This window comes from Melospiza georgiana, chromosome 5 (assembly GCF_028018845.1).
Source record: "Melospiza georgiana isolate bMelGeo1 chromosome 5, bMelGeo1.pri, whole genome shotgun sequence".
NCBI classification, from domain to species: Eukaryota; Metazoa; Chordata; class Aves; order Passeriformes; family Passerellidae; genus Melospiza; species Melospiza georgiana.
In genome coordinates, this window is record NC_080434.1 from 16,828,744 (window position 1) to 16,900,832 (window position 72,089).

At 37.6% G+C, this 72,089-nt stretch overlaps 1 protein-coding gene across 1 annotated transcript; it reads right to left on the minus strand.

Moving 5' to 3' along the window:
• Positions 1 to 4,094: 4,094 nt before the first annotated feature.
• Positions 4,095 to 39,932, minus strand: TACR3 (tachykinin receptor 3). The gene is made up of 5 exons (XM_058024750.1): positions 39,457 to 39,932; positions 26,581 to 26,769; positions 24,714 to 24,864; positions 7,288 to 7,484; positions 4,095 to 4,410 (listed from the first exon to the last, which is right to left on the minus strand). The coding sequence occupies exons 1-5, from the start codon at positions 39,930 to 39,932 to the stop codon at positions 4,095 to 4,097; spliced, it is 1,329 nt and encodes a 442-aa protein (XP_057880733.1).
• Positions 39,933 to 72,089: the final 32,157 nt, after the last annotated feature.

The following is a 72,089-nucleotide window of genomic DNA, read 5'->3' on the forward strand; positions in this document are numbered from 1 at the left end:
AAAAACTTAACCTTACACCTGATCAGTGTTTCATGCTGAAAGGATTTAAGTAGTACTTAATCAATTAACTAATTCAGCATTTATGCAGTAATTCAATAAAATTGACTAAAATTGCAGAAGTGACTTAATTATCCTGAGATGTCAGTGTTTATGCTATATTTGCTACAGGATATTTAAATCAATTCACACATATGCATGCACACAATGAAGTGTGTACAGAAGTACCTGTGAAAAATTCCCCCTGATTTCTGTCAAATACTGTCGAGTGCTTTGGCTTTTCTCAGCGGTTAGGGCTCAAGGAGTGAGACTTTATCTTCCTGTGCCCTGTCTTCAGCTTTCTCACAAACATGAGAGCTTGCAAGCTCTGAGAGCCATCTCCCACTCAAAGGGAGATTCTGGTGCATTCCGCTGAAGTCTAGGGAAGCTCAAAGGGCCTCACTTAGGACCTCTATTTATAGGGTAGCGAGATGTAATCTGTAAGATTTCCATCCTCAGATAAGTAATGACTGGAGTTTCCAAAGCAATTCCAAATTGTTTCCAATACAATTTCAAGTTTTCTAAACTTCAGCCACAATGGTAGTATTCCCCTTAGGTTGTGGTTCAGGGAAAGTCCCAAGGCTGTAAGTGGGGGACTGACTGTGCTCTTGTCCTTCATCTCAGGGATGTTCCCAGCTCAACCACTCAAGAGTTGCCATATGGTCAAGGGAAGCTTGACCACCCAACTCATCACACAAAGGCCAGTGCCCAGTGGGGATTCCTGAGGTTGTAGAGTGGTTCAAAAAAGAGTGTGGGGAGGAGAATGCACCACCACAAAGATTTGAGACAAGAAATGAGGGACCTTTTTTTTATTGTTTAGATAGTCGTATTTAGCTTTTTAAGTTGGTTTGGTTGCATGGGGTTTTTTTGGGGGGAGGGGGGAAGGGTTTCTTTTTTTTTCTTTTTTTCTTTTTTTTCTTTTTTTTTTTTTTTTCGATGTTTAGCCAATGTCAAGGGAATGACAGAGTAAACTGATGCTGATTATTTTGTCTTTGGTGGTGTGAAACTTAAACCTGTTCCCTACCAAGGGAATGTCCTTGCAAAATGGCTGTTCAGGGAGCAATGATCTCTTCATCACATAAATGTTTGAGGCAGACTCCAGTAGGAGCCTGGGCTGAAGTACTACGAACTGTTATACTGAGAAGGACGAACATGTTTCAGAAGATTTCAGGATCAGAAGACCTTTCCTGATGCTGTTTAATTGCAGCTGTTTTGGGGTGTTATTGTGCCCCTCTTGGTAAGAAGCTAGCTCTGTATTGGTATGATTTCCTTAACTCACTCCTAGCAAAACTGAAAGGTGTGGATTGAAGGTTGCAGATATGAGACAGCCCCAGTGCTGCACCAGCAATCATGCAAGAGCATGTGCTCTGAATGCCCACTACTACTTTGAGCAGTCTTTGAGCAGACACAAACTGAGGGTGATCTGATTTCCTCTACACTTAGTGAGGGGTGTCAGGAGGCTTGTAAGGAATTTTATAGTGACCAGGTCACTTGCTGAAAATGCTTGTTCAAAAATAGTAATTCATATGGAAGCTGCTGTCAGTCACAGCTTTTGCTGTGCTACTTGTTTAAGTGTGTAGCCCTGCATGTTCTTGGGGGCTGAGACACAGATTGGTTTGCACCACATTATCACTGTAATGTTTTGTTAAAGCAGTGCTGTGATTACAGGGAGAGATTTCTCAATTTATTGTACAGGAATATCCTGTAACTTCAGAAGAACTATAGGAATGGTGAGGGTGTTTTGATACCTCTAGCCCATGAAAATATAGAGATATTATCAATGGATTAGTTGTCCAGGATGTCATATCATAAACACCTAAAGTGAAATTGTTTCACTAGAGGTACAAGTGTGAGGGGGCCACCATTGCTTTCTTGGTATTTGACAATGAAAAATCCTAAATGTTACATGAAGATGATATTTTATACATTTATGCTGCTGTACTTTTATATACAGCTTTTTAAAATTTATACTCTACATTTAAAAACAATAAATTTATCAACACTAATTTTGTAATAGCCATTGTTAGAAAAGACTGTTTATTTAACAAGTATACATTTTCTCTATTTATGTTTCTCAGAAGTTGTACATGAGCAGACAGAGGACTTCACAGCATGTATTTGTAGTACATCACCATCAGGTTAATAGACTTAGCATCATTTTTTGTTTGTTTGTGACTATCCTGGATCTTCTTAAAAGAGTTGCTAAAAACCTGGGAAGATTTAAAGTTCTTAAAACAGAATATTTAAAGGGAAAAAATTCACAAGTATTTTATAGGCATTGCATGACACTTGCTGGATTACTACACACTAAAAAAAGACAAGGTGAAATGAGAGCATGACACTTACAATGTTGGAAAATACCTGTTTTTTTTAGAGAAGTAGACTGTTGAAAAGCATGGACCAACATTTAAAAGGGAAGTAATTAAGGAATGGATTGTTTCAGTGGATTTAATATCAGGCCATAGATAGAAAAAGTGTGAGTCTGGAATTGTGATTCGTTTTTGTAAGAGTACAATATTCTGTGATCAGGTTCTTCGGTTTTTCTGTACATGGAGAATTTAACGTATCAGGTTTATGTATTTGAGGATATTTTACTTTAGGATTTTGATTTAGTGATACCACAGTTCACTGCAATCACTATACAAGTACAAGCTAACGCTTAGCAGAACGTAACAATTGACTATGTACATGAATCACAATACAAATATGATTCTTGTTTTACTGATCTTGTTTGATATGCTCATGGTCACAATGCTGATCATCCCCGGTTGCTGGGATGTGGACTAAAGCCAGCTCAAGCCTTTCTCTCTCCAAATGTCGCTTTATTAATTGCTCACCTTTGGTACTGTGTTGGGTTCAGCCAGATATACCCTGTCCTGTGCTGGTCTGGCTAACTGGGGAAGACATTCACACTCTTGTTTGTATTTTCATTAACTGTTTGACAACAAACATTCATGAAACCAGTCTATCCATGCAACTGACGCAGTCATTTAGCTAAAACTAAGTCTGCTCTCTGGTCCCTTTTTTTGTTACAATCAGCTCCCTCTGCAACAGTGATGGTAAGTGGATTTTGTCAGTGGAAACATGTCTGTGTAAGAATGCCTAGAATATTTTCAGAGGCAGGCACAGGAGTATTTTTACATGCATCAAGCTATGGAAAATTTGTGAAAAGAGCCCAAATTAGGGTTTTTTTCCCAGTGGAAGTTTGTCATCTTGAGTCTTGTTACTTTATCTTCTGCAGAAAAGAGTCTGTTGCCACAGTCTTATTTTTTCATATATGAATCTCCAGTTTAAAATCTTTTGGCGTTTCTTATGTCAGTCAGAAAGGTTCTGTTAAGGTCACCGAGACAGACCTTACCCATAGAACTAAGATACAAAGCTATGAGAGATTCATCCAAGCAACATATTCCCCTGGAAGTACAATCCCATTAGAATCTAATGTTTACTAATATGCAAACTTTGGTAGAATTAACTTATCTCTTAGTCATGTTCTTATATATATTTGCAAAATTACTGTTGCAGACAGAGCTGAACTACATTCACGTGAACTTAATTTTATCTGTTTGTCTGGGAATGGAGCTAAATTGTGAAACAGCTTAATAGACTTGGGGCTCATTAGGTGTTCATTATAAATACATCTTTATAATCAAATATCACGTAATTTTGTTACTGTAGAATTAATACACTCGTAATGGAAAACACAGTACATTTCTGCTTCAATAAGTAAAGAAGCCTGTTACATTTTGGTAAGTCAAACATAAATGCCACTGGTCAGAGACAACTGAAACAAAATTTTTAATGCCATTGGTTTATTCTGGATAATCCCTACAAACACTGTTGTGGCTGAGGTGCAACTATGCTTTTGGACTGAGACACACACGTCTTCAAATTCCTTTTCCTCTCCAAAACAAAAAAAAGGAAGAGATTTCCCAAAAATCTCACAATATTTATAGCTAGGGTTTATTAGTGGAATCTGGTTTGCTTTCCTGTGGTATGGATTCCAAGTCCCAAAGTGGGAGAACATTGTCCAGAGTTGCCCTTCTAGCAAAGAGAAATGTTTAGGAATAAACATCTGCTGATGTATGCAGTGAACTGATGAGGCTTGAGGCCGAGGAGACAGTCTTAGAATTCCTCTGTGAGCAACCATTGAAGTTCAGGTCCCTTGGAGCTGCTCTTTTCTTATGGCTGGCGTGCACGCTGTCTCCATCGTTGGTGTCCAACACCACGGTCATGCTGGAGTCCATCCTGGACACAGCGTAGAGGCTGCTCTGCCGTGTGGGGTGGAACCTGGCTGCCTTCAGCTCCAGCTCCTCATAGCTGGACACCTCAATGAAGGGGCACCAGCGCAGAGCTCGCTTGAAGCCAGCTCGGAACCTACGAGGAAAGAAGCCTGGTGAAAGCCTGGGCTTGCAAGGCCCCAGGCCTTCATCTGAAAGCACAGAGTGCTGCCAGGGTACTGACTGGCCAGTTATCCTGCCCCTAGGCCTGGATGGGCTGAAGTCAGTGGGAGTTTCCTTGACTGAAGTCAGAGTAGGACAAAAAAGATAGTGATAACAACTCATTTCAGTTTGATTTTCTGTATGCTGTCCTGCATTTTAACAGCGGTGTTTTCCTTATAATGAATTTCCTGTCTTTTGCCTCTGCAAAGTAAACAAACGCTAACTTTCACAGAACTGTCTTCACAGAAATTGTTTTGATTTGACCTCTAATGAGATCTGCACCTATATTTTCATCTTCTTTCAGCAAGGAACTTGGTAACTTTTCTGTAAAGTGCCATCCCAATTTTCAAATTTCAATATCCCTTCTGTGTTTCTCTCTAACAGGGATGCTTATATGAGAAAGAGTTAATGACTAATAATTGTTCATGTGAAATATTTGGAAAATAATTTTTAATAATGAAGAGGATCCTACAAAGTTGAAATCTGAATGTGAGCAATCTATAAACGGGCATTTTGAGGCTTTAGAGCATCAGTGTTTGCAATACTCATACAGAGGCAGGGATTCACCGTAAAGACCATTGTTACATTTTGTATGTATGCATTTCCAGAATAAATGCTTAATATATTAATTAGAAAAGCAATTCTCTGTGTATCTGTGTATAAATGGAAAAAGAACACCTTTTCACCTTGACCTAAAGCTTATCTTTCTCCCTTTTCTTGCTGTTCTTGTTCTGTTTAAACAATCAGCTCTGTTGTTTATCCTGTCTGTAAGTTTTTTGCAGCAGTGATTAAACTACCACAGTGATGACTGTAGGTAAAAATTCAGATCAAGTGTTTAGGTAGAGTTAACAGATCTCACAGACGTGACTTTTCCTTCCTCAAATTTTTAAGTTTGCCGTGGAGTTCTCACATGATGACAACCGAGCAGGTAGGTTGCTATTCAGCATTCTCTTTACATGCGGTCCATATTTTGGAAAAATACTGAAAGAGCCTCTAATGGAAATGGATTTAGGGACAGGAATTGTAAAACCAAACCATCTTTTAACTGTATTACTTTTCTTGGCACCTTCCATCCTCTTTATAATTCAGGGCATGTTTTTTCTTCATCTTGAAATAATGCTGTCTTTATCTAGATACGTAATATCCTAATTAGCCTGGAAGATGATGCTGGGGATAGATGTTCTAACTGTCTGATACTAGATCCAGCAGAGGCATGAATTGATCTGACTCCCAGCAACAAGCTCTCTTTTCCTATTTAATGAAAAGGAAGCAGATATTCTGGTATCTTCATTTCAATATGGAACTTAATTATAAGAGCACTGTCACCAGGACTTCATTCTTGTATCAAATTCTGAATAAGGTGACCTTTAGTATGTCTCAAAATATTAATTTTTCTTTGACTGTATTCTTGAATCCGGACATTTAATTTTGCAGTTTGCAAGTGTCAACATAAGCCACATCAGAGATATTATTTTTTTATAAATACTTTTGTAATTGTGCCATAAAAAGTTTTTGAAGAAAATGGGATTGGTTTAGAAGTTTTATGGTGGTAATTGAAAAATATGAGCCCTCATTTTTCCTTGTCTTTGATTTTGCAGACACTGGACACTTAGTGAAATCTGGTTTCTGTTGAAATTAATGCAAAATTTGCCATTTGAGTTAGTTTTGTTCTGCCATGCTAAAACTTTACCTTGTCTTTAAACAGTTGTAAATGATGAAAAGCTCATCAGAAGGCTCTATGAATTTAGTCATTGCATTGTCTTTTTAAAAGACCATGAATGGAATTGTCGTAAGTTATCCTCATCAAGAAGGATGATGCCAGTGTTTTTGCACCAATAAAAACTTGTTAGGATTTGTTCACTTCATTTTTGATTAGATTCCTTTTGACAAGTACTACATGATCTTTAGTTGGGGTTTAGGAATACCGTGCAATATTGCTATGAAGTTTGACAGTAATTAAACTTTGCACTGGCTGCGAAGTCAAAAGAGATTTAAAATAATATTTAAGATTGCTTAATACTGATTCATACTGACTGAGTTTGTGAAGTAATTAATTGTTCCTGGTGTTCTTTATCCAATAATGCTAGAAGAAATACTTGTGAATAGGATGGCTAGGATGATGTTTGTGTAGATCCTGGTCTTATAACTTGAAATGAAAGATTTGAGTCTATTCTGGAATGCAGTAGTCTCAGGCTAGCAAGTATCTGTAAAATGTCACCAAACTCAATAGGTACAGTGCCTTTGAAATTCAGAGCATAATGTGCTGCTATCAAACACTACTGTAATTTAGTATTAAATAATGAGAATATAAATACTTGTATAGTACTTATCAGCCTATTGCAGATCTTGGAGCGCAGTGTAAATCTAATGCTGAGATCTACAGAGCACAGCTAATCACGTTTTGTATTGCATTCTTCCAGCAAAACAAAATTGGGTATACAATTGGTGAACATACAGCATGCACTCTATATCACTAATTACCATCTTCTTTATTTTTATATTTTGCAAACCAAAACCATTAAAATGCTATAGGTTTTTTAAAAAAAATTTTGGGGGTGCACATGGAAAGGACTGGTTTCTGAAAACTGCATTTTGCTCTCAAATTTGAAGTAGGCCAGAATATTTACTGGAAGTCTGCCTCTGGGTTTTTGGGGCTTCTTTTCAAGTACAAACCTTAAAAAAGTTTTTTTTAAATTTTGTTTTTTCCCTACTAACTGGAATCTGTTTAAGTGAAAAATCTGTGTCTTTTTTCCATTTAAGCAGTTTATGTTCTTGGTGAAGTTATGCACCTCATTTCATAACCAGCTCTTACCTCTTATTAAGACAGCAGTAGATAATGGGATTGTACATTGTAGAGCTCATGGCAAGCCAAAAGCTGGCTAAATAGATTTGCTGAATGTATTTCCACCGGTTTAATTGTTGATAGATGCCAGTGACTATGAAGTAAATGTGGTAGGGCAGCCAGCAGACGGCAAATGTCAGCACAACCACAATCATCATTTTTACCACCTGAAAGAAATAATAATGATATTAAGCCTTTTTAGTTTGGGCTAGCATTTCAACATCCATTAATAATTTTCTTGTAATTAATTTTTAAAGTTAGTCAATGGAAAGCTGAATATGCTTTTATATAGTTTTTCCTTTTAATCTGACTCTATTATTTTTTTCTTGACTGGAGATCATCTTTTTGTGAAGAAATATAACAAGAAAACCTTTCCTGATGTTATTTGTATTGATTTTTGCAAGTAATATATTTGGCTATATTAGATATCACTTCTTTTCTGTACATCTTACCATGGCATAAGGTTACAGAGTGTTTTATTCAGACACCTCATTTTGGCCTTTATTCACCTTGCTGTCTATTTTTATTGTGGTCTGCAAGTCTATTTCTTGTCCCAAATTTTTAGATGTGATTTGAATATCGCTAAGTTGTAGGAAATGAGCAACTGCAGCATCCTGTGTAATTTCAGAGCCTAACAATTCCCTTGGCTGGTGATCCTTATTTGTTGTTTTCCGCAGGCATCACAACATCTGTTAGCTACCATAGTTTCCAGTGAGCACAAATGAAGAGGGGCTCTGCTTTGTGCTCCAAACACGTGAGGACAACTTGCAACTCATGTAAAAATTTCACTCCCATATTTCTCTTTTCAGTTATGTCAAATACTAGTCCAGCTACCATTTTCAGCACAATATGTCACATGTTTACACCACAGGTTTTCTTTTTGTAGCTGAAATGGAACTAGACATGATAGATCCATGCTGGGAAGTCTCTTGTTCATTTGTACTTGTGAATACTGAGGAATAACAGGGATCTCTATGAACAGTTCCTGTATTTTCTCTGTACAAAGTGCCATTTCATACTGTTTCTAGTTTTACCAAGGGAAAAATCCAAACAGCTGAAATTTGCCATACTTACATGTCTTTGGTTCATGTTTTTATGAAATTCCAACTAACATAATTAAATGATTTTGCATAAAAATGTTATGGTATCCTCCTTAACTCTCATTACATCTTCCTATGGGAAGCATAAAGCAATTTTTCATTTAGTAGCTAGCACCAATTAACAATCTTTCTTGCTGGATGGACTGTAATGTGCAAGATTTTGCTTATAAGAATGCTTATTGTTATATATATGCACTGATCATCATTTAAAGGCAAAAAAGAGGCATCTGGCCAAATATAAAACATTTATAATAGTTGGTTCTTCTGAAGCACTTTTCATCAGTTAACTATAAATCATCCTGTGAGTAGGAAGATCAGTTTAATAAAGGAAGGCAGCACACCAAAACATGGTATCACTTTTACCTTTCACAGGTATGTCTGTGTATCTGTGTCTAGGCATATATAGAAGTTTATGGGACTCTATATGTGATTTATGGGGTAGGGGGGAAAAGGTTATTTATGATTTTATGTGGACAGAAATTTCTGGACTAAACTATGTATGTGAAGTGATGCATAAGATATGTTGTCAAATCAGTTTATCATTAAATGGCATTGCTATTTCATTGCTTTTGACGTAACTGCCACTGTTCTGCTGGGGACTTACACCTCTGCCTTGCACACATTGTATAGATGGAAGTCTCAATTCTGTAGTTTTACCATGTTACTTCAACTCCCTGTCATTGATTTACGGGTGCCCTTTGCATGTTGTTGTGTTTTTATAGATCTGTCAGGAATGATAAGTGTTACTTCAGCACCTTTCAGGACTTCTGTAATTTCAGAACACTTGAGAGTCTTCATTATTTATTTTGATATTTAATTAGCAGGCCTTGCAGTTCCAGCTGTGCATGTGAAACTGTTCCTAGAATTAGGAATATCATAGGTACTGAATGAAAGGATTTTGTGTCCAAATTTTCAGAGTGTAAACAGGTCAATCTGTATTTACAGCTTACAGTTCATCTGTGCAGTGCTTGAGAACCAAAACAGTAAAGCATCCCAGCAACAAATGTAGCTTAATCTGGTTGAGTTTAATCTGTTGTAGTTTAATCCATGTCACTCATGCTCTAGAGATGCTAGAAATCACAGAAAGAGTCCATGTTGCCTGTTTGGCATACTCAATTGTGTAAATTTTTTTCCAAAAGAAAGTTGTCTTTTTTCTGACATCCAAATGCTCATTGTCTAGTTTTCTGTGAGATATTGAAGGGCAAGGCAAGAAGAGTCTAGAGTCTACTTAAAGGTCTCCTAAAGCTAATAAACCTTCACAAGCTGTACGAAAACCAGCTTTTAGATTTCAGCTGCTGCACAAATTAAATTTGAAGGAATGAAGTTTCAGTTTAAATTACTATTAAATACAACATTTCAGGTTTTCTTCAAGGGACCAGAAATCCCAAACTAACTTTTACCCTGCAAAGAAAATCCTAAATTTTTCTTGTCACAATTTCAGGTAATTCAGTTCTAATTTTGAATGTTTTAAGTTTTGAAATGAAAGATGCCAAATCACCCCCAGAGAATTGCATCTTTCCCTGCAAGGTTACTCTTTTGTTTAAAACAAAATACTCATAGTTTAAAAGAGTGAGATTCGTATGAGGCTTTCTTTGCTGTTTCTCTCTGGAAATCCATGATTAAATATTAAGTCATCATCCTTCTGAAAGCAGAAATTTCTGAAGCAAATAGTCAAACTAGATAACAAGCTACAGATGATTTTAGATGGACATTAGTGTTTGATTTAATTTGTGAAGTAATGAGTCACTTGAATGACAGACAGTGAAGCACATTACATTCTTAATCATTCAGGTTTGCATGTCATTTTAAGTATTTATATAGTACAGTGCACTTATTGTCATATTTCCTAGGATTAGATAAGTGAGATGTTGTAAGTCTGTGTGGTGTAAAATTGTTGGAAACAGAAGGCAATTAAGGTTAAATTTGAAGTCAAATGCAAAAATTGTGAGAGGAATCAAAAAGACCTAGTCTGTTCTCATGTCATCATCTAAGAATGACTATGTGTTGGCAAAAATGGAGGGAAAAAAAAGAATCAGGAGGAGGAGGGAGATTATTTCCCATATCCTTTTCCCTTTCAGAGAGGCACACACTGCAAGGCCATACCTTGCATTTTATGGCTGCAGTTCTTGTCTGTAGTGTTGGTCTTTCCAGTATAAAGTTTCATTTCTTGATTATATCAATAACTATGAACTGAAAGTGACTTCAAGGTCTTTAAACCCAGGGCACCTTGAGTTTACTTGGAATAAATTCTGATGAACAAGTGCCTGTAAACCAACAGAGAAAGTAAAACAAACAGGCCCAGTAAGAATTTACCACAAAAACTTGATTGTCTTTTCCCAGTACACTGTGGTGTTTCATTAAGAAACCCCAGTGAGACTTTACAGGTCCAACTGCAGAATATAAAAGACCTTCAGTTGTTTTTTGACTACTTAAACCTGTGACTGAAAAAAACCCAACTCTTTTTAATAGGTCTGTTCTGTTTCACTTTTTGAGATATTACTGTTTTTCAGTTGCTTTTCCTTCTGTTCTGAGTTGCATAGAATTCATTAGAAAGGTTTTCTCTTGTGCATTAGGAAACATTTCTAAAGCAAGAAAATGACTGAATTCAGTTACTTAGCTTAAAATCTAGCTCTGTTCCTGCCACCATTTCACCATAGAGCTTTCCAAAATGTGAATTGCAGTCAAAATCTGTTGTCCCAGTGGCACCATTTTCTCCTGGTGTTCTGTTCAATCTCCCTCTGTGTATATTGTGGGCAGCATGACTGGAGGAAAGAGGATTTTTTCTGTTCTAGGCAATACTTTTATTAAATGAGTTGTACTGAGTCTCCTAGTTGTGCAACCTTCATACAAGTCTTGAGGCTCGATTTGTAAATGTAAAATCAAGGTATTTATTTTTATACATTGGTTTTCATCAACCAGTTCTGCTGATACTGATGCCCTGCTGCCTATGTCTAAGAAAAACTCTGTCTAGAAAAAGCTAATTTATGTGCTTTCTGGTCTTTATCCATTCCTTAAATCCTTTCTGAGTAAGAAACATTCTTTCATTAATGAATGTAATGAGAAAAACAATGTATATGAAAGAGCAAAACTGATGTAAGTTCGTTGGAATTGGAGCTTGCAAGTTTGCTTTTGCTGTGAAATATTTGGAACAGTAAAAGTGAAAAGGAGCTAATAGATTCTGCTGCACTTAGAAAAACCAGCAAGTACATTTATTTTCCCATACTGTTTTTATTTTGCATGAAGAATAGCTAGAAGAGTAGTCTGGTTTAAGATGTAGCATTGAGAGCAGCTCTTGAAAGATTGGGAATAACATATACTGTTCTGAGAGACTCAGTTGCTGCTGGAGGAATATAGCAATTCACATTGCAAGGCAATGAATTGCCAGCAATACCTAAGGCTTGGACCCTGCAATCACTTCCTTTTCAATCTTCTCTGCAGCTCCTTATTGCCTTTCTAAGGCATCTTCGATACTGCTGCTTATACAAGTACAGGAATTTGGCTTTTGATTTCATTTCCACTTATGTCACACAGAACAATTACTTTCAGAACTTTTACTCCTGGGTGTTATGCAGATAAGAACGAGAAGGAAATGATTTAACAACCCATGGAGTGTAAGAATGTCTTGTTTACCCTCTCCTGGATGTTTTTTATTCATGAACACAGCTTAAACGCAGTTCACAGATAATCCCTGGAATCATAACTTTGGCCCTGTACTCTTGGGAGAAGTAAAATACCACACTAATATTTCACAAGATGTTTCTCCAAGCATGTTAGGATGCAGTCAGCAAATCCACTTCCCAGTCCTGGGGACATACATGGCACTTAGGCACCAGAGAGAAAGGAACACCAATATGCCTTTTGTTCTCCATGAAGCTTATTTGGAGTAAGCTATCTCTCTTCTTCAAGAAATTTAGGATTCAAAGGTAATTCTTCTGGCAATAGTACAGAGATGGAGCTGACTTCTGAGGTACCAAGTGCTTTGACTCACTCAGGGATTTTCTGTATTCTTTCAGCCCATAGGAATGGATGGATTATCAATAGTTGAAGGAGACGCACATTTAGGAGGAGAAAGTATGAGAATGCTTGGAAGTCTTTCAGCCAGATAAGGTATTTGCCAATTCCAGTGCTCCAGATGCTTGAGTCTTCTGACTTATGTTTTCCATCTGTTTTTCTCAGCTACTTGAAATAAAGAAACTGTTTTTAATTTCAATTTGCATAATCCCTTGGTGCAAACAGAATTAATAACCATTTACTTTTTACTTAAACTCAAAAGTTGAAAAATATATTCTTGTCTAGAGTGAAGTAGTTTTTAATTAGTTTGCTTTCTTCCAAATTCCCCAATGTGGGACTCCCCTCAAACCAAAGCAATTCTGACATTTTTTATGAATGGTCTTAGCTACTGCTGGTTTAAATTATTTCCCCCCAAAGCTTCATACAACACAGAAGGTTTGACAGGGATTTTGAGTTTCTCTCAGCATGTCAAGAAATATCCGTTCCATTGCAAAGAAGAGGTAAATATTTTGCTCAGAGTTTTATTTTCCTTGAGAATATGTGATTTTATAAGCATCTGACTGGGGGTAAGGAGGAAAAGTTTCCACAAATTTTGCTACTTAATCAAAGAAGAGATGTCTCACTTTCGCACAGGATATTGTTGAGTGTTAGGCAATAGGCTCTGTCTGCTACTCAGCCTAAGAAATTTTTCTGTAAGCTAGACAGCAAGTAAAGGTAGGTGGCCTTGTATCATTGTCTTGGTCTTAAGCATTGAGTGGCAAAAGAAGTTTATGTTCTTTAGAAAATGACTCTGAGTGCTTGTTGTGGGATTGGCGTTATTGGGCATGATTATGCACCTGAGATCTAGTTCTTGGAAAAAGTAGAAAAACTGATTGAGTGCTTTTGTGCTTAAGATTCATACCACCACTTATTTTACAATATTTTCCTTCTTTACCAAGAGTGAATGATGGGGCAAATTCATTTCCATGCCTACAACCAAATATGTGATTTGGTGTGGGGGGGAATAAAATAATATTTTTTTGTTTTTTCTAATAGGGGTAATTAATTCTGAAGTCCACTTTGACACAATTCTGAAAGTGTTCTGGAACCTTTAATCCTCATTGTAGGCTCAATGTTTAAATTAATTTTCCATGTAAGACTTTTGAAGGAATGGCACTAGTGAATGTCCTCTTTTGAAAATTATTCTTATGTATTGGGCACTGCAATAACCAACTAATGCTATGATGAATTATGCCAATGAATTATGCAAAAGTTGCATACTATTCTACTTGTGTTTTACTTTATGTGGGCTCCTTATAGTGAAACCGGTCCTCCTGAAACTATGAAATGGGTACCTTTTGTTATGTTCAGAATAGGAACAGAGACTCTTATTTCATATGGAAAGACTACTGTTGGAATTGTTTTATTTCCACCTTATTCACCTAGGGGAATGAAATAAGTGATTTATATAATTAGAAGCCATTTGAATGTCTACCATATTTCTCTAGAATTTTGGCACAAGAAAATAATGAGAAGTAATGCAGATTGTTTCCTACATAGTTTGAAAAACCTCTTCTCTTTTCTGTTGTTAAGAAAATAACTATGAATTATTCCTGAACTGTACTTATGTAAATTGCATGACTAAATTCTGTTAGAGAAAAACACAGTTAAAGCTATTTTTTAGTTGCCATCCTAATTACGCATTTGCAGTGGTAAGAGCATCTTCTCTTTCAAAGTCTGAAGAAAAAACTTCTATTACCACCTAAGAAAAAAAAAAGGGCAAAAAATTTTAATATTGTTCCCCAGTCCATTTTCATATGAATTGACTTCAAACGAAACTGGTAATGTCAGTGATGTTGAGGTTTATATTTTGAATTTAATGCACCTAGTTTATTTTTGTCATTCTTCAAATGACTGTACAAGGTTGTGAATTTATTAGGAGAAATAGACTTGTAACTTGCATACAGAATACTTTGGGAATACTTGGTCAATAAAAAGTGCTACGTGCTCTGGTCAATTATTGATGAAAAGTATCAGGCGTGTCATTATCTTGACAAGCATTTATTTTTGTCGAGACAAGCATTCCTTCAAGTAATAAAGTATCCACATGGCTTGGCCATAGTGGTCAATACATTGGTCATTATTGCACTGGTTTGATACTCCTGTGGTATCCCAATTTGTGGAATAAAGTATAAGCTGGCCCATGCCAGGGTGGCTGAAACTGTTTCCTAGGAAACCTGCTTTAAAACCTGGGGAAATAAATTACTTCTATCCAACCCCAGAAAATGAGTAATTAAATAAAGGTGCTTTGTATAGGTTGTAGTACAGAATTATTAATTCTAAAGAATTATATTCTTGAGTAAAAGGATTGGATTTGTTAGGAGAAGGCATTAATAGACATAACACAGACACCCGTCTGTGTGGAGGTGTGTAGATTTCTGCTTTAACTCAGAAAAAACCTGTGCTGGAGTTACATTTTGTTTTGACATGAAGAGCATCCTGTAACAAATGCCAAAGTGTGTGGGTGTAGTACTGGAACTGCAGTTCTGTTCTGCTGAATATACAGGTCTTGGCTCTGCAGTCCTCCAAAATGAGTGATCTGCATCAGATTTCCTGGGCTTTCCACCACACACATGCTTGGCAGTGTTCTGGAAAGCTCAGCAGACTGAAAACTCCTGCTAAAATTAATTTGTTCATGACTTCCTACAGGGATTTGATGAGGAAGTGGCTTCTTATGCACTCTCTCTCTCTCTCTCTATATATATATGTGTGTGTGTGTATGTGTGTGTGTGTATATATATGTGTGTATGTATATATACACAAATGTGTTTTTATGCACCCATGTACACAAAAGAATATTCATGTGATCATAATTTAGCATATGTAATGGGGTGACTTTGACTGCAGATTAGATGATACAACAAAAGACCTTTTGAAGTTTCCAAGGTTGGTTTATATGCTGGTGAAAAAATTTACATATAACTTGAAGAACACACTTTGTCCTGAATGTGGCATTTTAAGGTTATTGTTCTGGAGGGTCAGGTCCCAAACTTGAACTTGGAGAGAACTGCTAAGAAGAAGTGAAGTCTATCTTAAACTCAGTTCCATCATTTGAAACATGAAGATCATAATCTCCATGTTGAAAATCTGAATGTTGAAAAAGAGATACTTGGCTTTCATTTCTCTTTCTCGTAGGTATCTTGGTTTTATTATTAACAAACATGTATAGTTGAATTCAGCAATGCATTTGAAAACACACTGAGTTCACTGACATTGGAGTGAAGCATTGTTGAAATTTTTTGTCTCTTTACCTAGTGTTACTTCCATTCTTAAATATATGAGGCACTAGTAAGCAGAAATTTTTGCCCTAGGACTGCGCCTGGGCTTCATAATTCATATAAATTTTCTGCCGATAGTGATGGAAAATATAAAAATAATGAGAAACATCACAGCAACCGTAAGTGCACAATTTTGAGCCTAATCACTGACCATGCAGAACCAATCTCTTAAATCTGCTCCTGACCTGGAGATGTTGCCAGCTGTTCTATAAAAAAGTATTGAGCAGAAAACTTTGTCAGTAAATATGTAAACTGGCAAGGCTTATGTGCAGTATAAAGCCATTTTTAGTATTTACTCTGCTTTTACTTCTCTGTGATTGCTGCTTGAAGCGTGGACGATGGGTGTGGAAAGATTTGTTTGTTCACAGGGCATAGCTGAGTTTTAGGACCTTGAGGCAATGAATGGAAGCTGGTACTGCTGCTGAGTGTTCTGTAGCTATTTGGAGATAGACAGCAGAGAAGAGCAATAATTCCAATAATTTTGTTATATTTCACTGTGTCAGTCATGTTCAGAGAATGATCAGGAGGATGTCTGACTTTATTTCTACCTCAGTAGGAAATCTTGTTCAAAGTTATGGGCAGATCATTAAAAAGAGAACAAATTGGTAGGAAAAAAATCTTGAAAAGGAGAATAGGTGAATCCTTTTTTTTCTGAAGTTCTAAGACCATAAAACAGCTCTGTAAAAAATATTTTGTATTTTGTGTTTAACATGCAATGACAGTAATTCTGCTGTACTCATTCCCCAATTTTTCCCTCGGCAATTTCTAAGCATTTGAAGAGTGAGACTGTGAAATAGAAATCATGATTCACAATATTAATAGTTACTTTGCTCATTCCCTACATTTTCGGTGGGTTTTCAGTCTATATACTTGGTAATAGAGTTTACAGAACTTTTTAAAACATAAAACCAAAGATTAGTGGTTATTCTGCCTCATTCTAATGGAAAAAAAGGTGCCTCTTTGTGTGTATGTGTTTAAGGGGGGGGGGGGTCATACATTGTCATTAATGTGATGACTGTGCAAGAACTTAATTGTAAATGAAAAGCCTAAATCAGGCTTTCATGTTAGTGTTCTGTGTTCTTGTGGAGATTTTTGATAGCTATGGGAATATATTACTGATCAAAATAGTAACAACTATCTTATTCTGCAAGTATTTTCACCAGGAAAGATGATAATGTGGTTTTCTGACCCTCAATACCCTTTTGAAGTTTAAGAAAAACTTAGAGAAAATAAGCTTAAAAAAAAAGTTCTATTCTGCAAACTTTTGCCTGCAATAGCAATTACTTGCAAATAGAGACTTTGACTTTAGTGTTAATAGCAACCTGGTGAGTCTGGCAGGGTATTTATCTTTATCATTATGGAACAACTGCTCAAAATGTTAGTGGAACACTAACAGTTGCAGTTGGGTCCAACAACCTGGTTAATGGCCAGTCCTGGCTCACCCCTGCAGAGCCGTGGAGAAGGGCAGCAGGCAGGGTAAGCATCTGTGCTCTGTAGGAAGCACGTCACATCTCCTCGTGGAACTTAGTCCATCTGCATGGTTACAAACCCAATTTTAGGCATGTGTAGCACTTTGTGAAGTCAGGCCTAGCTTCATTAGCACTGGTTTGCATCTACCATATTAAGAAGGCTATTTCATACTTCCTGTGAATAGTCAGAGTTAAGGATATCATAGTGAGAGGTGCCCTGAAGCAGAATGAGAGGAAATCTATCTTTTGTTATTAATGTTTGTAAGTAATTTTACCTGTTACATTTCACCACTGAGCTTGATTTGGGAAACACTTTCCCCTGGAAAGGTAGTTGAGAGAAAAAAAATTATTTCATAAAGTATTTCATACTAATCTCTCTCCAATCTTGAGATCTACCTAATTTAATGTATTAGGAGTTTTGTACAGCAAAATAAAGGCATACCAGATAAGTTTGATGACAAGACACTTCTGAGCAACTGTGCTGCTGCAGAAGTGAGAAGGAACTGTGGGAGCAGACAGGAAGTTTCACAGTGCTGTTCATATACTTTGTATGGTACCAGTAGTGATTGTGTCCCTAGGTGGGGTGCTGGCAGTCACCGATATCACAGAGCAGATAGGAACTGCTGGACTGATACTGTGCTAGTTTTGATGGGTTGTTTTACATTGTACTTCCACAGGTATGATCGTACTCAGCAAATTCTAGGATTTGCTCAATTAAGGACTAATAAAATTATCTGATGTGAATTTGTTTGCCTGTTGTGAACAAAAGAGGAGGAGACAAATATTATTGACTCATTATAGCAAGACCAGGCCATCCATTTCATGAAAGGAAAAAAATGAAATATTAGGATGTTCTAGATGAGGCATTTTTAGTAGAGAACAGGGAGTTACCCCTGTGGACAACCATAGTGACACTACGTTGCTGGCTTTCCTTGTCTGGTTTTGATCACTTGTTGCATAAAGATGTTATATAGAAGAAAATTAGAATCACTAGTTTCATTTATGTAACAAATGTAAACAAAGAGAGAAGAAATGGACATAAAAAAAATAAAAAGCTGTAAACATGACACCAATGAGGGATGTTAAGTAATTAATTAAGCTAACTGAAAATAACAGCATAGAGCTGTCTATAAAGAAATTTAGCTGGAAAACTGAACTCTGGTTTGTGTCATTTTTACAAGATGGAGGTTTAAGATGATATCAGAGGAATTCTCTAAGAGTTGTTTGTGGTGACAGGCCTGAGGGCTGGTTCCTGTTCTGTTTTCATTTAATGTTTTACCATTGAAAGAACACAAACTGACACTCAGTGAATAAGTGGAGAAAGCACTGGACAGCACAGTTTGAAATCTTACAGTGTCTGGCAAACAAGGGATGAGTTTGTTTTCTAAAGAGCCTTTAAAACCATCTGAGAATTCCTTCTTCCCGTTTTCTTTTTCCTTACGTTACGTAAGAAATGTGACCTTGTCAAACACAAAACTTTCCATGACTCATTGATATGGAAATCTTCAAAAGTATTTAATTTTGAGAGTAGCTTCACAAAATCTGAGATACATGACTACATGATTATAACCTCAGAGGAGACTGACTTAAAAGTATGAAATCATATAGTCAGATTAATCACTTCAGAAACTTTTTGGTCACTTTGTTTTTTGCTTAGGGGAAACACAATGTATGAGCATAAGCTGCCCCTTTGGTATTTTTGTTACACCCTCAGTTGCCTGAGGAATTAATTAGGGACATTTCTATGTAAGGACTGCAGTCTTAAAAAGCATCTCTGTTTCTATTGATTGTTGGCTGATACCAGAGCAGTGGAGTGCCCAGAAGTGGTGCTGGCTGGGGCGAGTTGTTCTTCAACCTCATATTGCTAAGCCTTTTTTCTTTTTGAATGTGCTGAACAATGATTGCTAAATTTGTCAATGTGGCTGCGCTCAAGTACACCTGTGGCTTTCAATCATGGTAGAGCTTTGGCCAGCAAGGTGCTCACAGTGCATCAGCATTTTGGATAAATGATAATTTAACTGTAGCTGTATGAAATTTCAGCTAGTCAAGCCATACAGCCACCCACACATTACAATATAAGCCATTGTGCTATGACTGTTAGATCAGTGAGATCACCTCTTCTTAAAATAGTGTTTATTTCTCCAGCTTAATCTTCTATGTTAGCTCTCTTTTAGTATTTATTTAGTCTGTTTTGTACTTTGTTTTCATTGCCACTCTCTGCAAAGTCAAAGAGAAGATGCATTTACAGAAGATGTGTATCGATGGACCAAAAAATTATACAGGCCCCTATTTTTGTCAGGAGATGCACAGTATTCCTAGAAAACTGAGCTTCTGCACCTCATTACCCCACAACAGGATGAGTAGGTTGTTTCACATATCACTCCCAGAAATGTAAGATCAGCTTAAGGGAAGAGGTATGTCTGACCACCCTGGCAGTCATTCCTGCCTGGGTGCACAAGCACAAATGAATCTTCAAGGTGGAAATGCTCGTGTCCCATGAATAAGTAAATGATGAGGATGGCACCATGGCAATGTGAGTTCTCCTCAGCAGACTGCTGTTGCATGGCAGGTTTGGGTGATCTGTAGTCCTAGAATGTATGTAGGGTGAAGATGCCTTCACTGTACATACAGGGTGTTCTAGGATTTGCTTCTCTTTGCACACTTAAACATGTCTAGTGAATATTTTGACATGTGCAGCCTTGGTAAACCATTACCCGAAAAAAGACCATAAAATTGTGTTTCTTACTGTCTGACTTTTAAAAACAGTTGATGTTTCAGTGTATATAAGGGCATCAGCTGTCAAGATTGGGCTTTCCCTAGAAATCTGTATTACAAATTTGTGTAGAGTAATTGACTGCAGAGGGGAATTAATTGAATTTAGGATAATCAAGTTATATTTACTTTCTGCTGCATTAAACTTCTATTCCCTATGTCATTTTGAAAATGGCATAAGGGAGTGGAGACTACAGTGCTGGTTCCCATGCTGGGATAAGCCAGAAGATGGGTTGCTTTAATAACTGGTTTTAAATAACTGACTGAAGATTTTAAACTTACCATGTATTTATGCAGTCCCATGAGAAAGCAATTACTTTCCAACCTTGAAGAAGTCTAAACAAATATGTAGGATAAAAGTGAAGTTTCAAGATGGTGTAGGAAGTCACATGCAAGACAAAACCTTGGAGCCAGAGTATCAAAACATTTTGTTTCACATGGCTGGATGCAAACTTTCACAAAAGGTTTTATGAATGGAGCAATATCTAACCCTAGTCTGTCTGTCTAGGCCTAGTGCTGCTTGTTAACTAGAAGGATCTCTCATTTTAGAGTTAATTATTGGCTATCATCTGATCTGTGAGCTCATAGTGTAATATTTCATCACCTATTTATTTTGAATAAGCTTTATATTATGAGTATTGTTTTTTCAAATCTGTCAGCCCATAATTAATTCAGTATTTCAAGGGTTTTGATGCCGTACTGCAATGTTTTAGGCTTTGACTTCTTGGGGTTTTTTCCTTTCCTCTTTTTTCCTGCCTCTTCTCCACAATAAATTACTCCATAGAGCAGCAATTAATCTTTTTTTCTGGTCTGACCTGTTTGGCTACCTTTTAATGCCAGCAAAAGTATCATTATTTCTAACTAGTGCTTCTCTTTGTAAAGTGGGGTATAAAATACATATTAAAGTGTTTTCATGTAATTTATTAATATGTGATAAAGAAATAAAAAAGGAAAATCTGCATTTTTAGTGGCATTGAAAGCCAGTGAGAAATCAGGAGTATTTTTATGGCTACACTGCTATGTAAAAACAGGAGCATAAAGACATAGGACAGTTCCTTCTAGATCAGACTGCTGCCCATCTATCCTACTGTTCTGTCTCAGAGGCAGTAGAAGGTGCTGTTTACCCCATAAACCTGGCAATTTTCCATCTTCTATTTTCCTGATACTGTCCCAGCACCCAGGATTGTTTTAAAGAGGAGTGCATCTCTGATTCATCCTTTCAGTATCTACTTGGACATTAGGGAGAAATTTTGGACATCGGGAAGGATTTCTTCATTGAAAGGGTTGTCAGTCATTGGAAAATGCTGCCCAGAGACATGGTGGAGTCACTATATCTGAAAGTGTTCAAGAAATAAATGGACATGGCACTTAGTGTTGTGGTCTGGTTGACAGTGGAGACTGGTCAGAGGTTGGACTCGTTGATCGTGGAGGTCTTTTCCAACCTTTTTCACCTCTATGATTTATGAATTTATTGCTTGTTAATTTTTCAAAACCCTTTCTGAAATCTGTGAGGTCATGAGCATCTGGCAGGAGAACCTCTCAGATGCCCTTCACTGACTTTTAAATTACACGTTCTTAAAATGCTCTCACTTCTACCAGCCTTGTGCTCCTCTCCTATTGGTTCTTGCATTTCAGGATTTGGTGACCAACAGTTCTTCAGTCACTTTATCCACTACCTTTGTGTTTCTCTAAACGCTGACACCTTGTCCCTTGGCCTCCTCATCTCCAAACTAAAAAGTGCTGGCCATTTTAATCACTTCATAAGTCCTTTGATCATTTTTAGGTGCCCTTCTTTGGACTTTCTCTAAATCTATGAAAAGGAGGGGTAAGGAAAAAAGAACAAACCAGAGAAATATGTGTGAAGTGTTCATACTGGAGTTCTCACAAAGGCTGTGAGAAGCAAACATATGGGACTTTTTTTCTCATTTTATATTCAAAATTGAGTAAAAGAAACACATTGAAACAATGTGTCTTTTAATCAATCTTCGTTGCTAAAATAAATTGAGATGACACCTCAAGCTGTGTTAAGAGAAGCAGAAAATGCAGAAGTATAAGTGTGGAGGAATGAAAATTACTGAAAAAGATGCCTGGTGACATACTATCACAAAGTAACAGTCATAAGTAAAAAGAACAGTAAAGAAAATACAAAAGTTAAGGAGAGCATTTTCTGCTGCTCTGTATTCTTCCCATTGTGGCCAGGCAATAGCATCTTTTGATGAGATAAATGTTCTTTTTTCAGCAATCTGTTGTATCAGAATTGTACCTCTTGATAAAAACAATACTAACTGATTTTACTTGCAGTACATTATTATTTCCTCATATGGTTTAAGTAAAGCTGAAAGAAGGATTGGAACTTTTTAGATAGCAAAAGCAGAGTGTGGAGGCAACATCTGAGAGCAAGGATTTGCAGTGGATATAAAGAACATTTTGGCCTAGCAAATCTTACAATAATATTATGAGACACTTGTACAAACTTGTTATGTGTGACACCACTGAAACTATAATTCCATATTATGAAAATAGGAATTGCAGGAGAAGAGATGATGCTCAGCTGGACATTAGTCAGTCTCATGCCAGGAGCTTTAAGAAGAAGGGATAATGGCTGCAAAGTCCCCGCATGTAGCAAATGTTCAGAAGTTCAAAAACTGATACCAGGCAGATTTAAACGGGACAGTCCCTGAGATATTTGAGCTGTGTGTCAAGGGAAAAAAAAAGGGTTTTGTAGTTTCATCCAGTCCGGAATTTCTAAATATTTGGTCTTTGACCTTACTGATACTAAGGATGACTTTGTGTTGTCCAGCCTACAGTGTGTAGTGTGAAATTCTTTGAATCCTTCATCCCTTAATGATGCTTTCAGGAGGATTCAGGACTGTATTGCCCAATCATATATCTGAAGTGATGAGACTATCTGTTGAACTACTAACAGCTTTGTCAAGCTTCAAATCTTTTGCCGCCAAACATTGTTTACTTTAAAGGTCTTGCATGAACTGTTCACTACCTTCTTAATATTAAATACCATTTCAAACAACCCTAATCAGACACCTTTGTGCTGTAACATTGCCTGATATGAAACAGTCAGCTTTTATATTTCTTCTTCATTATAAGTGCATAGGTTTTCCATATGTCTTGATACCTATATACTAAATAGCAAGAGAAACAGATTATTTCTTTGCCTGAAAGGGGCAAAGCACTAGCTCTGTTATGAGAGGCGGGCTGAGTTATGGCTTTATTTGAATTCCAGTCCGTTAGTTCCTCTCCATGAATAACCAATTATGATTCATCTTTCCAAATGCCAGTTATTTCATAAATCCTGTTGGAGAGCACAGCAGTGTAGCTAAAGTGCTGTCATGGAGCTCTACCCATAAAGTCACTGATGCAGTTATAATATATCTGCACATAATTTAATTCCCCTGTTGCATGTCTTGAAGGTAGGCATCTCTTTACTCTCACATTTAAAATCCTTTAATTAGGGATGCTTTTCCTTGTCTCTTGTATATATTTAGAATTCTAAACAGGTGCTGTTTTTAAAGTATTCAAGGGATTTAATTGGGCTCTCTGTTTCATATAGTAAAAACCAGATTTGGTCTTCAGAGACCTCTAGTTTCTATGTCACAAGGTGATTATTTTACTTAGTCATTTTGATAACAGGTCCTGCAGTTCTGGCATGTCCTGGTTCTGCAATAATTTAATAACTTCCCTTCCACATTTGCTTTTGCAAGATGTATCTGTTACAGAAAGTTATTTCTGCAGTGTCCTGAAAGAAATGAAAATGTTAGTGTTCTCCAGAATTTGCAGGAGATCTCATGTTCTGTCAGGACCCAATATGCCCCACTCTGCTGTTGCTGCAGCCCAGTAGCATATTCCACTGTTCAAACATACAGCAACAGGAAGCAAACTGGGCAACTGCAAATGTGCTCATCATTGTGAATTAGAAGTTTGTATTAGGGTACCATTTTTTTCAAGTCTGAAAGGTTAAATACATTTTTGTATAAAAAATTGTGTCAGAAATAAAAATGTAGAAGGCTGTCTTACTAAATAAGAAAAGTTAGGTTAAGAAAAAGAATGTTGTAGGAAAGAAACCTTCATTGCACTGCAGCGTTAGGAAAACTGAACTGGAGATGGTCAAATAGTTAACAAGCAATCCCAAGTCTAGTTAGTTTAAGCAATACCTACAGTGAAAGGGATTGAAAGAAAATATCTGGGAAAACTTGTTTGCATTTCTCACAATAAAGTTATTGTTTAAAAATCTAATTTATATATTACAAGGAGGCTGATCAGTGCTTATCTCAAATATGCATGGACCTTAATCACCTGACAGTTACAGCAAGATTCCCTTTTGTTTCAGTAGGATAATAATCTTACCTAACAAGAGCTAATGGTTTGCTAGCCCATTGTTCAAAAGTCAGTTTCTTAACTCTCTGAAGGCTAAACTTTTTTGCCTTAGCTTCCACTTAGCAGACGCAGTGTGTGCTGCTACATGTGGAGTAAGAAGTTAAAACCCAAATGTTTCCTTTATTTAATGACAAACATTAATGTTATGAAAAGAACAGCCAGTGAACAGAGAAGACAACTTGTCAAACTTAATCAAATTTTGTATTGAAGCTGATCTCTCATTACTGCTATTTCAAGTGATTTGATGTTTCTGAAAGAATTTACTGTGATATGTTGCAACACAATTGCAGATGATTTTATAAGTATTCACTTAGTGGGATTTACTGGAACAGTACCTTTCTCTTAGCTTTGAGCTGCTCGTGATATTTGTTGGATGTGTCGCCTGGTATTTCTCCTCCCCAGAGGGTAATTCCCACCATGGAATAAGTGATGCCCATGATGAGCAGTGGGAAGCAGTAGACCAGCACAATCACAATAACATGATACCTGCAATGAAAAGATAGTAAGGTGGTAAGTGCCTTCAGAGGAGCTATACCAATGGAATGGGCTGCTAGAAGTCAAGACTTCTATTTTAGCACAAAGCATGTTTTATATTAACTGGCTAGTCCTTGGTGTTTTCACTGTCTTTTTGAAAGTCTGGAATTGCACTGCAAATTTATGTACATTTTAATGCATGTGCTTTGTGGGGTGTCTAATGCTGAGCCTGGACTAGTGTATTATGAGTGACTCTATGGTTATTCTGATTAGCGACTGCAGAATAGGGTGGGTTTGTCCATAACTAGCTGAGTTGATTTAATTGCACAAACAAGTATCACGAGGGAAAGCTAGGCATTTGGAGCTCTAGGCTGGACTATAAAATAAAGAGGAAAGTAAGTATTTTAGTGATATATTGATGCAAAACCCCTGATAAAAGTCCTATCACCCACCATTCTTCATATGGCCCATCTGTGCACACAGACAACACAAATCTGTGTGCAGTATAGTCACTGCTGCTGATGTCAGCACTGGGAAAACAAAGATCATTTCTTTTGCCTCCTGCGAGTTCCTGGTTAAATGTCAACTTCAGATGAAATCCTAGTGAATGATAAGTGAAGGATCCCCAACAGTCACTGAGAGTGACCTTCCTGCCCTAAAGAGAAATGTCTGTGAGTGGCTCCTAAAGTTATAAAAATTATATGTGGCTAGGATGTCTTTCACCTGCCTCATAAAGAGCAAAAGGTCAAATTTGATTCCAGATAGTTACAAAGACTTTCAGCCTTGAACACAATATTTTTCTTAAATGTCAGTGATGACATGAAAGGACAGATGCCTAAGTAGCCACTTATTCCTAACTCTACCAGAGGGATAAATAAGATATATTTAATTTAATTGACTGATATTCTCACATTCAGAAAGTGGAACCAGTTACAGGTTATCCAGTTTTTTCTTTTGGACTAATATCTGACATAAGTAACAGAATGAAGTGGCAAAATCCAGCCCTCCCATGGAGAATTCTAGAGAAAAAAACAGCTGGTTAGGGCCTTCTCATTCTCTACAATTACCTGAAAGTAGATTGTAGTGAGATGGATGTTTGTCTCTTCTCCCTAGTTACAAGAGAAGAAATAGCTTCAGGCTGTGCCAGGGAAGGTTTAGACTGACTATTAGGAAAATTTTATTCATGAGAAGGGTTGTCAAGCATTGGCACAGGCTGCCCAGAGAATCAATTGATTCACCATCCCTGGGTTTATTGAAAAAAACCTGTGAACGTGGCACTCAGGGACATGGTCTAGTGGCGGACTTGGTAGTGTAGGGTCAGTGGTTGAACTTGATGACCTTAGAAGTCTTTTCCAACCTAAATGATTCTAAGGAGAGACTAGAAAGCCTTTTTTTTTTTCCTGGTTAGGATAAAGAGGAAGCTTGCTTTGAATTGCATGTTATGTTCCCAGTTCTGACCATCTCTGTCTGTATAGAAGTAGTGATCTTATATGCAGCAATGATGGTAAAAGTGCAGCACAGGAGGGAGCACACTCAGATGTGGAAGAGAATAAATTTGTTCTGTTTATCACACATAATGCTTTATCATCCATAGAAAACTGCATTTCTCAGTGATCAAAGCTGTTAGTTATTCTGCGTGTAGAGTATCTGCACAATGCCAGAGATTTTGCCAAGTCCATTGCAAGTCTCGACATCACCATGCACAAGTTTAAAAGAACAAAAGCTTACGTAAAATGCTGTTTTGGACCACCTGGCCATGCTACATAGCAAAGAGTTCTCCCAGGCATCACCTTGGTTATGGAGTATAGGCACTGGGGAAAGGCCAACAGGAATGCCAAAATCCATATGCTCCCAATGACCACCTTGGTAGCAGTTGCAGAGAGCCTAGGTTTCAAGGGATCAATAATGGCCATATATCTGTAAAAGAAAACAAAAACCTCTGTGTAAGAACTCTTCATAAATTCAAATGTATCTAGAATCAGCCAAAGCTTAGGGTAAAAGTGGAGATATTTGTCTTCCTGCAGTTCTGATGTTGCTGTGCTCTTTGTGTGGTTCTGCTCCAGTGAAGGCAGCACTGAAAGGAGAAGCAGGTTCATTGGATATTATTTTGCAGCCATGGGACACCCAGTTAATCATATGTACTATCAGTAAAGAAACTATTTTGCGAAAAGTTAGACAATTCTGTTACTGTACAGCCTGATGGAAAAGCACAATGCAGCTGAATCCTCTGTTACTTTGCTAGGTCATACAACATTTATTTCTTATACAAAATGTTGCAGCCAAGCTGTCAGGATTAATAGTCATCTGTCCCAAAGCTACAGGAATCTGGTAAGTCCACATGTATTTATTTCAGTAGAGAGAGACTGACTTCAGATTGTCTGCCAAAGAACACCAGAGCAACTGATTCATACAGAGAACTGAGAGAAGAGCCAGTTTAGAACTGGTAAAAGCATTAAGGGAAATAGATGCATAAAGCAAGAAAACATCTCATTTGCCTTCTCAGTTCCCGTGCTCCCAGGAAGGATAGCATTCTTTGTCCTGGCCCATAATTGTATTGGCAATTCAGGTATGCTGGTAACCTTAGAAGAACATGCAAAAAAAGAATCAAAATGTTTAAGTAATTACAATTAAAAGTTTAGAAAAAAAAGCAATGAGAAAAAGCATCTAAATCAACAGTAATAGAAAAACAAGTCTTGTTTTCTGTTTTTTTTTATTTCTGTTACAGATGCGAGGAATAAGGGAGACACAAAATTTGTGTCAACCATTTTTTGATTAATATCTTGTGTTTGCTGCAATTGAAAGACTCATACTCATTTCAAATAAGTGGAGTAATATATTTTAATTGTTACGGTACACATCTAGGTTCTTGGCAGACTTGTCCAAGGTTTTTACATATCGACATTAGCCATGAGACAATAACAATAATATTTATTAAATAATGTTTCTGATAAGAATTTGTGCAAGAATCTTTTACATCCATATTTACATGCTGTGGTACACAAATTTTACTCAAGATAATCTTATTTTTTTGGAAATTTTATCTTTGACAGATGAGTAATTACAGAACAGATATTTGTTTTAGCAAAGCTAACTCTGTTTATAGTTAATGATAAAATATGTGATAAATCCAACATTGGTAAAAATAGTGCTATGCCTTTTCTAGTAGACATAACTGCCCTAGTATCTTAAAACATCTAAGTGCTGTCAGAAAAAGGGAGCGATCTAAAACAGCTTCAGTTCAGTTCTGAATCATCAGTTTCCATATCTGGAATTTCAAGTTTGGTAATTTTTTTGTTTTCACTGCACTTTGATATTTTTTCTCTGTAGGGTAACAGTTAGTTCCCCTCTCTTTCACGTGTCTTTGGCTTTTTATTGTGTTAGGTATTACATAGTATGAAATAGTTTTGAGTGCTGGGTGTCTTCTGTTTCTTGAGAACAGCAGTTGGATTGTTGCCCTCTTCTACCTGGTTCCTTTCTCCTCTGAAGAGTAAGTACCACTTGGTAAAGAAGTCAAGTTTGTAGTCATGTGCCCTGTCTTTCATATTGAGCTGGCTTTTGTGTGGACTGCCAAGCACTGTCCAAATATTTGAAGATCTTTACTTGTAGTAAGTGATAAGCTGTAAGCAAATAATAATCTCACATGCTTGTGAGATTCTTGAGGCATCTCCTTCTAGCCTGGAATCATTCCTTCAAATTGCTACTTTTATTCAGATTGCACATTGCTATTATTTTATATGCTATTGTCAGATTTCTGTTACATTCACATTATTCTTATTCCCAGTTATATTAATCTTACTCCCAATAGATACCAACAGTAGTTCTTGTTGCCTAAGATAAAATTTGGTTATTTTATCTCCCTGTCTGCCCTTTAAAGACATGGATTGTTTGGGTGAAGTGACTCATACAGCTGTACTGATGGAAATTTTAACAACTGGCTGTCTGAGTAAAATAAGTCAAAGGCCAAGCATCAGATAAAAAGCACACTATTTATTTTTAGAGTTCAAATTTGAATGATAAGCCAACGGCCCAGCTATTGCACAAGATTGATTACAAATATGTCGCAGGCAGTCATTCTAACAAGCAAAATGGAAAGGAAGTAGGGGAGCTTTGACTATTCCCTCAATAATAGCTTTGTTCTGGATAGATTTAGTGGAGAGTATTGACAGCTCTGTTCCAGAGCCTTTGATAACAAATCTAAGTTATTCTACTTTGCCTGTACACTAACAATTACAGTGTGTTCTCTAAGTGTAAGTTCTCTAAGTGGCTTTTCTTAGAAACAAAATTGCTTCATTAACATAGTGAGATATTGCTTTATAACTGCAATTATTACATTCACTCAGATTTGTCATACGTGTTTGGTAGCATTTTCTTAGGGAAACCATCATTGCCAGAAGTAAAGTAGAAAATGTGGATTGAGCCTTTATTGAAGGTCAAGAACTACCTCCACGTTTGAACAGAATCTGGATGTTATCTCTGTAGCCAAAAGAAGCCTTGAAAAGGAGTTCTTCCTGCACTGTTAGCTGTCATTTGCAAAGGAGGCACACATGCTCCTGCTTATGATTTTGTTTGCTGTAAATGTTATCTTGCCATTACAAGTATCTATGGCTAGTTTGTCTATCTCTTTAGGCTCAATCTGAAGTAGCGGTCACTAAATTTTTGGTTTGCTCTCACTTTTGATCTCTCTCCATTCAGCAAGGGTGCTTCCAGCAGGAATGAAAGCTCCTGCTAGCACAGGCTAGAGGTTCCATGCTTAGGTGTTGCTCAGAAAATCAGTGAGGTAAGGAGGCTAAGGATAGGATAGTGGGTATGTATAATGAACATATTGCCCCTGAATATTACGATTGCTCTGTATGATATCCTTACATATATTAAGGATGGAAAAATGCCACTTACAAGGGGGAAGAGTAGACATGTTATCTGAATTGTGCAGTGAATGGTGCTGAACATGGTGTAGAAATAGAAGAAATGTTTGAATAGGCCAGGAGTGAAAGGGAGAATGATGAGATATATAGGATCTAGCAAAAGAACTGAGACTAGGGAGCAGTTTGTTGAATGAAAAAAATCGGAGTGAAAAGAGAAAAATGAGAAACTAGTAGGAGAAGCAAAGAAATGAGAATTGTAGAATAACACCATATAGAAATTGTGTTGAGAGAGGAGAGAGTAAGAAAGGAAACTGGGGGTCATGTGAGAGCAAAAGACATGACAGAAATCAGCCCTAGCGTAGCAGAGATTCCAAGGTAAGTAGATGTGGTAAAAAACCAGAACATTTTGGCAGTGTGGCTTGGTGGCAAGCCCTTCTGCCTCTGCAGCTGTATGGGAGAGAACTCCCAGAGAGTTTTTCCTCTCTGTAATCAGCCAACCATAAACAACATGCAAAGGGAACAGCAGGACTTCTTGGGTGCTCCGATGTCATCTGTCTTACAGACTGTTCTGCTACTCCACAGTTCTTTCAAGTTGTCTGAGCTTCATCATAGAATCATAAAATAAGCTGAGTTGAAAGCAACTCATGAGAGTCAGAGTCCAGCTCCTGACCCTGCACAGGACCATCCCCAAGAATCACACTGTGTGCCTGAGAGCATTATCCAGCTGACGCAGACTGTGCTGTGCCCACTTCCCTGGGGAGCCTGTTCCAGTGCCCAAGCACCCTGACAGTGAAGAACCTTTTCCTGATACTTGAGCTAAACCTCTCCTGACTCAGCTTCATGCTGTTCCTCCAGGTCCTGTCACTGGTCAGGAGGGTGAGCAAATTGCTGCCTGTTCTTGTGCTTTCCCTTCTGAGGATGCTAAAGACTGCAGTGAGGTCTTCCCTCAGTTTCCTCTGCTCTAGGCTGAGCAATCCAAGTGACCTCAGCCACTCCTCATAAGGGTTCCCCTCCAGACCCTTCTCCAGCCTTGTGGTCCTCCTGTAGATGCCCTCTAGATAGAGTAATGCCTTTATGTTATAGTGCCCCAAATTTATGCAGTTGTTCTGAAGCCAGTGACAAATGCAGAAGCCCTCATAGGTTCACCATGTTCTGTGACATTTATATGCAGACCTTGTACCTCTCCACACCTCCTCTCTAGGGACAGTAAAAGGTGATAGGTATTTGAGCTGAAGTAGAATTTCTAATGGCTACAAGCAACTGAAGCCTTGTTACACCACTGAAAAGCATTCTGGAGCCACGCAGACATTTTTTCAGTAGGGTGCTGTGACAATTTGCTTTGCAGTCTTTGGACAGTAACTGTTCAGTCTGTCAACAGGCTTGAGCAGGGTGGTTCACTGCTGAATAAAGGAGTCTGAACTCCCACTGAGGTGGTTTGATTTAAAGATGGGCCTTGTAATGATTTCTCACTCCAGGGGGAGCTGCTGATAGTGCCACAGATAGTTTATTTTACCCAACAAAGCAGGGATGTACTGCTGAAAGGAATGAACTCATGATACTCATTTATCACAACAAGCAAAAATTATTATTACCCCACCCAACAAAACATTTATACTTGGAAAATAATTATAAGATGGAATATGCATATTTAGAAATGCAGGAATGGAAATATGTACAGGTAGAGTTCAAGCTAGCACTTCCAAGAATGTGGGTTGCTCAACAACTGCACCATGTTCTACCGCGTACGTGTATGACTCCAAAGCATTTTAGGTAGCACTTTAGGTTCATATGCACATCATTAGCACATGATTTTTTTTTTTTTTTGTGGCCATATGACATCCCACTGTCATCACTTCTCTTACACCTTTATCTTGTATTAATCTTTGTCCCTAATTGATTACTACTGAAGTCAGCAAGAGTCTTTCCACTGAGTTTAATGAGAAATCATTCAGGCTGCATGCTACAATGGCTGGTGCATCATGGTGTACTTGCTGCTGCACTCTTTTCGTAGCTGCTGGGGTCAGAACAGATCCAGTTCCCTTCTGAACTGCTCTGTTTGTCTAGAGTCTACAATTTAGACTCTTCTTTTCATGTGTCTTGGGTTCACCAAATCAAGAAAATCTGTTTTCTCAGAAATAGAGAGTCTTCTTTTGAATAACATTGATAAACTCTTTAAGCCAGTAGTTTTAATGGCTGCATAATCATATATCTCTCTTACAGTTTTCAAGTAATATGAGCCAAATAGCTGCTAAATACTATAAAAGCTTGAGAAATTTTTGTATTATGGTCCCAACAATGGAAAAGATTAAAAATAAACCTAATTTGTCTTTTTGTAAAATAGCATAGACTGGCTAATACAGCCAGGAAGACCTTTCGTCTTTAACACATCATTTAGAAAATTGTGGCAAAAATACACAAGATGTTATTAAAAGAAAATGGTGTTCAAAATTGGATCCTGCAAATGCCCATTTGGAGATGCAGCTGGAAGCCGTTAATCATCCTAATTTATTTGTTTCACCTGTTTACAATGTGTTTATAAACTCACATGGGGCAAAATGTAATCATCCCAGATTGTAACAGGAAATTGGAACTTGAAAAAGGAAGAGACTGAGAGAAAAATCATAATGCTTACATGTAAGTGACTTGTCAACAGGACACCGCAGAGCATGCTTCTTGCATGAATACACAGAGGCTGTTATTCCCTCAAGACAGAAGCTGATCTTAGGACTTTCTATTTAGAATCAACTGGTATTTAAAAAACTTAAGGAAATTGCTGTGATTCCCTGCCCTTGTTTAGAACATTGGTGTGGAAAACCCTCCAAAATGTAAGCTATATAGGGTAGACTAAAGGTGATGGAATGAACTGAGATTTTAAAGGCATTTTTTTGTATTATGAAAACAAAATCTCTATCTGCTACCTACTAGAGCAAGGCTCCTTCTTTTCTTGTGTGACTGGTTTGTATTCATTTATTTAGTCTGACTTTCTCTGCAGGAAGAGTGGCTGTGGGCATTTCTGTAGGACTATAACTGGCTGTTGAGACAGACTGGTTTTGCTGCCCTGAAGGGCCTGTTGTGCAGTGTTCACCTTAAAGCTAATGCCATAAAGGAGGTGTGTGACAACATGACAGGTAAACACATGGTACATTTGAGAATCAATATCCCAGGAGTATAATTTGGCCTTGATTTACCCAGAGGAATGTGTGTTGCTCTGGGTGAATGACTATTTGTGCTTTGAGCAGGGGGAAACAGTTTTTCTGAAATCAGAAGTAGCTTCCATTGCCTTGCTTACAAGCACCTCTTAACTAAAACCTAAAACCGGTAACATTGAAAGTTTCTAGGATGGCTGAGCTCTCATAAACAGTGCATTCTGCTTGAGGAGGATCTGATAACTGACAATGGGCTAGATTTTTATAAGTATGCAATTGATTTTGTGCAATGTATTCTGTATCAATGAATATTGATAGAAAAGGCCTGTCTCATAAAATGACAGACTGACTTCCCCTGACAGAGAGGTTTCTGTTTCTCCTTTTCTTTTAATATCATCTATGTAGGCTATTGAGGACCAGTATCAGTGCAAGGTCTGTAGAAACAGCTCCAGCTGCATAACCACTGTTAGTTACATTTCTTCCACTGTCATCTAGCTGGGTTCCTTCTTGTTTCTGCAGTTATCTTGAAATAATTTTATTTTAGGGAAGAACAGGTATATGAATGATACAGCTTTATTTCCTGGTTGGTAAATCAGTCAGAAAAACATGCATGTAGGCAATAATATTTAAGAAAATCAGCAAATAAACAAAACAAACTGCTCTCCCCCAAAAATTCATCACTCCAACCCTTTACTAACTTTTAAAAGTACCACAGGCCACATTGCATAGTAAACCACAGATCATATTTTAATAGTTTTCATTAAATTATAAATAAGAGTATGTATTTAAGGCTAAGATTCTGTCTAAAATGAACTTCTTGTTTGAACATAAGGTTAAAACTTAGTGGATATTTCCTCTCTGGAAGAAGAATTCTGGGGGCTTGTTGCTGTTGTAAATGTGGCTTATATTTCTCAAGATATTGGTGTATCAACCTCTTTTTTTACAGCACCTTTTGAAAGCAGCTTATTAAATAGAATATTTATTCAGTACACAACAAAAAAGAAAAAATAACTGTTACGCCTGTATTTTTTTCCAGACTGCCCCAGTATGCTTTTAATAATTTAACCCTGACATGAATTTTGACCAAAACTGGAAAAAAGTCCTGTCTTCTTGCCCAATCACCGTGAAATTGTACCATTGCAAGAAAAGGTTTGTTTTTCCTAGGCCTCTGCATGCTGAATCCTGTTGCCATTGCTTCAAAGTGTTCTGCAGAAACTATCTCACCTCTTTACCAAGAGAGAAAGAGAATGGTCAAGTCCAAAAACTATTTTAGACCCCCAGGTGAGTCCTTTGTGTTTCAGCTCTTGATATTTGAACCCTTAATGCCCTCCTATTGAACTTTCTCTCCAGTTCTGAGAATTTGTAGCTTTCAGAGGGCAGCCTAGATACTGGAACTCATAAATAAGATGTGCTTCATCTTCCAATACTCTTTGAGGAAGACAGAGAAATGGGGAAGGGATTTTCTCTTTGAATTCTATAGTTTGGCAAAGTAAGAATAGAAATAATAGCGATAATTTCTAAAGCATATCTTGCATTTTTTGCCCTTTGTGATGTGCAGTGACCAAGTCTATTTCCTGAAGTCGTGATTTTGAAGTGATCCATCAGTTTGAAAAAACATTGTGTTGCACTTTAGTATTGTAGTAGGGGTATGGCAGGTAGTTTTTTCTGTAGTTATGTGGCACCAGAGGCTTTAGGAAAAGCCAGCTAACAGTAAATGGCATTTTATGGAAAAAACCAGAAGCACTATCAATTTCTTATGGTGAAAATATTCTCAGATATGAGTGGGAGGTCTCTAGCTTGTGAAGCACAAGAAACTTGAAAAAACTCCATCTCATTTTTTGTTTTTCTTCTGATGCTCATCTCTCTCTCACAAGTCTTCAGTGCAAATTCTCACTTCTTTTTAAATGAAAACCATTTATTTTGAGACATCTAAATCTGAGGAATAGGGAATGAGAGAGGGACGAAAGGCTGCAGTTCTGTTTGAGCAGAGCTCCGTGCCAGGTGTGGCAGCTGGGCAGTGCAGGTTTCCTTCTGTCACTGCTTCAGCCTCCTCCATTCACCAGTGAGCCAAGCACAAAACACTTGGTGCCAGGCTCACATTCAAGGTTGCAAATACCAAAAGATCTTGATGTGCATCTCCTGCTGACACTGCTGCCATATCATCACAACACAGGGTCATGTCCTGTGCACTCTGTGTCTTAAACTGCCAGAAATGTTTGAGATCATTTTTATACATACACATTTCCCTGTACTTTATTATTTCTGAGCACACAAGGTAGGTAACAGATACTTAACAACAGTCAGGTAATAGATGATTTGGAAGGACTATCAGTTTAAAATGCTTATGGTGCATGAAGGCCTTGAGCAATTTGTCCCAGGAATGGGAAATCAGGCAGAGTGTGATACCAAAATGTATTCTACTGGAAAGATAAGACATTTTTGTGCCAACTGCCTACTTCAGAATTTCAGTAACATTAATTTATAGGGCATGTGGTAGTATTTTGTGACAATAATAACTGCTCTTACAGAATACATCTGGAGAGATTGAAGAGCCTAAGTGATGTTTTTGGGATGTGAGTGTGTATATATGATGAGTTTGGGTTTTATTTTATGAGGTGAATCCTGTGTTTGTCTCATGTCTATCTTCTGTTACAAGCTCGTATCATTACTTTTGCTGAAGTCTGAGTATATAGAGGGATTATTAACAGCCATCAGTAACTGAAAAATGTCACAGGAAAAAGAGAACTGACACAGTATATGTGTGCTTCTGTAAATATATTAAAAGTGAGAAAATAAAATGGGAAACTAGAATGACAGGTATTGAATAAGGATAAACATATGCTTGCTAGAAACTAGGTAATACTAAGGTTCATAAAAAAAGAGAGAAGACTGTGCAAGCAGAGAAATAAAATTGAATATTAAATATAAAGTCAAATAAAATGAAACAAATGTTTTCTGCCTTCAAAGACCAAAAACTTTCAGGTGTACTAGAAAGAAAAGAAATGGTAAGATATGAATAGGCTCAGCAACTACTCATGATTGCTATTAGAATACTTTTAAGTCACGAGGAGTTGCTTTTACGAAGAGTTAAATTCATTGACATGTGAAAATCATTATGGAATTGCAGAGAGAAAAGTAACTGAGAAAGTAATACAGTAAATGTGCTAAAACCAGGGGAAAATGCATAGCACTAAGTGCTCTAATGAAGACGTGTTATTTTGTGCTATATTGCTGCATTCCCAAACTTCCACTGTAATCATCAAGCATCTGCAGAGAATTTTTAGGCCTACACACAAAACAGGTTGTATAATGAAGCAATCTCTGGACTCAAAAGTAATTGCTGGCGTACCTGAGCCACCTTCTTTGCATGCTAAGATCTTGTAGGAAAGACAGCAGATCTTCAGTACTAGGTGGCCTAAATTCTGCATAATTTACTGTCATTAGTATGTCCAACAACTGTACAGCAGTCACACACTGTATTGCCGTGATCACAGATGGAGTTTAGGATCATGGATGGACCCTTTAGGATCATGCACTGGTAAGTGACAAGAGCATATTGGCTCCTATTCAGTTTATCTTGGACTATTTACCAGTTTATCCCCATAACATAGCTAAAGGAACTGTTGCACTGGAAGTAATGGAACTGTGCAGTGCGAGCTACAGAAGAATGCAGGAATGAATGCCTGCAGCACAGTGTAAAATCCCTGCTCCTTCTGGTGCCTGAAACAACTTGGTTTGAGTACCTGTGCCATCTCTGCAGTAGACTGCAAACAGCCGGCTGGAAAAGAAGGAGAAAGCAGGGAAAAAAACCCACTAGGAAGGGTTGGTCAGAAGTGTGAATAAAGCCACATGAATTTGAGTCTGTGTTCAAGGACCAGGATCTTCACTCTTGGATACTTTGTCAGCTCCAGATGCAGCTCACCCCCACTGCAGGAAGTGCGTAGTTCACAAAACTCTGTGTCAGCCCAGTAATCTCACAATTCACACATCTTAGAATGTCCCACAGAACCAGATGGGAAAGGAAATTTGTACTGCCCATGACCTCTGCTCAGTGATGTCCAGGTTCACAGTCACACATTTACACTCTATGAACATTTGGATGCTCTAAAGCAAGCAGTGGAGCATAACACAACATACTTTTTAGTGAGTTACTACTCATGACCTTTAGTATTTTGAGATGGTAACAATTTCTAAAGGAAAATCATCTGATTCCATCATTTCAGTTCCCTTAGCAGCTTTATCCAGATTTGTAGCTTTTGTTGTTTTAATTTTTTTAATTAAAAAAGAATGTGTAAGGATGAGTTTACTGGGTTAAAATGGCTGAACTTTTACGAAAGGCAAACGGGGAACAAAAGTTTTAAAAGGCATCCACCCAGCAGATCTTTGCCCTGGAATAGGGCAGTCTGTACATCCAAGGACATTATTTGGGATCTGTTTTGACCCTTAGGTTTCCTCAGCTTGGCAGAATTGCTTTGCCGAGGTAGCCAGGGAATATTTAAAGGCACTGAATGCATCGGGTGTGATTCGGCATAAAAGGAATAGCAGTGAGAATAGGGAAGGAGGGATAGACTGCTCTTCTGTTTGTTTTACATGATGCCGCTTGGTACTACAGAGAGTTCACCTAAACACAGCTATGCCATTGTTCATTGAGAAGATATTCATTTGCCTTTGGAGGCAGGTGAACTTGGAGGATGTAACATAGTGATTTCTTCAGGGGGTTTTCTGACAAGAACTAGATCAGAGCGAATAACAGTAGCTATTTACTCACCTCTGAGCACCAACATTTTGCACTGCTACACTAAGGAAAACATTTCCAACAGATGTATCTGTCCATTGCACTTTAGTCAGTGTGGAGCAGAGCTATTTTCTCTCACTCTGGAAATGCATTTAGATTCCTAAGGAACTGTATTCACTTTTGTTCCCAATTTCCTAACATAAATTTAGGAACTACCAAAGTAGTAAGTACTACATCTCTGTGGATAATTTTGTCAGGAAAAAATGAAATAAAACATTAGTCAGAGCATTCCTGTAACTGCTCAACTAATGACTTGATGAGCTGCAGCAGCAACTATTCAATATGCAGCTCTTGCTGTTAAATACTTCAACTAAAGCCGTTTTATGTTCCTGAAAACCTCAAGCTAGATGACAGTCTTAAGCAAAACTCAAAAAGAGGATGAAAAAATCTTTGCCCGGTCAAAGGTGGTAGCATTGGTGTTACACAATCTTCTCAATTTTTAATGGGGATTGACATTTGAGAAGATAGATCACTAGCAGGAGGAAAGTGTGCTGATTTCCTCACGTCTTCTCCCATCCTCAGAGCAGAAAAGTACAAGAGTTGCCAAGAATCTAATTTGCTCTTTCCTTTCTAGCTTTACAGAACTGAAATGCATGTAGCTGAGAGTGCCCCTGAAAATTTTCTATTAGTAGGGCAAACAGAAAAGTATTATTATGAACTTGTCCACAAGTACAAAAGGCACAACAATTTTTCCCAATCTTTTTACCTGGAAAAATGAGAAATAACATTTAAAAAGTGGATTGAATCTTATAAAACCTTAACTACCATCAGTTGGAAATACTGCAGTTCTGATAAGTCAATTCAGAAAATATGTATAATGTGATTTGAATATGTAGGAGTTTAGTGAATAATCTCAGTGCATTGCTAAGAGGAGTAAAAGATCTGAAATACAAATCAGTTAAAAAAAAAACAAAACCAAAAAACAAATGAAAAAACCCCCAGTAAGTTATATCTCCAGCACAGCAAATGTGAAAACAATAATAAAGAAACATTTCCCAGGGGAGACTCAGAACAGTCTCTGAGAAACAGAGTCCATCAATGCATCTGTGTAGGAAACTGGCAACTACATCTTCCCTCTGCTGTATGGATGTTACAACTGTCTTATTCCATTATTGTCAGGACTACAAAGGTAAAGTTTTTCCCAGATGTTTTTCCTTTGAGAGTCACAAAGCTTTATTTTGCTTCAAGAAATCAGATAAAACCTGAGTACTTTGAAACTATGTTCTTACCAGACCTCTAGATATGCACAGATGGTAATGTAAATAGTCTCATTAGTTAAAATCAGCAGGAACAAAGCATCTCAGAGCTGACTGTGAGAAAAGCTATTAAAAATGGGATCTGAAGTGATTTCTGAAGAGGAGGCAAATGCCTCTGCCATCTGCAGAAATACAGAAAAGAGGGAAATTTGAAATCCTCTCCCTTTACACACAGACACTCTGCAACTCCTTATCAGTATATATCAGATGCCTGGCTGAGAGACAGACTGTTTTCACAGTGGGAAGCAAAACCCTGAGTTGCTGTTACAGAATAAGTATTGAAAGATGGAGCACAGCTGAAGTCAAACAGAGAGAGGAAATTTTGGTATAAAAGAAAGCAGTAGAATAAAAACAATGGAAACCTGAAGAAAAAAGACCAGGAGGAAAAGAGTGTTAGGAAGAGATCCTAAAGAAGCACAGAGGAGCACAGTGAATGAGCTATTGAGATCTTTGCCTCTCATCACTATGATTGTTATCTCTGCATTTTTATTTTGGCAGAGAATCTGATCTCAGTCTCTCACCCCTACACTTTTCTCTTGTCTCACCTGTCCACAGCGATGGCTGTCATGGAGTAGATGCTGGCGAAGACAGCTGTGATTGGGAAGAAGTTGTGGAAGCGGCAGTAAGCCTCTCCAAAGTACCACTCGCTGTGCAGCGCGTAGATGAAGTTGATGAGAGTATTGAAAGCAGCCATGGAGGCATCAGAGAAGGCCAGATTCACCAGGAAGTAATTTGTCACTGTCCTCATGCGCTTGTGAGCCAGGATAATCCAGATGACAATCAGGTTCCCAAAAACGGCCACCGCCACCACGCCACCGTAAGCCAGAGACCACAGGGCAATGCGCCAGGAAGGTTGCACGAACTGATTGGAGAAGTTGCCTGCTGAGGAAGCTACAGGGGCAGAAGCATTTGCTGCTGGTGCTTCCAGAGCCTGTCCCCAGGGATCTCCTGCTTCAACAAGGCTCACGTTCCACCTGCTGCTCGTGCTCATGTTCCACTTGGCTGTGGGGACCGAAGTCATCTTGGGTGTTTCTCTCCCCTCTTCCAGGAATGATGTAGCTCTCCCACCTCCCTATCCCAACCCCCCCAAAATCCCTACCAACAGATAAGAAGAGGGAAGGAAGAGAAGGGGAAGTAAGGCAGCACAGCAGGTGCTGGAAAGGAGAGCTCTGTCAGAAAAAAATCTTTGGCTATGCTGTTCAAACTGTTAGAAATGCTCTAACGGACAAGTCAGGAGAGCTACCTTGGAGTAGAACAGCATCCTGTTTCTCCTCTGTACAGCCTCTTGCTTTTGATTTTGCTCAAGGAGAAGGGGACTGGGAGCCAAGGCACATTTTATAGGCTTGTGAGTTCCCAGCGTCACGAAGGGAGTGGAGCGATAAGCTCCATCGGCTGGTAAGCTAACAGCTCCTTCCCTCTGCTCTCCCTCCCCTTGTATGTCATTCGTTGCCAGCAGCAGGCACTTTCAGGAGCTGTGGAAAGCATCACAGGGAAAATGAATTCTCATCTCATTTATGTTGAGAGATTTGTTTTATATTGTCTTTCTTTAAGTTTCATTACTGTGCATCCTTTTTTAAATAGTCTATTTGCCCTGTGTTTGCAGTTCTAATCAGCTGGCTTAGTTGAAATTCCCAGGACTGAGGCTGCCTTTTTATTAAAGCTCTTTCCAGATGAATTTATTCCAGATCAATTCAGACCTCCTTTTTTTGCTGCTCTTTTTATTTAGTACACACTTTCCTTGAAACCATTCTGTAACTTACAGATTTAGAATAGTGATTCTTTCAGACAAACAAATACATTTTGCTGCTTTCTAATTTCACTTTTCATTCTGTAACATGTAATTGATATCAAGAAATATTTATAAGCTATTTGCATGTTCAGCAGTTACTGATTTTTAGTGAAACAGAATGCAACCCTAAACATAGGTGTCCCTAGTTATGGGTAAAATATTAGTGGTTTGTTTTCATTGTGTCTTTTAAAAAAAAAAAAGTTGTTTTCCCTGATTTGCATGTATTTCATGCTTAGTACTATTATTATTTTGAGCAACCAATATTTTGATATGCAGTGATTTCTATAACGGTATAAAAGGGTAAATGAGGAAATTTAACACCCAATGTTTTCAAATCCAAAATCAGTTTCCTTGTTAATATGTTAACAACAGCTGGCATTAGGAATGCATGTTTTATGCAAGGATTGATTGCAAGGGACTTCAACTAACAAACCTTTGTTATTCAATAGGCTGCAGTCTTAAGAAAATGTGTTTTAGTGCCAATCTTTCATGTTTCAACAATTTAGAGCTTCTACTTGTCATCAGCAGAGGTTTCAATTGTATCACAGCAGTGGGAGCTATTCAATGTCCCTATCAGCAATGACACATTCAGTACTTTTTTAAACAAAAGCTTCAAACAAAAATCAAATACTCCTGTATACCACTTCCTCCCTGATATATTTACCCAGTGGAAGCAGTGCCTGCATTTTAATTGTCAGGTTTTCACTGCAGTTTTAATTTGAATGAATGTAATTGTGGCTGTTTCTGTATGAGCTTTTACCAACTTATCCCAGCCCGAGCAGCTGCCCACATCAGGCTTAGAAGCTTTGCAGAAAACCACAGAAGCTCTGCTGTAAATCACCTGGTGCTACAGCCTGTCTAAAACCCACCCATGCACTGCAGATGCTTGTAACAGGAAAGTCACTGCAGTTAAAATCACAGTTCCATTTTGAATTCTAAATCTTCCAGCTGCCTCTTCTTTCTTCCTCTCCCTGGAGGCGAGCCTGAAGAAAGGCATGGTAGACAATCTCTGTGAGTTTGAGAAATGAAAACATTCAATTGCTGGTTCCAAAGAGTGAGGAACAATGGACTGACTAGTTACAGCAGAGTTGGACACTCAGCTCTTGATTCCAGCAGCTTCACTCAAGGTTTTCACATGGCTGTAAGCCAGAGAGTACAAACCCAGCCCTGTGCCCTGTACCATTCCACCTTTATGCCCAAACTAAGAACTCCAGACTTTATTCTTTTACTAAGCTGATGTGTTTTTCACATTTGTACACCAGTTGCACAAGTGCCCCACATTTTTCTGTTGCTTCCATCCATCTCTCCCAACCTCAGCTCTATTACTCCTTTCCCTTCATTTTAGCAGAGACAGGCATCTTATTTCTAGCACACAGTACTGACAAGCGTGTGGTAGAGTGTAAACTTACAGGAACAGAATCCTATAGGGCACTGTGGTAATTTCCTCTGTATGGGGAGATAAAGGATCTGTGTTTTCACCACTTGCTGAAGTTCATGGAATCCCATTCTGGTCATGTTGGTAAATTCTGTCTCAGGTTTCCATGAAAAATGTGTAATATCCAGTAGTGCTGCAAACTAGGGACTGGATTTTGACTTTGAAAGCAGAAGTCTAATTTCTTGTTCTGGAATGAAGCTTGTTCTAGCTTTGCTATGAAAAATTGCTGGCCACTGCACTCCAAGTGTTCAGGAGAGACCATTCCCATGTCTTTCCCTAATCATCTATGGTCCCCCCAAGGGAATTTGTTCTCAATGCATTCCCAGTCACAACGTGAGAAGACAGTACAAGGTAACATCTCCTTATTCTAGCAGAACTATAGGTAAACCGAGTCCTTGAGACTTACTTTAAACACAAATCAGGAGCTTTTTGTAGTCTGTGCTTGTGAAATGTCAGCCAGGCCCCCAACACAGGAGTGTCAGCTTTGCAGTGTAGAAATCAAAGTCTCATTGATTCTGTCTTCCTCTTCAGAGGTATGCTGAGAAAATAAGTCTTCCCTCTAGGGAAATTTTTGTATACTATGCTCCTCCCCATCCCCTCTCCCCCATAAATGAGAAGAAAAACCGTGAGGTACCATTAGCATAAAAGGACAACTTAGATTTTTTAATTAGTCATTTGCTCAGTAAGATGGATGTGATCAGCCTGCAGCATGTATCTGAAACTGGCAAAAGAGGTGGCTGAATATCTGGACTTGTTTTGTTTTGAGAAGTGGAAAACTGAACAGCACTGGACAAATGTTGGGCATCTGGATCAGTCTCCCATGGGGAATATTTATAACTCCTTTTGGAGATGACTAAATATTTGCTAGAATAAATTCTCTGTGTTCTGGTTTTCATTCTTACTGAAACCACAGAGAAATAATTGGAGCAAAGCCAGATTTTCCTACATCCAAAGGGCTACAGCAAAAAATAGGGTGATCTGCCCTTGCTAACATTTTACTAAACTAAATAAGAAAAGATGTTGGGCAGCCAGTCATTAATTGAATCTTGTCTATGGAGGAAACTCACATATATAGGGATGTCAGCTGTGCTTCTCCATTAAAATTTGTATTGGTTACACATGTACTGATTGAAATTTAGTCAGCTGGAGGCCATCAGCATTGAGTTTCTCAAAAAAGTTCCATAGCAACTTTGGTGAACACATTTGTGTTCATAACTTCTGAGTAGCATAATCTGCCTGACTGGGATGCACCTTATGCAAAGGAGTAGTACAAAAAAACAAGGATCTGTGTTTTTTCTCAGTCTCTCATAGACAATAGAGGGTAACTGTGCTGGTGTTTTCTTCCAGAACTGTTACAGGTATTTGTTATCTTATGTTAACTTTTGGCCATTCCAGTTTATGCCTATTTGCGGTTGGAATGTTTAATTTTCCACTCTGTAAGGCTACTCAGTTTTAGAGTGACTTTCTTCTGGCCATCTGCTGTCTTCTATTTCCTGATGGTCATTTGCTCCTTTGCTTTTCCACTGACAGCTACTTTGTACTTTTAAACTGTGGTTAAACTTGTCACTATTAGCAGCTCCCCAATCCTAGCTTCACAGAAACACTAGGAAATCGATAAGAAATATCCAATGTGTGAACAGAAAAGTAGCTGTGATTGTCTCTACTTCTTCCTTTGTGTTATACAGTTTGAAGCTATTTTTTCACAGTTCCAGCTTAGCTGGCTCCTACTTAGCCAGAGCAGAAGCTTAGCTCCTGACTTAGCATCTTGACTAAAAGGTAGATTTAGAAGTTATTCTTAGTTGTTTATGAGATTATGATTTAATTTTCTACAGGTCTTCTGATGTGCTTGAAGTTTTGTTTGAAATTTTTCTTTCACTAAATTTTTCTGTGTGCTATGAGAGTGAGAGACAGAGAATATCATCATCATTGCACAAATAGGGATTTGTGGTAAAACAGCAGCCTGCGCAGTATCTCTGTTTAGCAGAAGTGATAATGGCAGCATTAAGATGTTTTACAAGGCCTGTCCTCTCTCCTTTCTTTTGAATATAGAAGAGAGGGCATTGTGAAGTTTGCTTTTGGTTTTGGATTTGCTTGCTTGATTAGGCTTAGCCCAATTACCTCTTTCCCTGCCTCCTTCCTCCAGTGCCCCGCTGGAGGAAATGATCCTTCAGCAGGAGCAGTTTTTATTCTTCAGATTTGATAGCTCCTGTTCATCAGTCAGTCATGAAAAGGTTTAGCTGGGGCAGCAGAATTTATGCAATTTAAGGATGCTCAGCACTGCCCCGTTTATCATGGCTGTGTGTTTGCATTGTGCTGCTCTCATGACAGTGCCAAACCACCTAGATCTTGAACAGTTTGCTTTTATTTGTGTAGCTTAAAACATAAGTGGAAAACTAAATAATTCTTTGATAAAACTTGAAAACTTCTGATAATTGTTTATGAGTGCAAAAGTGTTATTCCTGTCACCAACTGCAAGTGACTCAGTAGGATATTTAGCAGCTTCACAGGCATCCAAGTAAGGATGTCGCAGCAAAGGGGAAAGACCAAAACCAGAAATACAGTGTGTGGCTCTTCATCATGGCTAGAGGGGGCCAAAGGGTGAGGAAAATCAGAGCCAAATAAATGATTAGAGACAAGTTTTCTTCTGGAATATGATGCTGACATGCAACTTTGCTGAACTATTTTTAGAATAAAGTAAAACTCAATATGTCTAGAGATGAGTTATGAGAAACAAAAAGTAAATAGAAATGAAGACTTATGAATTTCAGATAATACAAATTATTTTGTATGAGAAAACTTTTTTCTTCATCAGTGAAAGATTTCTTCAGCCATTGAGAGTTTGATCCTCTGATCCTCCTGAAAGGCTAAATACATGTGTTTTCCATTGTCTTCAACGTAGCTTATTTCTCTGTTCTTTAGCTGCTACACATAGGACGTGACTGAAGGTGCTAAATTGCTGGCATGGTGAGGTGCCTGTGCCAAAATGTAATTTGTAGGGCACAGTGTTTCTGTGAAAAGTAATTCTTATTCATTTGCTTTCCTGGTCAGCTAGGGCTTTGAGATGAAAATATATTATACCAAGTGTGACACTATCAATTTTTGGGAAGAAACGAAGTGGATTGATTCAAGTGGTTCTTCTACCTGACAGCAGTATATCTGGAGAGGAGGTAAAGGCAAAGTGAAATGGACCATGGTGTAATTAACATTTTCTTAGGTTATTGTGATTAGTCTTCTTTCCTGCTATTATTTTCCTCTTTACATTCTTTGTGACAGTTCTTGACACAAATTAATGGGTAACCTTCACTGATACTTTTCCCCCCCTAGCTGCTGTACATTCTCTATTTTCTCTAGTGGGAGACAATTTATTTGCAATTGTAAATCCAGGCACCTCTTCCGTTTCTTCTTTCTCCAACCTCTCAAGTGCCTGTCTAATGTCATAGGTGAGATGAACTGACTTCTGTGTGTGCACTGAATACATGTATGCCCATATTCTTCTCTTCTTTTAAATTGCTTTAATAACTTTTTTAAAAGTTACATTTAATGACAGAATTATATATTGGATCTTGTATGTTCGGAACCTACAGCCTTGAAATTAATGGGTAGCTGCTGTAGCCACCTGAAATTGCAAGGCCACTGAAGTCAATTGAAAAGACACCTACTGGCAAAAAAAACATTTCCTCTGTCTCCTACAGGGCTCTTTCCAGCAATTTGTTGCCTTACAAACATCCAAATTAAGGGAGATTTTACTGGTGATTTTTCTCACTCTTGAAGCTACTTACTCAGTTGTATACCTATATTGCATATAATAAACACACATATTGCTTATGATTTACATACAAACTCTTACATAATAAAATGTGTGTTTTAAGGTCTGGAGCAAGTTGAAAAGGCATGAATGGAACTGCAGTAATTCAGTGCTGAGTAATATCAGAAAATAAGATTTTCTGATAGCTTTACCCATGTTATTTATAGAGCATCAGTGACACATCTATGTTTCACTGTTACCTGAAAAGTGAAACAGATAGGCTTTTTGACTTGTTTTTTTAATAACAGGAGATATCATCTTACCATTGTGGTATCAAGAGAATATTCTGTATTTTTTTCCTTAACTAAAATAAATGTTTTTATGGATTGATTTTATATAAAGCACTACAGGAAATCCACAGATTTAAAATACTATATGGACAGTATTTCTAAAAAGTAAAATATCAATTCATCTACTTTAGAAAATGAATTGGAATGTTTGTATGGAACTGTGTTCTGTCAGCATAGAAATATTTGGTTGCTCTTTGTTATACAAGAAAAAAAAGGAAAAACAGTACAAATTTACACATGATGTTACTATGTTTTTTATGACTTTTGACCAAAAATTACTTTACATTCTAAGTGCTAGAGCAGGATCAGAGTAAAGGGAATTTTGTAATTGCTTGTGTAGTGGGCACATGGTAATTTGGAAAAGCTGTGTCTGCCAATGTGTAATAAATATAGGAGAGAACCTCTGGCAACATAGGAAACTTTTGTCTTGAAATATATCTATTTTGCATGGGAAGTAAAGGATAAAATGAAAATATTCTCAGCTATTCTCTCAAATGTGCAGTACCACTTATGTTCTCTTCTACATTTTGTAATTTGATTTGTGCCGTGCCGTTTTTAGAATCCAGGTTTTTCATCTGAGATAAAAGTGGAAAGGAGATCTGAACTTGGCTTTTCCACATTTTGAACCACTGTTGTGGCCTAAACGGTGACAATGTCTTGTCATATCTTGTGCATTTGCCTGTGTGACTGTCAGTGGAAAAGAAATTGCTGTCAAAACTGATGCACAAGGATTATGTTATTCTTATGACATTTTATCACACACCTTCTATTTCTAAACTTAGAGTTTCTTAAGCCAAATGTTCTGCTAGTTAGTTGATGTTCAGTTAAATAATTCATTTATTTTTCCAAAATCCCATATGAATCACCTATGTAAACTTTTATGGAGCCTATTACTGAAATTGTTATGTCTTAAGAACTAGTATTTATTACTGGAAGTTTATTTGTTGCCAAATGTATTTTTTTTCTTCTCCCTAATATTAAGGTTGTTTCTCTGTTATGTGACCTTTCTTCTTCCTTTGGAATTGGAATGAAAGGAAAAGCAGCTACTTCCATATCTGTGAAATTCAATTTGTGGCTTCAAGAAGTCAGTATCTTGCACCTTTTCTGCAAACCACTGCACTATCCTGTTTCTGCTATGACATATATTTACAAAGGAATTCCTATTAATTTGATTTTCTGTATTCATGTTGAAAGAGATTATTTAAGTGAGAACAAGAGTTCAAGTGACCTAACCTTTCTCAATAATTCAGCAAGTTCCAGAGGTATTGTAAGGCATCAGAAAGGAAGGCAATTAATTTTCTGAGGTGAAATGACTTAGGCTAATCTATTTTTTGTGGATGACATATATCACTAGATAAGTTTTGAAGAAGCAGTAGCGGAGGGAGGGACAGGCATGAAAGCAAAATGTAGTAACTAAATATAATTTGTAAAGAATGCATCTTATTAATTTGGCTCTAAGAATTAGCATTCAGATTTGGTGACTAATGACTTTTGAACATCAAAGAAGGTACTTAGATTTTTGTCATAATGTTCTTTTAAGATTATTTTTATTAATTTTCAAGTAACGGGCCCCTTCTGGTCCTCATTGCTGGTTTTAGAAAAAAGCCACAACTTTTATGTGGAAATTATAAAAAAGCCAGTAGATAGCCTTGCTGCTGCTTTCCTGACGCCAGATTCAAGGCAGGTGGGTTGACAGTGTGTCATTGTGTTAACAGTGATGGTATTTGATCCTCTGGCATTTTAATTAACCATATTAATCTGGCAACAACAATGTTCTCCTTAAAGAATACCATTCCTTTAGGGTTGGCAACAGGTAGCAGTATCTTGCTAAAAATGCTTTCTAGCTTTACTGGATTTCTTTTAAAATAAAGATGAACATCTTTTCCTGTCTAGGTAAACAGGAAAGGAGGAGGCTCACAGCCTGAATTTTTCACACATTTGCACACCCCTGTTCACATAAACAAATACAGACAAGGATGTTTTGAAGATAATTTCTGTGTCTTATGGTTGAATAAGATGTTTGACTACAACAAGTGACAAATGAAAATGAGTTCTTACAAGTTCTTAGTTCTTACAAACTAAGCTTCACTGTAGAAAAACACATGCAACTACCCTTGCTTGATTCAATGGCTCTTACAAGAGAGTAGCTGATAAAAAGACTATAAAAGGAGGTTGGGGAACTGGAATTGTAAAAATTAAAATGTAAGTCTTCCTTATGTTTCCTGCGGCAGACAGAAAAAAAAATCTTTTGATTAAATCCCTTACATTCCCTTCAGGTTATTGTCTGAAAATAATTTGTTCTTGTGTAGCAAGCACTGGGGATTGAAGCTATTTTATAAATCTTTTCCTCTTTTAAAACCAGATGGTGGGTTTTGATAAAATGTTTGTTGTCTCCCTAAATTGTTCATATAATCTAATTTTATTGAGTAGAATTTGTAGTGGTAGGAATTATGTGTAGAGGTAGCATTTGTAGGATGGAGAAACTAACTTCTTGTGTCTGACTTCATGTATTCAGGGTTTTATCTAATGGATTTATATACAGATTTATCTGGTGGAGAAAGGGCCCTCCATCTCTCCTGCTGTAGAGCACACATTTTCTTTTATGGATGATAAAGACAGGGAAGTCTCGGGCTGGCATACAAATTCCAGCATTGCCTTAATGAAATACTGCTGTCTTAGAAAGATGAACTAATGTTCCCTGCTGCAAAGCAGTGTTTTTCCTTCATGTTCTTGTTCCTTACTGAGTTAGTGTGTGGGATGCCCAAGAAGGAAAAGCGAGGGGCAATTGGAGTCTGAACCTGTGGAAGCAGACAATGACAGCTACTAAAACCAATTTGCATTCACTAAGAGAAAACTGGAGAGAGAGAATCCAAAGGAAGGACTAAAGGGTAAAAGAAAAATCACTGAATAGCAGATTGGAATAGGTGATTGGAAAGAAAGCATTGAAGATAATTGGAAACTGAACCAAATTGTTTGGGGAATGAGGGAGAGGAGGAAAGACTGAAACAGTGCTTTTGTCTGTGGTTACATTAAGGCTTGTATAATGATGAATTTTGACAGCATCCATAATGATGGATGCAGTTTTATCTGTCAACACAGAGTAGCCTTGTTTGGGCCTCTGTCTTTCAGCAGCAGAATTTTATTCATCCTCCATTACCACAGAGTCCAGATGCTTCTCATGTCTCCAGACTTCAAATGAAAGCATTTGACTTGCAGACAGTAGAAATTGTTTCTTTTGTGAAATACTGCAAAGCATTCTTCATGGGGGTGGGTTTTTTATTGTTTGGTTTTTATTTTTTATTTAAATCTAAACTTTTGAGACTTTCCACTTGAGAAAAAAAAAAAAATCTCCAGTTCTGTGTTGCTATTTTTATTTTGATTCAGGAAAAAAAACATATTGGAATTTCTCATAGCTGTACATTGGAGGCTGGGTTTTTTTGCATAGTATCGAGCTTGTGGCATCTCTTTACCGGCAGCCCAAACTAATAATGTCAGTTGTGTTTTGATAATATGGGCATTAAAAAAGGATTTTCTTTATCCAATTGCAACTCCCTCATCACAACTGCCATTAATCTGCAGCAATCAACTGTGTTTTTCACTGCTGTCACCTCTTGTTTGAAAAGAACAAACTGTTCTTTTTGTAAAGCAAAGTGCAACCTGGCATTGCAGGTTTATATGACTGACAAATTCATATTGATATGCTAATCAATGTATGTTGTCACCTTTGTGCCAAGCTCTTTCCCATCACAATGCCTCTTTGTCCCACAGGCTTTGTTTTTTTGCAAGATGCTTTGCTAACGCAATTAATCATCTAATCCAGGAAATCTTCTCCTGGCATGGAAAACTGACATCATCTTTTCTGCTGTATATACTCTGCATCTTTTGTCTATGGTGGAATCTTAGATATATCTGCAGTGTATTTTATCATTATAAATTGTTACCAACCCCAGCTCCAAATCCCATGCAAAGGTGCTACTACATATATATATACATATATACATATATATATATATATATATATATATATATGCTTTTCTATCTTTACCATTTGCTTCACTAAGCAATTGGTCCAGTGGAAATCTCTCCTTCAATCCAATGATGTTAAGTCTTGAAAAGCACATGTTTAGATAATTCTAAAATCTATACATAGTATTTCCTGGTTGGCACAGAATGTATGATACTAGATTTAGAGATAAAAACCTTCAATTTTTAAAAGAAAGGAAGCTCAGTGAAGTAAATTACTCTCCTGGATTTCTGCTGCAATGAAAATGTTATTCAATAGTAGCCACAGAGGGTTTCAAAAAGAGTGATGATGCTGCTGTTTTTTTTTATCCAATAAAAGATGCCTCAATAGTTCCAGATAAGTACAGATAAGACTCTTGAAAGGTGGGTTTTTGGGTGAAGAGCTGGCCACCAGGTCTTTTCCAGTACAAAGTTGGGTAAAGCTGAAGTCTCTACATGACAATGATGAGCTGCAGCTCCCTATGTCAGAGATATAAAGAACTGAAGCAGTGTATTACAGTCTTTCCCCCAGTTTGCCATTCTAATTTTGTTCTGTGGTATCCTGGGAACTTACTGAGGAGATCAGATTTGGGGTACTATTCTTAATAGTCATGATGAGACCTAGCAAAAGTGGTTTTATTTATACTTTTGTTAGATCCAAAAGTAAATAATATCCAGCCCCAAAAAAAGTACTGCATCTTGTCTCTTGAATTTGTGGCCTGATAATTTCTTTGGACTCTTCCTAATACTGTTGTTTATAAAACTGAGGAAATCAGCATTCTTTACATTCTCCAAACCCTGTTAAGATGTATTAATTTTGTTTCTCTTGCAAGCAGAGGATTTATAATATTTTTAAACCTTCCCAATTGTAAACTACACCATAAGTCTCATTCCTGTTAAATATTGTTGCATTTCTCTGCAAATCTTATCATTATCTGTATCTTTTTTTTTGAATGTTTATAGTTGTACATAGCTGCATCTGTATATTAATAAAGCAGTATAATTGTGTTTTGTTCTTTATACCCTTTCTGGTAGTTACTGTGAAGAGGTAATATATGAATTAACATGAATAGTTAATATGTGAATTTTGGTTGCTACAAGCCAATACTCTTTAAGAGTCAAGCAGCCATTTAAAGCCTACATAGTGGGCCCATAGCCACAGGGAAAAACTCTATTCTGTGCAAGTTTTTATTGACTCTTTTGGTAGTAAAGGTTTGCTCTATACATGCTGTGTTGTTATTTACAGGATTTAAAATTTCTTCCACTAAAATAATATTTTAAAAAGTCTTGCAGAAGGCAATTTGAAGAAGTGCAAATATACCCTGAGAAAGCAGAAGCCAAATCAGAAGGATTTTCACTGGACCACCTTTGCCTTCCAAGATCAGAATCCTGACTTCTGGATTCTTGGTATGATTGTTCTTGTGTTAGGGAATTGCAAAGGATGGGTGGCCAGAGAGAGAGAGAGCATAGGAGTCTGGCTGTAGAAATCTTTGAAGCAGCCATCCCTTGGGAGAATTCATAGATTAGGATAAATGAGACACAGGAATTGCCCTGGTAGAAGAAGGCTGGGGCACTGTCAATTAATTTCTTTTAGAATTATCTATGTATCAGCTAATGAGATAAGAAAGGACAGGGTTTTGTTGTATGATGAGTTGGTCATTTATAATTGAGACAGTAACGACTTCACCTGTTTGTATTTTCTTGGATTATGAAGAGAAAATATAGGCATTCCTGTAAGACTTAAAAAAAAAGGAACATCACTAGATTTTTAAAACCTGTAAAATATCACTTCCTAGTACAGGCCACCGAGTTTTTACAATAATTTTTTATAAAAATTAGAGGATTTCTTCTAAATCCTGTGAGATTTTTCTAGTTGGGGTGAATTTTTAAATTAGATTCTTAGTAGGCTTTGGCTGGTGGTTTCAGCAGTACCTTTCAGAATTACAGAAAACACAAAATGTAGAAGAAAACTGCTGAATCATCATAGAATGGCTTGGGTGGGAAGAGATCTTAAAAGTCATCTAGTACTAACCTCTCACTATAGGCAGGGACCCCTTCTGCTTGACCAGGTTGCTCAAAGCCCCATCCAGCCTGGCCTTGAACACAACCAGGGGTGGGGTATCTGTAGCTTTTTTGAGCAACCTTGTTTTTGGTTCCAGTTCATCACCCTCACATTAAAAGGTTTCTTCCTAATATCCAATCTAAACCTACCCTCTTGGTTTGAAGGCATTCCCTCTTATCCTGTCACTACATGCTCTTGTTAGAAGTCTCTCTCAAGTTTTCCTGTAAACCACTTTTAAGTACTTGAAGGTATCCCTGGAGCCTTCTCCAGACTGAACAACCCCAACTCTCAGCCTTTTGTTGGTAGTTTAAAATTTCTGGAGGATGATCATCATGAGTAAAATGCATAATTCCTCTATAAGAAATATGCATTATGGTAGATGAAAAGCAAGCAACAGCTTTAAGTGAGAAGTCTCCAAACTGGTAGAACTATGGATTAGAAATTGATGAATCTACTCTTTATTTGGCAAAATCAACACAGAAACAAAGAGGAGAATATACAGTTAGTTCCTCATTAATTATGACATAGGAGGTCAGAAGTGGTGTTTCCCATCAGGGCTCAGTATTTGGGCAGGTCTTGTTTAATACTTTTATTGCAAAACTGGATGGGGTTGAGCGCATTCCAAATGAGCTTGTAGACAATGCTAGGTTGGGTAGGAATGTTGATCTGCTGGAGCGTTAGAAGGGTCTGCAGAGGAATCTCAACAGGCTGGATCAGTGGGCCAAGGCCAGTTGTATGAGGTTCTACAAGGCCAAGTGCTGAGTCCTGCCCTTGGGTCACAGCAGCCCCAGGCAGTGCCACAGGCAGGGACAGAGTGCCTGGGGAGCTGCCCAGTGGAAAAGGACCAAAAAGGACCCGGGGGTGCTGGTGACAGCAGCTGAACATGGGCCAGGGTGTGCCCAGGGGACCAAGAAGGCCAAGGGCATCCTGGCCTGTGTCTGTGGCCAGAAGGATGAGGAAGCCACGTTTCAAATTCTATGTTCAGTTCTGAGCCCCTCACTGCAAGAAGGACATTGAGGTGCTGGAGCGTGTCCAGCAGGCATGCTGGAGGGCAACAGAGCTGGGGAGGGTCTGGAGCACAGGTTCTGTGAGGAGCAGCTGAGGGAGCTGGAGGTGTGTTTAGCCTGGAGAAATGGAAGCTTAGGCAGAGGGAACCTTCTTACCACTCTGCAACTGCCTGAAAGATAGGTGGGGGTCATTATCTTCCCCCAAGTAACAAACAATTTGACAAGAGGCATGGCCTCAACTTCAGCAATGGGAGGTTTAGGTTTGATATTAAGAAACATTTCTTCAAGCATTAGAACAGGTTTCCCAGAGAAGTGGTGGAATCACCAACTGCTGACTCTGGAGGTGTTTGCAAGATGGGTAGGTGTGGCATTTGGTGGCATGGCTTAGTGGTGACTTAGTGGTACTTGGTAAACAGTTGGACTTGATATTAGAGGTATTTTCCAACTTTTTGATTCTATGATAATCAGGCTGATTGATTAGTTTCATATTTTAATCTGCCTTGTATCTGTAAAATAAAGTCCGTGCCAGAAACACATTGACTGTATAACTGTTATTCTCTTGGGATAAGAATCTAAGAATTACACTGACAAGAGAAAACTGAAGAGAGACTAAATGACAAGGGGAAAAAATAGCATTTGCTTCAGCAGGGCAGGAGGCTGTTTACATTTATGTCTGTCATACCTAATTCTTAAAGGTCAATACAGTTTCTTTTTAAGAAAACAATCAATTAAGTAATACAGCAATAAGACATCAAACACTGTAAAAAATATATGCTGTAATCGAAGAAGAATGCTGACATTTTCCAAGCGATGTTGGGGGAATCAATGGAAAACACCGAAGAGGGGAAATTATGTATTTTCAAACATTAATAGGAGTTATTGATATTTTCAGGAGAATGACAGTATTTGCAGTTCAGTAATGGCATTCATTTCAGGCCTTTGGATCTGAATTTTGATTTAGAGCACCTGAAGTGAGCCGTTTATCAGCCCAGCTAGTCCAGTGGCAGCTAACAAAATTCTGTAAGAAACTGCTCAGGAGGTCTTGTTTGTATATGAGCCTGAAACTAACAAAATAATTAGCAGTTATTCAGATAATCTCGAAAGCATGTAAATTGAGGTACAGGGTCTTCTTGTAAGAGAGTACTTCATTTTTGGCAGTTGATGAAATGTTCTGGTTTTGTTAGTCTGTTTTTACCCCTTGGGAAAACACACTCTAGTAATTCCTTTCAAAGTCTCTGATATGGACATCAGTGAATAAATTGGCCAGCCTGGGAGGGTTCTCCATTGTTCTTACAGTGACTTGTGTGTGGCACTTCCTTGCTGAAGGCAGCACTTCCAGCTCCTTCCAGACACCTCTAAGATTGGTGCTAATGAGAGAGAAGGAGAGCTGAGGAAATGCAAAGGTGCTAGGCTTGAGGAAGAAACAGCTGATGGATATATAGAAGCACAAAGCACAGAGCTCACTGTGGGGCTGCTGTCCACTAAAGCAAGTCTCTGGAAAAGTAGCAGAATTGATTTCAAAGAAGGACCTTCCACCACCAAGCTCTTATTAATAATAGTCAAACTTTTATTAAATGTTAGTCAAGCTACTTATTCTCTTTTGTAAAACTGGCAGTATTTTTTTTCTCTAAATATGAGTATTTTGAAAATAGCTGCCTGAGAGCACTGGGAAACATAGAGCAGAAACATCCTATTTTGTTGTTAATGAAGTTTACCATGGTGTCTAAATGGCTGTGCTTGGACATGTGTAGGCCATTTAGGACAGCAACAGCATTCTGAATGAAGCCATCTTTCACAAAGTCACCCATTGCTTGTCCTTTGATGCTGTTTTAATTCAACAGTTCTGGTTCATAGGAAGATTTTTTGAAAAGGGGTATGACAGTCTGTCTTTTAAATGCTTTGTTTCTGCAGCTGAAGTAGAAAAATAAACTTGTAAACAGTGATTCACGGTAATTATCTGAATGGCTTTCTAGCAGAGATTTATGTTAGAAATATGTGAAAGTCAAAGCATGAAAAAAAGGTTAAAGAAAATACCTCTAGGTTGTGTTCTTCAGGCATTTATCTAATAATCACTTCCTTTGAATGCTTGTTTTGTAACGTAAATTACTAATGTTTATAAAGCTTTTTGGAAAATATGAATATAAAGAGTGTGCTCACTGTTATTATTACACATGAATCATTGCATTAACAAAAGCAATGACTTTTCTCAGGCATGGAGCCAATCCCTCTCACACGGCATTTGATAGGATGCATCTTACAATTTCAATGAGGATCAATTTGGCAAGGTTCAGTCCATTTCACTGCTCCTCATTTCATCCCAATCCTTTTCATTTTAGTCACTTCATTTCAGAATTTTTATCACTCCACATTTAATGTTTGATTTAAAAACCACTGCTTTAAACAAGCTTTTCAAGGTGTTGCATTCTGGCTGCACTGACATCCTTTGTGTTTGTTCTACCAAAGCTAGCAGAGTGCCTGTCTGACTTTACCAGTCTGTTATGTGTAGTAACTTTTTATGGAGGCTATTAGGAGGCTGTTCAGATATCACTGTGCTGTGTAAATTCCTTCTTCCTCTGTAATTTTCTTAGCAGACATTATTTTTCCTGTATAGATATGCTATCAGTCTCTTAGTCCCAGCATTTTTATCATTCATATACAGGAAAGTTTAGTGGTGTTAATTCAGCCCTTTGTCAAAACCACGCCAAAGGGTTGTGAGCTAGATGTGTGCTTCAAGAGCATGAGGTGTCTTTTTCCCTCATGGTTTTACCTTACAGGAGTATTAAAAATACTGCCTGTTTTACTCAAGTACAACAATATCAGTTAGCACCCAGAGCCTTTTTGTGAAACTTGTGGGACTGAGCAGGATATTCGGGCGTATGGCGCAGAGAGCTGTGGGCTGTGCAAAGAATCTTTGTGTGCACATTGGAACATTTGCCTTGCTTGTCTGAAGTTACTTATCTGACGTGTTTTGTCATGTAGAGTGCTGAAGTCGGTCCCTTCCTCACATTTATTGTACCATTGTTGCCTGGAACAGCCCCATGTCAGAAAACAATGGGGAGACCATATAGAAATATCTGCTTGGTAAACTGAGATCTAGGCTGGTAGCAATGGTGATAGAAATTTTATTTTAATTTTTGTTGTACAATTTGTTTATCTCTCCTTAGGCCTCTCTCCACATCTCTGTGCATGACCTGAAAGGCATAAAATTCCCATTATGACATCCATACGGTATCTGAATCCACTTCTATTTCTATTGTTTGTGAAGCCTAGTTTTTACTTCAGTTTGCTCTAAAGATCATGGAACAACACTAAACACCCTTAATTTCTGGACCATAAAAAGCTTGACACTGACTACATAGGGCTTTACATTTTCTTACTTTAATCCACAGAAAATAGCAGGAAATTAAAGTAAAGCTCTTTTAAGTGTGAATTTTTAAAAGTTATAGTAATTTCTTATAGACTAAAATATATTTGCATTTAAAGAATTTTTACATTTTTTTAGAATATATAATCTTTCAACATTTTTGGAAAGAAGTATCTTTTTCTGGGATAGCACCTATCCATGTATGTGTCCAGTCAAGATAACAGGACCTTAGTCTTTTAGCACTCATTGATTGCTTGGGCAGTGGTTTTGCTCCCTTTCATGTTCAAGATAAAAAATTTCAGAAGATATATTTGTATCGAAAAAGAAAAGAGCTTGTGTCTTGCATTTGAAGCCACACATTACAGACCAAACACAGGGTATCACAGGATCAAATGGAAGCTGCATTTCAGTCTCCACAGATACATAATTAGCGAGGAATAGAGGGCAGTGCAGAAAAGCAATGAGTTAAACTATTGGACAGAAAAAATAATATTTAATATTTGGTAATTAGTGCAAATGAAGTCATGCTGAACTACCAACTATGGCAACCATACATAGCTGTATAAATTATTAATAAAGTTTACTGATTTGAAGATAGGAGTTGAAGAATAATTTAGGAAGCTCTTTTTCTTCAAGGGGATGAAATGATGGTAGCTGTTCACCTTGTTTCTGCCATGCTATGGTTATTAGTTATCAAATACATTGTTAGAACTGGCCCTTATTTCAGCACCAAAGATGATCACTTGTGTTTAGTTTGTTGGATAGGGATCTCTGCAAACATGTCTTACTCCACTACTTGTAGAAATTCTTGTAAGACTTGAAACACAACTAACAACAAATACCAAGGCAGGATTTGGAAGCTCAGAATGCAAGTGGAACTGACAAAAAAATACCTCTTTATACTTTAAGAAGTAAACAGAATTTAAATTGATTTCTATCTGTCATTGTTGGCCAATGGAAACAACACAGTGGGCTGAAGTGATGTGCTTTTCACAGCTTTAATTCCTTGATTGGCTGAGAAGTTCCCAGTAAATAAGAACTTGAAAAAGAATCAGGGGAACTTGAAGCACAGCGCAAGACAGCTGTTGGTGCTGCTAAGGAGTTAAAGAATCACAGCTGGAGATAATTCAGAGGTACTGCCTTATGTGTTCTGCTTAACCCTTGGCACCAATCCACACTCTACACCACAGCTTTCTGAACAGCTCTAAAGATGGATAGAAGATAGTTGTGAGAGATAAGTGAAAAGAAAAATAGCTGCAATCAGTGGTCTTCTGATTCCTGAGTGCCCTAAGCTCTTGAGAGTACACCGTTATTATAAGACCTAGTTTCTTTTCTGTTCAATACCATTTTCATGTAGTTCCTTTGGAATAAACTACAGCAGAATAACTGTTTGTAATTTGCATCCAGCTCTTACTCTGGCAAACATCAGGATGAGTTTTGCTGCTTTGGCAATGGAAGTCTTGATAGGTCCTTAGCTCTGCTCTGGAGGTAAGAATTAGTAATGACTCCAGTGGAAAAGGGTGAGCAATGTAAGAGCTACCAGGGAAGTAAATGAGCATCAGCTGAGCAACTTATTGTTCAAGAAGAGGGGCAAGAGTATAAACAATCCACATTAAGCAAGTGTGTAAGAATAGAGTGGCCCCAAATTTGTTGACTGGGCAGAGCTGGGAGCCCAGTGTATTACTGAAAACTTCCACTTACTACTTTTCTCTATGCTCAATATCAAAGCTGGACTACCAAAAAAAAAAAAAAAAAAACCAACAAAACCCCCACTATTCCTGGTGTGTTCTGTTAAAAGAGCTACATCAGCACCATCTCTTTATGTGTCTTGATTTCCTTCCAAGAGAGAGCATGGAGGCTCTATTGTAGCAGTTCCGAGAATAGAGTGTGATGTGCACTGTACTGCCAAGCCTGCTGCAGACAAAAGTCATTCTCTGCATGAACTGAATGCTCACATGCACTAGCTGGTTTTGTCTGATGGCTACAAAGTCCTTGCATTTTTGTCTCTTAAAAGGAAAAAACTAAGTGAAATTTAAATATAATTTATTAACTGAATCCTTTCTTATTCTACAGATTTTTCTGCAAAAATTGCACCAGAAGTGTCTCCTTTCTGGTGCTGAGACCTTTCTGTTCATTTTACTTTATAATATCTTGTTTATTCTATTTATGATGATTAGTTCTGGGTTTTATTCTTAAAAAATATTGAATGTAGATATTCCCTGAATGGGAACATTTTTATTTTCCATTCAAAGGGTATCTGAATTCAATTTATCTCTTCTCACCTTTTGGGTACTGTAAAAATTTAATTGGTCTCTTAATTTATATCTGCATCTCAGTTTTATTTACTCATTTTTGAAGGGTCAAAGGTAATTGATGATGAGCTTTTTAAAATGAATGTATCTGGTAATTTCTACAATGCTTCAATATAAGATTGACTAGATTTAGAAGTACTTTCAGTAACAAAAGGTACTGCATTTCTAATGCTCTTTACACTAGTAAAGATAAGGTGGTTATTTCTTCTACTTCTCCAGTTGGGAAGACTGGGAGACTCCTACTGTGACTAATCCAAAATTACTGCCAGTGTGCTTTTAAAGATTTCTTGTGCATTTCCATGACACTATAATAAGGGCCAACAAAAGCAGCTACGTGATGCACATATCATTTGCATCAAATGCAAATGTGATTTGTGGTTAAAAATACAAATAGGTCTAGAAAGTTGTTGATAAGAGCAGGGAGAGCATAAAATTAATTCTAAGAGCTGTAAGTAGGGAGTGTGTGGAATTGTTTCTCTGTAGGAATTATACAACTGCTTTATAACATCAGAAAAATAACCTTTTCTACTTAGATCTACAACCTAAAATATTATCCTAAGAGCTAGTGCATGATAAACAATGTTTCTGATTTCTAATTCTGTAACAGAATTTATGCTTTTCAGTCAGTCTCATTGCTGTTAATCCTGATCATGTATTAGCCAGTTGGCTATGAGTCCTAATCTACACAGTGTGCAATTGCTGTGAAATCCAGTATCTTGCTGGGAGCTCTAGTGAGTTGAGCCTCTCTCCAGCTTCCTGAAAGTCTGGATCATGGTGCTGCTCTGGACTTCCACTCTTCTTTCCACTCTTCTGTTGAAACTGGACCAGTGTCCACTAAAGGACTGAAGAAGTAGCAAAGCTGGAACAGGGTGGGCTTGTGGCCCAGAGATAAGAGCACTTGTTTGCATGATCTGTGTCAGACACCTCAGTGTTCATCTCTGTATTTCATTAAGTGCTCAATTTAATGTGTATCACAGAAACAAGTGTTGCTTGGAATGGAAGAGGTTGCAATAGAACAAGCTAGTGTCTTAGTATATGTTGAGGTCATGGAAGAGAATGGTCAGCCCTGGATGTATTAAGTATATATTTCGGTAGTTGGAGAATACACCTTGTGAAGCGTTTTCTCCCTAGGGCTAGAACATGACTGAGCAGGAAGGAAAACATGTGATAAGATTTGATAAAACACCTAATTACATACATATTTTTATGCAAAACTGAGGACTGATGTTCTAGAAAGTGATGTGGATGCACAGAAAGCTGTGCAAAGTTCATGAAAGATGCACCTTGTTTCTTGTGCCACCTTCTTGTTCTTGTGCCTAATCTGTGTTCTTAACAAATTACTGTGCATGATCACTACCTTGAAGACAAAAAGGATTTTGAACAATTTGTAAATTCCCATTCATAAATAACACTGCTCACCTTGTATTTGCCATGTTGCCTACATGTGAGAACTAGTTTGTTTTTAGAACTGATTTTTTTTCAAATCAAGAAAGTCAGCTTAGCTAGTTGTCTTGATTTATTCTGTGTAATCCCAACTGCAGACAGTAATTTTGTATGTGACCATTGAGAGGAGTAAGTCTGTACTACCCTTGACAATCTCTGGAAGACTAGCAGCAATTTCTGACATTTCATGCATTTCCAAGTATTAGGTTTGATAACAGATTTTAAACAAACAAACATTTTTTTTTAAAGATATGAGTTTGGGTTAGAATAGGAAGGAAAAAATGAGTGTCATTACTCAGTAATCCATTTTTTCCCCCTGCTTCGGGCCTGGTCTATAGCAGCACTAGGGATTTTTCTTTCTTTTAAGTAAGCATACAACTGAACCCTTGCAAGTGTCAAGACTGAAACATTTCATACACAGAATAATTCCTCCAAAGATGTCACTTGCTGAAAAGCTCAAAACATATTTACATGTTTGTTCTTGGAGTAAACTTTGCCTTCAAGAGAGTAAAAAAAGGTTTTTAACAAAATATTTTTTGACCTCACCTGGAGTTCAAATAAACTACAATTTCAATTCTATCATCAGTCCTTGACACTAATGCTAACTACATATTTTAGCATTAGTGCCTTTAAGACTTCAAGAACCAAAACAGTCTTTGGATCTAAAACTGACCTGATATAAGGGAGAAAATTGACAATGGTTGACAGGTGGCCCAGAGAGACTGTGAAAGAATGAAATGTTGGTGTTTTGGTGTTGTTGGTAATTTTTTGAGTATTCTCCCTTACTTTCATCCATAGCTGCATGCATTGCTGTTCTGAGATTGAACAACCAGTGGAGTTAGGATGATATGGTGTTAATTTGTGGGAAGAAAGGACAGTTTGAAATTGGACAAAGAGAAGGATAAATTAATTAAGATGCTGACACTTACTACTGTCTGAAGCAAATGAAATTAAGTTAAAGATGTTTGATGTTTTAGCTGGGAGGAAGTAGTGCTAATAGTCTTTACTTGAGTAATTATGGCAATAGAAAATTCCTGCTGTGATCAGTATTTATTAGATGGTAATATTTCAGTAATACTCCATATTGCTGTTAAAATCTAATTGGTGGTGCTTTTATGAATAAAGCCAAAAGCATGTTCAAAGGGTGGTGTTAACTGATGTTCCCAATAAGCCATTTAGAAGATTTTTTTGCTTTCTAAGTATGTTTCAGCCTTTTGCTGTTCTTGTAATGCTTTGAAAAAAATGCCTAAATTCTTGCTGGCACTATTCACTTAGGTTTTTTTCTTCCTAATAATCAGTAGGCCAGATGGAAGAGTTGTGATTAACTGATCTATTCTTTTTCAGAATATCTCAAATGACTGGGTTCTATACATGAATTCACTCAAGAAAGTAGATGACCTCCCTCCAAGACAGGACCATATGGTTTTGAAAAATCAGTTTCACTCCAATAACTCCAAGTCCATCTGCATTCTCAGGTAACCTACTACAAATATTTGTTTCCTTGACTACTCCGATTGGTGGTCTCATTACCTAGGTATACCTCTCAAAAAGGTCTGTTCCTGTCTTCCAGTCAGGATTGCAATTTGTAGTATCCTCTACCAACAGATGTTAAATCCACAACATCCCTCTTAATGTCCCTCATTTTGTCCTTGGCAGGTTACCTGCCTGATCAAACTGTTCCCTCTATTATTACCATTCTCAAAGCCTATGCACAAGTTTTCAAACATTTTAGTGACTTTTGTCCTTTCAGACTGAAGTCTTTGATTCTTCTCTGACTTGTATTAATGATCCAGCGGATTAAAAAGAAAAGGAGAAGAAAAATTTGTTTATTACTTTAAATAACAAGAATGTCAACTTTCTGTGAGGACTCTTGACCTATTCTCTTGACAGATCTCCCATGACTCGGCTATTTCTTGACTTAGGTAGTTCACTGTGTTAAGACCATTGTCCATTAACTTAGTTATTTTTTTAAATTATACTTTGAAGTTCAAATCCCTTAGAAGGGGAAAAGAATATTTTTTGGCATTGAAGCAGATGCAGGGGTGTGGAAAGAACAGCTATTTCTTACTAATAATTTCACATCACAAGTTGGACCATATATAGGTGTAAAAAAATTAAAAAGAAGTTGTATGAATTTAATATATAACATTAGAGATCACATCATCCACATCTGTGTTAATCACTGACTGCATCCTGAGTGTATTATAGAGAGATTAGCAGCTATTTCCCAAACATACTGCTTTTTCTGTAACACTGAACTCAGTCATGCCTTCTTTTCCAACAACAGTGAATAAGCAGAGATAGTTTAGTCCCTTGTGACAGAGTGAAGGCTGAGGGATCTGGGAACATTCACTTCAATTTGAGAAACTACATGCTGGGATCCCACTTCTTCTGCAATGTAGGAAAAGTGACCTGAACCCTACATCACACATCCAAAGAGAATAAGGTCATTTTGTGTAAAGATTAATTAGGCAGCAGGGATTTCCCCATGACCTCACAATCCCTGCACATCTTCTGCCTCTCAATGGCCAAACAGGCTGGAGTTAGAGCTACTGGGTCAGAGTTGGGTCAGAGCTAGGAGTTCAGTGCATGGGAATGTGGTTTAGGAGTTCTAAGATATAGGGAGCTTGCTTCAGGGATTAGTGAAAATAATTGGGTTGAGGGACTAGTGTGCAGTGTAGGGTTAGAGATAAGGGTTGAAACCTAACTGAGGTGGTCTGCAATCACCATCTCACTCTACTGCCCTGATAACTCAAATCCACATGATTTGTTTTCATAATCATCAGTTTGATGCTCTGAAGGGACCTGAGAACTTCTGAGGTTATCAACAGTGAGTGGAACCTTTTACACAAAATTCCCTGTAGCTAATTCTTCTTTGTGTGAACATCCATTCTGAAGGTAGAAAGAGGTTTTATATGACTACATACAAATGAAGAAACAAGGTATTGGAAGACAGTGGAATCTGGTATATGGGATCAAAACTGACAAGAAAATAAGTTGATTCATGAGTGGTAGTGGGTTCCCTTCCACTAAACAGGTAGACTGAACCAATCTGCCAGGAAAGAAGAGAATGCAGATGAAAGGAAATCAGGCAGCTGGTGTGTGTCTGATCCAAGAGTGCACGAATCAGACGGTTGATCCTCTGAGAGGAAGGGAAGGACCAGGTATCTTTGTACAGCAGAGATGAGAAAGGAGAAAGAGTAACTGGTAACATTATTACAATTACAACAGAATTTTAAAGTATTGCCATGAAATGGGTTCAAAGCCACACAGGTCACCTACTATGGTTCAATTCTGTTCTGTATCAGTTTATTTGTTGGGAGATAAATGTGAAATTGCAATTAATTTGCAATTGATGCTTAAGGCTGTTTGTCAATAGTATATATTGATTCAACTAAGTTAGCTTTAAGGCTGATTTAGGTTTAGTTGATCTAACATTTAGGCTCAAGCAAGATATTCCAAGATCTAGGCAGGAATGATATCTTACCTTCCAATAAATTTTCTGTGATACTGATTTTCAGTGTGTTTCAGCATATGAAAAAATATCAGAGGTTATGTCTAATAGTTCTTCTGTAAACTAGAAATAACGATTGTTTCGCATCATTTCATAAATAGGATTGTACTTTGCCAATAGAAATTTTATTACTTATTGATAAAAATATAAAAGATGGAGAGAAGGTAGGGATAAAAGAAATCACTGCTTTGTATGAACAAGCTTGAATAGGGCTGCAGTAATAACCTAGCCAGAACAGTTAATGTAACAGGCAACAAGTAACATCAGTCTGTCTGGAAATTAGTATTAGAAACAGTTTTATTAAATGTCTCTTTATGTAAGCACTCAGAGAGGGTATTGATAATAGTTTAATGAAAGCTGAAGGTAGTACTGAAATGATGAAAGAGGTGCTCACAGTAGTTGAAGGAGAGAAAATGTTAATTTTAGGAAAATGCACATTTATAATATAAGAAAATAAAAAAGGTGAATGTTGGCCAAAAAAAACCAAAAGAGAAGGTAATTTATATAGCTGAGGAGGATCTCATCAATGCCTTACAAAAACTCACATACACAAATCAGAAGAGACTCACATGAAAAGCAGTTCAGCAAAGGAGATCTTGGGTGACAGAAGTGTGGTAGAAAACGATGGCTTAAGGTGATGCTGCAAATACAACCCATTCAAAGGTGACTTGCCATCCAACAGCATCTAAGGTAGGCGACTCTTTGTATGGCACTGATGTGACAACTCAGAACAATATATTATCAGAGTAATAACAAAACATGGGCATTTCAAAGACTCTGGAAACCATCCTGTGCTGCTCCATTCTGTGCTAGTAAATTCAAGAGTGCATAAAATAGAGGTAAATTTTGGCAAAAAAATAAAAAAAAATTAAGATGTCAGGACTGTTCCCCATATCTACTCTAAAACTGATGTACATGTGTTGAAATTGCTTATGGCAGGTTGAAAATAAACAAAGAAAAAAACCAAAAACATACACAGAGCTAAGCTATGTAATTCCTTGCCACAGGCTATTGCAGATATTAAAAGTTTTCTGGTGTTCAGAACTGATTGCCTACATTAATAGAGGAAAAAATGATCTAGGATATTAAATGAAAGATGTCAACTGTGGTCAGTAAATTTCACAATAAAAAAACTAAAAGCTAGATGTCAATTCTTGGGTAATATATTTCTCATTTTCTTTCTGCTTTTCCTTAGGAATCCTCTATTGGTGTTACTGAATACAGTATACTGACCTAGACAGACTGTTCATATAACATTTTGTGGTTGGTTCCATTTTCTCACTAAATCTTCTTAAACCTAAAGCTGTACTTTATCTAAACTTAGCAAGTGATCTCCACCATTGCAAATCTTCCTTTTTTAGCTCCCAGGGCTCATTGAAGTGGTTACTGAATCCATGTGGTCCATAAAACAATGGGACACCAGTTTTTCCCTAAATGGTCTCTTTTAAAAGGAGGACATTTTCTGGGAAGAATGAGACTATAAATAATCAAAAATAGCCTTAATTTAATATGCATTTTTTGGCAACAATTGGGAAAAAATTTATTATTCTAATATGTCACACATCCCTTTCTTGCAAGTTTCTGTTTTCCTATGCTCCTGATCTCTTAAAAATTGACATAAAAGTGATGTACTGGACCTAGCTCTGGGAACTGCAGATGAGGTGAAGGTGGAAGTGCTTAACACCTTCTTTGCCTCAGTGTTTACTGGGAAGATGGCTTGTCCTCAGAACAACTGTCCTCCTGTGCTGGCAGATGGTGTCAGGGAGCAGAATGGGGCCCCTGTTATCCAGGAGGAGGCAGTCAGAACTGCCGAGCACTTGGATGTTCATAAATCCATGGGACCAGATGGGAACCATCCCAGGGTGATGAGGAAGCTGGCAGATGAGGAAACTGCTCCCAATCATTTACCAGTCATCCTGGCTCACTGGGGAGGTTCCAGAGGACTGGAAGCTGGCCAATGTGACCACCCATTCACAAAAAGGGTGGGGAGAGGGGCTTGGAGCACAGACCCTGTGAGGAACGACTGAGGGAGCTGGGGGTGTTTAGCCTGGAGAGAAGGAGACTCAGAGGTGACCTTGTCACTCTCTGCAGCTCCCTGAGAGGTGGCTGTGTCAGGTGGGGTTGGACTCTTTCTCCAGGCCGCGCTGACAGAACGAGAGGACACAGCCTTAAGCTGTGCCAAGGGAAATATAGGTTGGATATTAGGAGACAGTTTTCACAGAAAGGGTGATAAAGTACTGGAGTGGTCTGCTTGGGGAAGTGGTGGAGTCACCATCCCTGCATGTGTTTAACAAGAGACTGGATGTGGCATCCAGTGCCATGGTTTAGTTGAGGTGTTGGGGCAGGGGTTGGACTCCATGATATTGAAGCTATCTTCCAACCTAGAGATTCTGTGATTCTATGAATTAATAAACTTAGAAAAAATGTTCCAGGTTTATAGGCCCTTAATATTTCTTGAGGAATATTGTGCTTTATTTTGAATAAAATAGCATAGCTGTGATGGATGCTTAAAAATTCTTGTCCTGCAAAGAACATTCTGCTTTTCTGGATGAATTTAGAAGCATCTGATGTAGACAATATCCTAGGAAAACTAATTTCTTTTTAGTCCTGTGGTACAGCACAAGTATCCTTTGATCTCTGGCAGAATTATTGCATAGACAGTACTTAGTTTGTTGCAGTTCATAAGCCCATTTTTCACTAATTCCATTTGTATTGCTACATTGAGGCATTATGTCCCCAGGATTTTCAAAACAAAAAATAAAGCTTGTAAACTTCAGGTTGACTCTGGTAGTCGTTCTGAAATGATGCCAAATATTATTGTATATGATCTTACCAGTGACCTGCCTTCCTGGCTTCTTAATATAATGTGATCTTCATTTACAAAAATTAACTGTATTAAAGTGAGCTGAACTGAACACTTTGTGGTGACTCATCTGATAGAAATGGCACCCTCAGTGGTGCAAATGATAGACTGTAAATTCTATGTTAAAATTTCATGTCCTTTTGTGTGTGTTTTTTCTCAAATTTCTTATCCTAAGCTGTTGTGTATTTGCAAAGCTTCTGTTTCTTTCTAAAATGGAAAGAACAAAAAGGCTTTATTGGGGTGGATAAAAAGGGCTGTGATCTGTTATATTTTCATTGATAATCAGATTAAATTTCTTGAAAAGAAATATGTTGCTGAAACAGTGATTGCCTCAGTATACTTTTGGTTTAAGAGACAAATTTTACCATTTTCTATTATGAGGTTAACTTTTATCTGAACAGGAAATTCACTAATTTTTACTAGCTTAGTGGTAGGATTACTTCCAGAATTATCAGGGAAAAAAAGTCTTCTCCTTTTATATGATACTCTGCAATTAAATTTAATGAAATCTAGAGTGAAGTATGTGTACAGAAAATTAATGAATACTAGTGTCAAATATAAAAGAATATGTATTTAAAAATCAGTCCAGTATTGAGAGGGTTGAAAGAGTTGAGGGTGAAAATATTTTTTGTTTGCTCTAGGCAGCAATTGATTAGGGTATACCTCACTTTCCAGTTAGTGGATAGAAAAACCCATAGAAATCCAGATAGGGAAGTTTTCACACAGACAAACAAAAATCTGATGTTAATCAGAGAAAGAGCAGAGGTTTAGAGGGATCAATATTCTGATCTGGCATTCCACACTCCCACCTCCTTATTGCTGGAGAAGGGTTTGTGGCAATCCAATCCTTTGAAACACTGCAAAAGTAAGTCTTTACATTTATGTGTTTCAAACAAAGATTGGGTGTAGGGGGAAGGGGGGAGAAATGTTTCTCTAATGGAGTCCGAATCCCTAAAGATCCATGGGGAGACTGAAATAAAATCCCTAAAGACCCAATTGATTTTCAAGGACAGTCCACTCCAGTCAGACAACTGAGAGATCCACCTGAATGTGGTGGGTGTGTTCTGTCTGTAACTTTTCAATTTAGTCAGCAGTGAATATGCACCGTGAGTTTTATATTTAGTAGAAAATTACCAGTGATAAGAAAACACACTTAGACTGTCAGAAGCTGAGCTGTTAGAGAAAATGATTATTTCCATTTGTTGTCAGAATGTTTCCTCTGTCCCTTGCCAAGGTAACTGCTTATGAATGCCTGCTGTGAGTGACCCCAGAGGTAGGTCCTGCTGAGGACAGGGGAGTGCATTCCTCCGTGTGGAGTGAACTGTGCTCTGATTTGCCAAAGGATGGAGCACAGGGAAGAGCTGAACAAGTAAGAGGGAAAATGAAGACTGCCTAGTTCCTTTGTGCTTAGGAACAAACATCATCCCAAGCATTTTCTTCACTACAGGTCTCAGGATGATGGCTCCATGAAATGAATAATCATGGAAAGTTAACAAGCAGCGTTGTTATTGGATGGTCACCTGCCATTCATGTTTGTTCTGTCTGTGCTGAAAAGTTAAAATTTACCCTGCATAGCAGGTAAAGACACTGTCCAGCCCTGAAGGTGCTGAAGGCCCAGTGTTTGCTTAGTCCCAGGAGAAAACTTCTATTTGAGCAAACCCTCAATGGTTACACCCTAGGGATACTTCCAACAAAAGGACATGGGGTGCTAGTGGAATTGTGCCTGATTTCCTCTGAGCTTACCATCTTAACTAAGAATGTACATTTTAATTTAGCACATTTTAACTGTGCTAAAATACAGATAGGAGCTCCTTACTCCATGTGTCGGGGATACAAAGACCATTTAAGTACCATAGGAATGAAAGGAAGAGCAAAAGACCAGGAATTTTCTGTCTGGAAAAGGGAAAACAGAAGGGAAAGGTGATAAGAATGCATGGAAAAGAGGAAGAGGGAATAATTCCTTTAAGGTTTGTCGTTAAAGTATTAGTTTTTCTTCCAAGAAATCAGGGTTATAAAACAAAACTACAAAGAGATTAAAAAAGGCAGAGAAATTTCTTTGTGCCTTATGTAATGAAACTGGGGAGCTCTGCTGCAATGTGTTGTAAAGACCAGTGTTTACATGGATGCAGAAAGGCAACTAGAAAGCTTTGTAGATGAAAAAGAGCTGTTGGCCTGTGGTCAAGAGCTGATAAATTATAAAGATATTATACCTCAAACCCCAGAACTTATGAATGAAGTTCACTAGATGATCTTTCAGGTCCCTTCCAACCCAAGTCTTTCTGTGACTGTATGAATTTCTTGCACCACAAGTGATTTGTGTGACCAAATGACTATATGGGGAAGGACAAATACCTTTGTTTTCTTACAGTCTTTCTCAGGCATTTGCTGTTGCCTGCAGTCAGAGCAGTTGGATGTTGGGTGAGGCTGTCACTGTGCAAGCTAAGCCCTTCTCTGAGACAGATTTCTTGTGGTGAACTCAGATCTCTAAACAGTAACAAATGCAATGAGAGTACTCACTGTAGTTTCCATGATCTTTGACACAGCTGTAGCTGTAGTTCTGTCCTGGCATGTCTGTGACTGCAGCCCCTTAGATCATGCACGTGGGATCTTGGGAGGGCATGAAGAGGAGATGTGAACTTGAGCAAGGAGGGAGTGAAAACAAAGTTATGGGACTACTAGTGCATGAAGTAATCTCTGCACTTACTGACATTTTGCAAGGTCAGTAAGCTTGCTGCTGCTTAAACAGAAAGCTCAGCTGTTGCTTTTTTCCTCTGGTTTGACTTTATTGTCTTGTGTCAAGATTCTAGAAAGCTGTGAGCAAAATTTCTGTCTAAAGCCTCCAAGGCTGGCATCTTCTGTTTTAAGATAGACAAATATTTTTATGAACTTATAATTCAGTATATTTATTAGACATACAATGTCCCAGATCACAAAGTAATAAACCATATACAGACACTTACCAGCTTTCCAGCTAATTATTGGAGAAATCTGATTTTGATTTCTGCTGTACTGATTGCTACTTTTCTTCCTATTAGAAAAATTGCTTACCACCTGTGCCTCGGCAGTTCTGTTGATACCGTCGGAGTTGCATTTCTTCTAAACTTGGCTATGTTGCAATGCTGAGAGCACTTGCTAGCTTTGAATTAGGAAGTTCTTCCTCCTGTTTTCATTCCTATGCAAAGGTACATGAAATTGTTTCATTTGAAACTCCCTTGCATATGTTTATGTCAAGTCAAGATACATTTCTTGAACCAACATGGTGGAGTGAATTAGATAACTCAGATCAACACTTGTCACACAAATTTTGGTCATGCTTATGATCTCTAAATATCTTATCTTACCCCTCTCCTTTTCTGTTACCTGCTGTAAAATGTACTTCACAGTCCACTTCTGACAGTTATGGGCAGTCATGCCTGCAGTATGAAACCCATCTACAAAAGTAGACGGTACAGTGAAAAAGGGAAGAGAAACTGAGATCTCTGTGTTTGATTTCCACTAATGCCAGAGGCCATTTGTGCTTTGCACGTACAGAGCACTTCATGAAACCATTTTTCAGATATATGTAACCCCTCTTTTTTCATTTATATTGTAGATACAAATTTTGTAATTTCCTCAAGAAATCAATGTTAAAATCGAGATTAAATGATTTCAATTTTTTTCCTCCTTTAATATACTACAGTGTTGTTAAGAAGATTTCAGTTATTCACCACTATTCATCTCAGTTAGAAATTGAAAGAGTACTCAGGGAGAGAAAGTTGTCTAACTAAAGTCACGTTTATATTTTGTCCCAGGAGAATATTCTGGCTATCTTGGACCTACAGATGTAAACAGTTATTAAAATGCTGCACACATTTCAATAATGCAGTTAACCTTGGTATTAGGCATGAAGAAGAACATACTGTAGTATGAATAAGTAGTAATAAAATCACTTAGCCATTCTCTTTTCTGCACACACCTTTTATTTTTTTCTTAAGGTTGAAGCTGCTGTTGCAAATATACTCTATTTACCTGCTCATGTAAATTCTTGTATGAATAACTGTACGGTTATTGCTAAAAGTAAGAGAACTTCTTTCAAATGCTTTTCCCTACTGTGCTGGCAGTCTCTAGCATCTGCATGTCAGAAAACAAAGTTTAAGGGTGAATTGAAAAAAGTTTCACGTGGTCTAATCAAAATTGTGCTCTCTTTTCTTGCCAGCTTACAGGAGTAGTTTGCAGTGATTTCTAACAATGCCTGTGTACCTTCCAAACATTACAGATAAATGTAATTGTAATATTATTTCAGTATACTGGTCTCCAGTAGGTATCTCAGCTTAAAATTGGGTCCACTGCAGAGTTATTGGAAGGAGCAAACATCCTGTCTGCTTGATATTCTGAACTATTTTTCAGAAATAATTTTTATATTTATGAAGATCTTGAGAACTGAAGTTTGGCAGGTGTTCAGATTGAGTCCATTCTGCTCTTGTGTTCAAATCTCACATTCCTAAAATAATTAGAGAAGATTTGAGTGAAATTCTGAATGCTATAAATGTTTTCGACTTGACACAGTGACAACTTTACAAGGCTCCCTGCCAGGTCTGAGCTAATTTTAGATGTAATTAAAAAGATGTATTTAACTGATTGTGTCTAATTAACACCAGAAGATTTGGCTGGAGCTTTTATAACACTGAATTCATGTAAGGTACTTTATTATTTTGGTATAAATCTAAACCAGCTTAAACCATTTTCAGTATCTCTAGATCAACTGGATACTAAAAAGAAGTAATCTCTTACTTGCATATACTATTACATGAGCCATTGTTCAATAAAGCATGAAATGAGCACAGTTGTGCTACAATATACTCAAAAGTGACTTTTATTTTAAAACTTACAGGATGATGTCCTGTATTCTGCATCCAGTGAGGGGAATTAATTTCAAATGTTTATAATATTTTAATTTTCTAAAAGGAAAAAATGAAAATACCATGAAATATTTTTGCTGCTGAAACACTTCATAGTCACAGAATGGTTTGGGTTGGAAGGGACCTCAAAGATTGTCCAGTTCCAACGTTGCCTTTATCCAATTCAAACAGAAATGATATATGACTATCTCCTAAACAAAGGTAAAATTTTTGTCATGAACTTAGTTACTAAAACTGAATTTCATAATAAGGTCATTAATTGTTTCTGTGCATTGCCTGCTAATGATCTTGTGAAATACACAATTGAAAATAAGCGTGGAAACACAACTGTGCTCGGGCTGGAGAGGGGCTCACCTTCTTCTACTTTTGAGAGGTAAAATGTTTATGCAAACAT

Bases quoted from the DNA above. Each gene is read 5' to 3' on its own strand.
- TACR3 (XM_058024750.1), bottom strand. From the start codon at position 39,932: ATGACTTCGGTCCCCACAGCCAAGTGGAACATGAGCACGAGCAGCAGG. The intron at 24,865-26,580 runs GTAAGCTTTTGT...TTTTCATTGCAG, and splicing joins GGTCCAAAACAGCATTTTAC to GTATCATGTTATTGTGATTG. The intron at 4,411-7,287 runs GTAAGAGCTGGT...CTTTCCTCGTAG, and splicing joins TACTGCTGTCTTAATAAGAG to GTTCCGAGCTGGCTTCAAGC.